Source organism: Acomys minous (assembly GCF_964271855.1).
Source record: "Acomys minous genome assembly, chromosome: 9".
NCBI lineage: Eukaryota > Metazoa > Chordata > Mammalia > Rodentia > Muridae > Acomys > Acomys minous.
The window spans coordinates 57,354,392-57,424,099 of record NC_140490.1 but is presented as its reverse complement, the minus strand read 5'-3'; the positions used below and the strand labels follow the sequence as shown (position 1 = coordinate 57,424,099).

Sequence of the window (69,708 nt, the reverse complement as noted above, 5' to 3'; positions counted from 1 at the left end):
GGACAGAGGGCAGTCTAGTGCTCCAAAGTGAATTGGACCATTGGCAGAAGCACAAAAGCCTTCAAGAATATGAAGCCACATTTCATCAAAGAGCCTGATACATGAGCCAGTGGCATACCAGAATGACAAGAGAAGCTATTCCACCAGCAAGTCAATCATCCCTTTGGCATGGAGTTATTAGTATTTGGTGCTAATTTGATCAGTTTTCCAAGGGGAGTTAAAGGGACCTTAGTCCTTGAATGAGCTCCCGCTTGTAGCTTGAATGATGGCTGGTAGCTAGGAAGAGTATTGAAGAGACACAGGTTTATTAATACGGCCTAGTGGTGTCAATGTATTCCTTGGAACAGGCCGCTATAGCTACAGAAGTCTTTGGCAATGTCATGTTGAAGCATAAAATAACATAAATCTCATTTGCAAACATAAGGAAAAATATTCTCCTCCTTGCCTTGTTCTAGAAGGGACTTTAATATAAACAGAATCTAAATATTTACAATAATCTCACTTGCTTTTTCTCACGAGAACATGGTTTAAGTTGTTCTTGATTTTAAAAAGGACTGCTGCTACAATTATAGTGTTATTTGACCTGCTAACCTTTTCCTTAAAAAAAAAAAAAGCAGTTTTTTCTTCTAGGACTCTGTGATCTTTGTTTAAATTAGTTTGGCCACGAAAATCTTTCAACTGAGCTCCTTCGTGTCCTTCAAGGACCCCAAAGATCCATTAAGTAATCTTGTACAGAGTGTTTGGGGGTGCAGAAGGTCTGTTAGCACTACAAATGTGCCAGGAAATAAGTCCTTGGATGCTCACTGCTAGTGAAACCCAAAGTGGCCCCCACTTTTCTGCTTTATAGCTTATTAAAAAGTTGGGAATCTTCTATTGGGGTGAGAAAGGCAACTTTTACTTGTTTCGTGGGTGGTTTTGAAAAGCCTTGGAGATTCATTCCTAACACAGGTCTATTCAAACGTGTCAAAGGCATTTACCATTCACCCACACATGCAGGGAAGGCAAGAGACAGAATACAGAAGAAATTAGAGCCTCCGGGTGAAAGGAAGGCTTTTTCTCACCTGGCAGTAAGGAGGTCTGTAAGGAGCAACTGGGGTGACTGAAGCTAAGGGCCACTGCAGACTTTTGCACATTACACCCACTCATTGAGGGGAGTAAGGAACATCCAGGATGCTCAGATGTTCCAGTTTTTAGCAAAAAGTCATCCTTAATTCAAAGCACTCAGCAATTCAGCATAGTTTATATGGAGCAGCCTGCACTAATTGTCTGAATCCTGTCTTGTAGAGAAGTTTGAAGTCATTGTCCTAAAGCGGGGGTGGGGGGATGGGAGGAAGTGCAGTTGAATAATTAGGCAATAACATAGGAGGTCACTTGTGTCTATACACTCACTGGGAGTTTGGACTCAGGACAGATGAGAGGTCTAGGTTCTGTCAACAACACTGATACCCAAGTCCATGCATTTTTAGCTGACATGTCTGGGGTCAGCTCTTTAGGGTCTTCAATTCCCATTGCTGGTGACTTTTTGGGAAGTGTCCTCAAGCTTTACAGATAATGGAGGTTCAGTGGCTGCTGGATTTGCTTATAGTTTGCTCACAAGTAGAAGCCCAAGACACACGTGCATTCTTTCATGGACTAAGAATGATTTTGCCACCACATCCAACAGGCAGGGTACTACCCTTTACCTGCTTGATTTTATTCTTCATTAAAGTTCTGAGTCGGTTCTTCACTTTGCGACTGAGAGAGATTCAGTCAGCAGCCAAGGCACATGGCTCTATATTTATCATTGTTCCTGAACCCACCTTGAAATCTACAGGTACTGAGTTGGAACATTTTGAAGACTAATTAAAAGAAGGCTTAATTTTTTTTTCTGAAACTTGAAGAAATCAGAAAGGATTACCAGAGGAGGATCATGGCCCACCTCCACCCCTCAGGAGAGAGCTCCTGCAGATAGCTCCAGAATGGAGAAAACAACTTACAACGTGAAAAGGAAGAAAATGGCTGTATAATTTTGCTTTGAAGAAACACAACCCATTTACAAACTATTTAATGTAAACTGGAGATGGGGAGAAGGTCTTCTACAGACCCGTTAGCCTCTCCTCTGAAATACACTGAGTTTCAGAAGCCACAGAAAAGGGTGGACAGTAAGATGGACAGAGGCCAGGATGCTGCTCATGTTACCTTCACCTTCTGTGCTGACACCAAGGACAGCTTTCTCATCTGAGGGTAGGTGTGTGTTGAGTCTTGGAAGAGAGGATGGCTAGTGATAGACAACTTTCACTTTTCTTGGCAGAGAGGAAGCTGTGCACAGAGAAGAACTGCAGGACGTAGGGAGAGGATGTCATTATTCACACACCTATGGTCAAAGATGAAAAAACCAAAGTGCCCCACAGGGCCAGGTCAGCCATGGAGGTAGAGACCCAGAGGCTGAACTACGGAATGTTCCCAGATTTCTCCAAGGTGGCACTGCCGGGTCTCAACCAGATATCATAAATCTACAAATGTAGACCAGAACGAGCAGATACTGTCTCATTTCACGAAAAGCCAGAAAACTAAAATATGATTTGGAATCTCATTTATTAAAAAAAAAACTTTAGGGCTGGAGAGATGGCTCAGAGGTTAAGTGCACTGACTGCTCTTCTGGAGGTCTTGAGTTCAGTTCCCAGCAACCACATACAGGCTCATAACCATCTGTAATGTGATCTAATGCCCTCTTCTAGCCTGTAGATGTACATGCAGGCAGAGCACTGTATACATAATAATAAATAAATAAATCTTTTAAAATCTTTAAAAGCACATTTAAAGTCTCTTATAAATATTTTGAGGGTATGATTATAGTTTGTATATCAGTAGTGCTTACCCTGTGGGTCATGGCCCCTTTGCAATTACATATCAGATATCCTACATATCATATATTTACATTAAGATTCATAGTAGCAGCAAAATTACAGTTATGAAGTAATGATGAAATAATTTTATGATTGGAGATCACCACAAGGTGAGGAACGGTACTAAAGGGTCAAAGCGTTAGGAAGGTTGAAGTGTCCCCTTGTGTCATGAATACTTAGTCTCCAGATTGTAACACTGATTTGGAAGGTTCTGGAAACTTTAGGAATGAAGCTTATGGAGGAAAGAGATCACTGGAATGTATTTAAAAACAAAACAAAACAATGTCCTTTGTCCTGGCCCCTACATCCCTCTCTGGTTCCTGTCCTCTGTGACTTAAAGACCCTCTGTTGCCACACATGCTTTCTCTGGCATGATGTTCAGCCCACAACCATTATCTTCTGAAGCTGGGACCCAAAGTAATTCTTTCCTCCTTATACTATTCTCTGGGCAGTTTGTTCACAGTGCTGGTAAAACAAACTAAACCATCTCCAAGGCTGACAGATTGGAATTACACAGAAGATATCCTGAGGTAATGGGGGAAGTTGGTGTTGGCTTGTTCTTTCAAACAAGATCTCATACTGTAACACTGGCTAGCAAGGAACTCTGTATCCCAGGCTTGCTCAAACATGTGCCACGCATCCTGCCTCAGCCTCCTGAGTGCTAGGATTGCAGGTATGAACTGCCATGCTCAGCTAGAAAAGGTGCCATTATCACAGAGAAAAGGAGGAAACTGTAAATGCAAGGAACTGGCAAGAGCTGAGGGAGAAAATTTTCTAGTGACCTGAAGGGTCTTAGTTACTTTTATACTGCTGTGATAAAAACATCATGGCTAAGGAAACTTATATAAGAAAGCATTTAATTGGGCTATGGTTGCATAGGATTAGCGTCCAGGATGGTGGAGTAAAGGCATGGTTAGAAGGAGCACCTGAGAGCTCACATCTTGATCTAGAAGTAGTAGACAGGAGAATGAGAATGACACAAGAAAACCTGAAGGCACGTCACCATTGATACACCTCCTTAAATAAAGCCATACCTCTTAGCCTTTCCCCAAAAGTCCCACCAACTGGGGACCAAGTATTCAAACATCTGAGGCTGTGGGGGCCGTTCTCACCCAAACTACCATAGCCCTAATACTAGGGCCTACTCTGAGCGTCAGAAATACATCTCAGAAGGTTCTAACCTCCAATCTGGACGTTAAAAATCGAGTTATATTAAATAGTTATTAATAACAGATGGAACCAAATGCAGAATTACCTCTGTATAGCAAGAAGTTAAATATTGATTTTGCTAACTGAATCAGGAGTTACGCTTTGGTAGAAAATTCATGAAGGACTGAATTATGTGTTTTATGGCTGACCTTTCTATAATTTGCACAATTAACCATTTGGTCTACATGTTCATAAATCAAGGCTCACTGCTTTTCTGGCAACAGGTATGGAGACTTGCATATAGCAGATAGAAATAATAAGCCCTCTTAGGAACTTCTTTGCAACCTTTAACTTACTGATGAGGGTTTTCAGTGGGATTAAGTTTATTTCATACTCTACTGAGTCTGAGTCATGCTTGATTTCAGAACAATTAGATAATATTTGGTTCCCTCACTGACTTCACAGCTCATAATAATGTGTCCTGTAGGAAAATATAGGAAAGAAGTATCCACAAATATTATTTCCGTTTGATCTTCTCCATCATGGTAAGAATATGATACCCTGCTCTTGGCTTTGGGCTTGGCCATGGAATTTGCTGAAGGCAATATAATGACATCAATGAGAAATTATCCTGGCTAGAAATCACATGTGTCAGAAGCCATAGGTGGCTCAATTGGCAAAGCACCAGACGTTAAGTCTGGAGGCCTGGGGTTCAAACTCAAGTAGGACTACTTTTGAGTCCCTCATTGTGACCCCTAAATAGATTGAGATTAGGTATAGAAAAAGAGACATCAGTCACTACCGACTGACTCCAAGTGACTGACCCCAAATGAGAGGAAGGCGTCAGGTGACCCCAATCGCTCTGACTCTACCTCCACTTGCCTCAGTTTTCTCCCTTGGACCTGTCAAAGCTGGACTGACAAAACATGCTGAAAGAGAAATCTGGAGCATATCACTAATAATCTATAAAACAAATATCTTGGATTAAAACTACCCAAGGCAAAACAACAACAACAACAACACAACACAAAACAAAAAACTAAACACTTGTACAATAAAAATTACATGTGTGGTTGGAACATTTCTGGTCCTGCCACTACCACGTGATAACATTTTCTAAGTGGCTCCTACTTCTTGGTTCTGGTTGAGCACACTTGGAGCAGAGCTTCTCCATTAAATCCAGCTACACTCACAGCTGGATTCTGGTGAGGATGATCTGCCCAGTGAAGTTGTGGACCAAAGAGAAGAAATGATTGTTCTTGAAAGAAACTGGATTTTGGCTGCAGTGGTTTGACTCGGTGACCCCAAAAGGTTCAAGTGTAAGGGTTGGGAGGTGCCATGAGCCTTCCAAAGATTGGTTCTAGTGCGTCTTCAATGGACCACTGGGAGCATGCCCTGGAAATGGATTATGGAGCCCTAGTTTCTCTCTGTTGTCTCTGTTTCTGGGCCAGTGTGTGTGTGTGTGTGTGTGTGTGTGTGTGTGTGTGTGTGTGTGTGTTTCTATGTCTCTCACTGTCTGTGTCTCTCAGCACTAGTTCATCGATACAACCCTTCTTGTAATGAATTATAGTTGGTTTTGTTTGGTTTGGTTTGGTTTTTGTTTTTTTGGGGGGGGTGTTTGTTTTTTGTTTGTTTTGTTTTGTTTTGTTTTTGCCCTTGAGTTATACTTTGCAACTGTATTGCTTAGCTGAGCTTTGAACAGTCCACCCAAAACTGTGAAGAGGTAGATATTTTAATGCGGGGACGTAGAATTACCTGATGTCAGCAATTCTTCTAACTTCCAGATAGGCTGCTTGTGATGGTGTGGATGGATGAGAAATGTCCTCTGCAGGACCGTGTCTTTGAATTCTTGTTCCTTAGTTGGCAGTGAGGTTTGAGGAGGTGATGGATACTTTGGGAGGTTAAGCCTTGCTGGAGGAAGTGTATTGCTAGAGGCAGGCTTGGGGAGTTTTCAGCCTCCTTCTGTTTCATGTGCCCTTTCTTTGCTTCCTTTGTGTGGATGTAACGGTGACTAGCCAGCTCCCTGCTTCTGCCACCATGCTTCTCTTGACTGTTACTTGTCCTCCCCTCCACGGTGGACTTTATCTCTCTGGAGTGGTGAACTAAAATAAACTCTTTCTTCCTTAAGTTGCTTCTGGCAGGGTATTTTTATAACAGGAAAAGAAAATAACTAATGCCGAAGTTGACACAGAGGATTGGTGGCATTGCTGTGATGAACCTGACCATGCTGTTCTGGAGGAAGAGTGTACAAGCGTTTGGAACTCTGAGCTGGAAGAGCTGTTGGGTACTCATAGCTTCATAAGCTATTGGGGTAGCTTGGAAGATAAGGATGCTGAGAGAAAAGCAGACAATAGAGAAATAGAGCCCTGGTCTGTGACATTGATATATATATCAATAATAGTGGGTTATATTCATATATTATTGGTTTATACATATATTTGTAACAACAATGGGTAGAGAAGAGGAGGCTGTGGATTTGAGAGATAGCAGGTGGTATGCACTAAAAAGGTAGGAGGATGGAAAGATATAATTATATTTTAATTAAATAAAAACATTATTAGCTTTTCTATATATACACACACAAAATATAGTTTTAAAATATCATGGGAAAATTAAACTCACAGCCACAGAAATAAAATAAAATACCTGTGAATAAACCTAACAAAAGAAACAAGAGACCTCTAATAATGAAAACTATAAGGCACTGAATAAATATATTGAAGAAGACACCAGAAGACAAAAACAATTGCTATGCTTATGGGTTAGAAGCCATTTCTCCAAGAGCAATCTAAAAATTCAATAGAATATCAATAAAAATTCCAAGGCCATTCTTCCTAGACACAGAAGAAAAGCAATTTGGAAATGTATGTGGAAGCACAGAAGCCCAAGGGTAGACAAAACAATCACGGACAAAAAGAACCCTAAAAGACATCACCATACCTGACTTCTGGTTATTCTACAAAACCCCAGGAATAAGCACAGCACATAACTGGCATAAAAATAGACCATCAAAATGGGATAGAGGTCCCATGTATATGTCCGTACAACTATTTAAGTACCTGATTTCTTTTTACAAGGATGAAGAAAACTACACATCAGAAAAAAAAAAAAAAAAAAAAAAGAAGCATCTTCAACAAATAGTGCTCAGAGAGCTGGATATGAACATGTAGAAGGATGAAACTAGAACGTCATCTCTCGCCCTCATAAAACATAACTCCAAACGGAACAAGGGCCTCAGGCCTGTTACTTAGAGAAACAGTAGGGGTTACTCTTCAACTCAGAGGCACAACTAAGGACTTTCTGAATAGGACTTCAGGAGCATAGAAAATAAGACCAGCAATTACAAACCAGATTTCATGAAGCTAAATGTTTTTTTTTTTACTACCCCCTGGCAATGAGCAAAGAGATACCTTGTTGGGGATGCTGTTCTTACATTGGTCAGGAGCAGAGCAGATGGCTGTCCTTTGCTCATCCTGGCTGGCTTGATAGCTATATCTGTTTTATGCGAAGGACACATAAAAACCAGATCAAACCAAATCGAATCCAGGCAGCATAGTATTGGAGGAGGAAGACACAGACCTACCAACTGCCATGCCACCCACAGGCCTGTCCTTTGGTGCACAACACAACGGGTTGTCAACACCTACTTGCTGCCACACCACTTTTTTTGTTGTTGTTGTTTAAAAAAAAGATGGTAGTGGTGCATGAATAGGTAGGTTGTTTTCAGTGTCCAAGGCTCTGTGGAAGGAATACAGGATGTTTAAGTAACAGTGGGTGGTCACAGGTAATACAATGTCTGGCTGGGAGACCAGTGGCCAGCTTGTTGCCTGTCAGGTGACACAGATAAAACTAGAAAAAGGTGACTTCTCCCACACATATTTGCAATTATACCAACACAACTTGTCGCAGCCCAAAGTGAGGTCCCTCACCTGCAGTTTGGGGATGAATTCCATGCAAAGCAAAGACAGAATGTATGCAAGTCAGCCTGCAGGCTGAGTCAGTTTCCCTTCACCACTCCATGGTCACCTACCGCCTAGATGGCCCAAAGTGAGATGATTGTCTGCCCAAGCAGGGAACACTTCAGAGCCTTCACAGACATGTGACATTTTGCCTTGATTCTTTCATTCTTTTAGTCCTTTCTGAACGGCAGGCTTTGGAATCAAATCCCAGTTCTGCCACTCAACAATTAAGTGTTCTCCTTGAGCGCCAGTTTCCCCAGCTATAAAAGCAGCAAGGCAACAGGCTCCAGATCTTTCAGTGGTGGTAAGGGTCAAGTGATCAACGCAATGAAAGTGTTTGAGCGTTGCCTGGCTCCTAGAATTCATCACACATGTTAGCTGGGCTTATTTATTCCAGGTATTCTTGGACTTGGTCACCTTGGCACGGTCCTGTGTTCTCCTGGATCTTGGAGGGACAGGGGATGCTAGGCAGAGAGGATGGGCAGGGAAATGATTGAGAGCTGGACATGAAAGGGATGGACCAAAACTCAAAACATATGTAAAAGTCAGAAGGAGATTTGAGGATGGGTAAGCTAATTAACAAGGGAAAAAGGAAAAAGTGGCATTGGAACAGAATCACACTACATGAATAATGCCACGCACAAATGTCTCTCTCAGAAATAATAGGCTGTTGAAGGAAAATCCAAGTAACAGGCACGGGTACCTTTCTAGGAGTGGTTAATCGAGAGGCCTAATCAAATTGAATTGCAGACATTGAGGAGAATGAACCATCTCTTTTTGTAGATATAGATTAATCATCAAAATTTATTAATTGCAATAAGCAAAAGCATCACTTTTTTTTTGCTTAAGTGTGTATAATAAATCTCTTTATGGACACATGGCTGTCACAGCTGGTGGTGAAAGGAGTGCTAGGGTGATAGGGTCAGAAGAGGAACTTCTACAATGTGTTTATGCTTTTCAGTGCTTGGATATGTGAAATACATCCCTTACATGAATAAGTAAATAAGTTATTAAGATCACAGGAAGAGGCTGAGACCATAGAAAGGGTCAGTGGTTAAGAGCTATTGCTGCTTTTGAAGAGGACCCTGGTTTGGTTCCCAACACCCACTTCCGGCAGCTAACGAGCGCCTATCACTCCAGCTCCAGGGGATCCAATGCCCTCTTCTGGCCTTAACAGGCATTTACATGCACATATTGCACATAGCACATAAAACTTAGCACAAGCACACATACGTGCCCACACATTAAACCAATAACAATAATAAAAACAAGCCTCTATAACTATAGAAGAAAATGAACACATCTGAATGGAATACATGTGCTTGTTCAAGTTCAGAGAAACCTTCCTGTGAACCCTCCCTGGTTTCTGCAGGCTTAAACTGCCTAGAGACTTGCGATTGCTGTGGGGTTTCACCGGTTCACAGTCTGAGTCACATATTGTTCAGTGACTCTCACAACAGGCAGTGGTTAGTCAGAAGCATAGAAAGTAATGAGGAACCGACTAACGAGGAACATAAACACTTATTCTGCGCAGACGCAAGAGGTGTTCCACGAGATCTGACATTGTGTCCTCCTGATTGAAACTCTTTACAGCGTATGAAAATACATAGCATTAAACAGAAGCCATGTAGTGATGTTCCTTACCGGTTTGCCTTTTACTCTGGCTGGATTCCTCGTGCTGACAGCAGAACCTGATTAATCATGAAATCAATAAATCGCTCTGCTGTCACCCAGGACAACACTGCTTCCCCCAGGAGAGAAGCAGTCTCCACTGGAAATTAATCTCAGCATTGGGGTGCATCTGAGTTTCTATTTGGGACTTCTCTGTAAAAATCACTTCACTCTAATCTTTCCAGTATGGTTTACCCTAATAACATGTAATATGTCACTTCTGGTGGCTGGTCACAGCTCCTCTAATTTGGCCTGGTTTTTGCTGGCTAGGAGAATGCCTTCTTGTCTCCACCAGTGCTTCCTAAGGGTGCAAATAGAATTGAGCCCATGTCACGCAGCCATTACTTTGTCACGTTGTTCCAAACATGTCTGGTGGATTTGGTGACAATCTAGCCGGCTGTTTTTATGTGAAAGACTGGCAGACAAACCTGTAAACACCATCTTTATTTAAATGTCTTCTGTCTACCTCACGGTGCATTATTTATGATGAAGATGTATAACCATTTCTCTTTCCTGGCCATTTGGAACCAAAAAAACAAAATCATATAAATAACCCCATCTTGCCTACTTTAATACCATAATAAGTAGTTAAACTCCAAATGTCTGTGATTACACAGTCCATCCAAAACCACACAGCAGGAGGGCTTCTTTGTAGTTTTTTTTAAACCAAGAATTATGTAATTCATGTGAAGAAGGAATCACAGGTTAGTTATTAAATGAGAAAGACAATCTTTTTAAGATTATAGCTAAAATCACATGACACAACATAATTATTTACAAAGATATTTCTTTGCTCTCGGTCACATGCTCTTTGCATGTGATTTTATTTTATTTTTTAAAATGTTCACAATTGTGTTAAAATTCCTAAAGGATGTTTTCTTGGGACTTTACTTTCCTCTGAGAAAGATTTGTGAATGAAAAGCAGACATGTGTTGAGCCAGGCCCTCCCACAGCATACGGGAACATGCCTGGACTGGAGATACGTGGAGAATTCTGCATGGTGGACCACATCCACCTTACCTTCCTCACCCACTGCCTCATCATCAACAGAAAACAGGGTGCTCCCTAGTGAAACTATATAGTGTTCAGTGGCCCCTCCCAATTTGAATTTTCATAATTGGTGCCACTTAATAGTAACAAGTATCGTTAAACACAAGCTAGATTCCAAGATACTTGATGTGTGAGCAAATGACAATTGTCATTGATACAACTTTGAAAAAACAAAAATGAAACACCAAACCTTTCTACTAAATAGGCAAATAAGCCAGGACTCAGTCAGTCTATAAGGGTCACCAGAATCTAAGGCTAAAATGAGTCAGTAGAATGTTGCAGTAGAGAGAGGAGCTGATGCCATAGAAGTAGGCCAAAGTCGTGTGTCATCAACCCTGCACATCCTAAAGAAACTACCTAGCCTGTGCTCCCAAACCTGAGGACCCTCAGGCATGCCCATCTCTGAACTTGCTATGAACTCCCCTTCCAGGCTTCTTTCTTTCCAGAACCTTGGAAAGGGTATGTATGCTGTGGCTGCGAAGTGGCTTTTTCCTACTAAAATTTCCACTGTGATTTAATTCTCAGCCTTGAAGTGTTGGCAGGTGGTGGGGCCTTTAGAGACCATTGGTCACGAGGGCTGCATCTATCAGTGTATCGGTGCATCGGTGCTTTTCTCTGGAGACTGGATTAGAAAGCTGCACCTTGAGGGGTTGGGTTATTCACCACAGAAGCAGGTTGTTGTAAAGCACGGTGCTGACACAGCAGGCTATCTGTGCTATTGAGAATAGGGACAGTGGGGCACGTGAAATAAATAGTCTTCTCTAGAGTGTTAGGCTGGTTTACTCTTTTGTTCTGTCTTCTCCACAGTTCCTTGACCTTCATCTTTCTCAACCTTCCTTTCTTCTCCAATGTTTTTCTTTTTCAAAGTTTGGTCTAGACAGGTTCCTATAAGGTGCCATGAAGTCCTCTTGGGTGACAGCAGGCAGTGTTCTGCCTGCATGTACACCTGCACACCAGAAGAGAGAACCAGATCTCATGCTAGATGATTATGAGCCACCATGTGGTTGCTGGGAATTGAACTCAGAGCAGATAGTGCTCTTAACCGCTGAGCCATCTGTCCAGCCCATCCTTACCCTTTCTTTAAAGCTCCCCCTGAATCCATATGGTGGCTTCAGACACTGCCTTGTTTTCATTCTTTTTTCCTTTCCTATTCCATCACCATGTCGCCGTAGTTCCTATCTGACATTAACCCTCCATCCTGTGGGTCTTGCACACTTCCTCAGTGTCTCCAGGGCAGGGCTGTGTGCCCTAGCATTTGTCACAATATTATTACCTTTTGTATCTGTGGCTGTGCATTACTGAATTCAGCCAGCCAATGACTGAAAACATTTGTTTAAAAAAAATCTGAACATATATAAGTGGTTGCCATTGTAATTCTCTAAAATACTGTGTAACAGCTATTGCATAGAATGCACATTGTAGTAACTGTAAGTCATCTAGAGATAAGGAAAGATGTACACAGATTCTCTGCAAATATGACACCATTTTGTCAAAGGATTTTGAGTATCTGGAGTTTGGTATCTGCCGGAGTCCTAGAATAAGTCCTTTGGCAGTAGGAAGGGACGCCTCTACCCACCGTCCACTTTGGATGAAGGAATTAGTGAATACACTTACAGGCCAGTTTAAGAAAGTGAGTGCTGGAAGTGAGGCAGCCAAGCCTGGCTCCCCCAAGGCAAGTGAGGCAACTGGCACAGTCCCTCACTCAGCTGCTGGAGCTCTGTGCACACACCATGTGACCTGAAGACTTTTTAAGAGGACTTTCCAAGAAACCAGCAACCCCTAAAGCACTGTAGAGTGGTCAAATCGACGTGTCTCTTCCAACCCCAAAGCCATGTGTTAAAATGTGAGGGCAGGAGCTAGACACATAGCAGAAATGAGAGACATGTCACACAAGTTTCTGTATGCGGTGTCTGCTAAAGGCAGTGTCTTTGTGTGGCCCTGCCTGTCACTGAAGCCCCAAATGGCATGTACATGACAACAAGCATGCATGTCAAACTACTGAAGATGGCAGCCTGTGAGAGCATGGGGCAGCTACAGGAGATTTGAAATAAGATGTCAAATCAGGAATCAGCCCCTGTGGGCTGAGTCTGCCTCATTTTCTCATCCCTGCAGAGTGGGGATACAGGACCCCATCCTACAACATGACCATATTATCTGCGTATTCTAAAGGCTGATATGAGGTGGTGGAGGAGGAGCTCTGCTTTGCTGTCATTAGGCTTCCCGGGTACCTGATGGCAATGATCATTCATTCTAAAATAGGAGTGTGCTGGCTGGTCTTATGTGAACTTGACACACAAGCTAGAGGTAACTGAAAGGAAGGAACCTCGACTGAGAAAATGCCTCCATAAGATCCTGGCTGTAAGGCACTTTCTGGAAGGCATTTTCTTAATTAGTGGTTGATTGGGGAGGTCTCAAACCATTGTGAGTGGGGCCACCCTGGGCTGGTGGTCCTGGGTTCTGTAAGAAAGCAGGCTGGGTAAGCCATGCGGAGCAGGCCAGTAAACAGAACCCTCCATGGCCTCCTTCCACGAGATTCCTGCCCTGGCTTCCTTCAGTGATGAACAGCGCTGTAGAAGTGTAATCAGAATACTCCCTTTCCTCCTCAAATTGCACGTTGGCCATCGTGTTTTTATCACAGCGATAGAAACCCTAAGACAAGCCAGGATCCCGAATGATAACATATTCTCAGACTTAACTCTCACAAATTTCCTATAAAGTAGGCACTACCATTATACCCTTCCCACAAATAAAATGATAAACCTGAACCCAGGGACTATTGTGGGCTTAGATTTTTTTCAAAACCTACTTTATTTAGGGTTCTTAAACACTCCAATCTCATTTCTAGCCCACTGACCAGAGGAAGGGAAGAGAGAATATAAGTAGGGAAAAGACCTGTGTAGACGTAGTTCCTTGGGCCAGTTCCTCTCTGAGCTGTCAGGATACCAGTAGACTGGTCCAATAGCCAACACCAAACAGCAACATGAACCCATAGTGGTGGCATGATCCAGCAGAAACTGAAAGGTTCCGCCAAATTCACATGAGTCAGTGTCAGCCACCAGAATTAGCCAGAGTACCACGAGAAGTTCTCTGGGATGTTTCTTTCTGCGAAGTGAAGACCAGTAAAGTGGCCCACAGCACAGAAATGCAGAAAGACCTGTCCCACTGTCTGTGGTTCTATTCATGCTCCTTCCAACCATCACACACCCTCTCATGTGTCTCCTCCCAGCAAAACATCACATGCCACCTCACAAGACATCTCCCAGAAAAGCATCACATGCCCTCTCACAAGACAGCTTTCAGTAAAATACCACACAACAAAACTGAGTCTTCAAAAAAACCCAGAATCTTCCACTTCATATCCCCATTTCTGTTTTTTTAAATTGTCTTTTCTCTAGTATTAACAATCTACACATAAATAAATGATTATGAGAACCAGAACACTAGAACTTTACAGCACATTTTAAATAAGCTGCTTATGTTCAATATAACAAATAATCAAACAAAATGATCTTAAGTTTCTATCAAGATATAAAAATTAAACAAAAAACCTTAAATTTCTATCAAGATACAAAAATTAAACAAAATGACCTTTAATTTCTATCAAGATACAAAAATTAAACAAAACAACCTTTAATTTCTGTCAATATATAATAATTAAACAAAACAACTTTAAATTTCCATCAGATACAATAATTAAACAAAATAAACTTAAATTTCTATCAATAGGAATTAATCTATTTTGTTACATCAAAAATATTCATCTAATTATTATTATTATTATTATTATTATTATTATTATTATTATTATTATTATTATTATTCCCTTTCCCCCTCTTTGACTATCCTGCCCATATCTTCTATGATGTTGTTTGTCTCTCCAAGGTTCATATAGTAGGACATTTAGTTGCTGGTGCAGAGGTAATGGGAGACTGGTCTTCAAAGGGATTAATGCTTTTCTTCTCAGAGGGCGTTCTCTCTCTTCATAGACTGAGGTTGATTTCCAGGAAAGGTGATCATAAGTTCAGCTGGTATGTCTTTGTTCCATCCTCTGCTTCATCTCTCACCACGTGTCCTCTCTGCCATGGAATCTTTTCTAGAAATTGGTCTTGCTGATGTGTTCTTGTACCTCCAGAATATCTATGTATGTATACATAAGAATATCTATAAGACTATATATACACAACATATGTATATATACACATTAGGCCTTGGGTATTTTGCTATAGTAACTCGAGATGGACTGGTACAGTCAACTAATAAGAGCTGAGGCATAAACTAAGACCCAGACTGTCCTATGCTGCCTTTTGACACATTAAACAGTGTCCATGAAACACCTGAGAAACGCAATGAGATGCAGCGACAAGAAGACCAGTTAGAGCTGGGTGACATGGGGCATGTGTGGCGGCCACATCGAGGATGCTTTGAGTTCCTCCCTTGACCTAGATAGTGAAAAACTGACTAGGATAACTTCTTTGCTTTCTCTGACAGAAAGTTTTCAGGACCAGTAGGTACCATCTGTGCCCAAGGTAGGAGTATGTAACCATGACAACCATGATGTTCCCTAATCTCTACCTTCATAAAAAGAGTGCTTTATCTTGAAAACTGCTCCCAAAATGATAACTGACCATTGACATTCAATTTTTCTAGCAAAAAGCAAGTGAGGAAACTCCACAACAGAAATACTATTGCACCCTGACCACTCAGAATCTGAGCATTTGTGGGCAAAGAGGATCATGGGCCACGTAGGGCAGGTGTCCTGAGTAAGAGTCTTGGTGCTGGGGTCGAGTTCCTCCACTCACAACGCCCCTGGGAAGATTGCCTTGTCATATTCCCTTGGAAGCTGATTCTCTTCTGCCTCACTCACATTGCCAGCAAGCAATTTAGGAAGCAAATTACACTAATTTTGCTTATTCCTGATGTGTGAAATCCAAGAATATGGTGCCAAATGAATGATCATGTATATTTCTCAGTTTGTTCATGCCTTTTCTAAAAAGTTGGTTCATCCCTAAGAACACGTGTCTGCTGTGTAAATTTCACTGAGATGCAAAATGGAAAATGAAAACAATCTTATCTAAACCTATCTGAAAGTGTGGGTATCAGATGCTGAAAAGAAGAGAGACTTTCTACAGACATGCAGCTGTAGAGGTTTAGGTCCATGTCGATTCAAAACCTAACCACTCATCACATAGATACAGAAACCACCTAGGACCACAGCTACAACCAGCAGAACTTTAATTTGTGAGACAAGAATAAAATCAGGTCACGACTGAAAACAGGATAAAATCTCATTCTACACACGAGTACAAGGCTGATGTCAGTAGGTTGATTAAAAAAGTAACAGTCAAAGCTACCCTCAAATTGTCTTTTGATTATATCACAAAGAAAGGTATCTGTGATATATTCAGAAACTCTATCAGGCAGCTATTATCATGAATTAACTGCACAACAAACACCTGGAAATAGTAGTAGAAAATAATAGAGTTTTTTTTTGTTCACATTACATCCTGATCATAACCCCCTCCGTCCTTTCCTCCCAGTCCCACCCTCCCTCCCTTTTCCCACTATCTCCCTCCCATACTCCTTAGAAAAGAGGAGTCCCCACACACACCAACTAACACAAGCACAACAAGTCCCATCAGGACTGAGCACATCCTTTTCCCCTGTGGCTTGGTGAGGCAGCCCTTAGAGGGAAGTGATTAAAAAAAAATCAGGCAATAGAGTCTATGTCAGAGATAACCCCTGCTTCCCTTACTAAGAGACCCACATGAAGATCAAGCTGCCCATGGGCTACATCTGTTTTGGAGGCCTAGGTCCAGTCCATGCATGGTCCTTGGTGGATGCTGCCTTTTCCGCAAGCCCCTCTAGGCCTAGGTTAGTTTGCTCCATTGGTCTCCTTTTGGAGCTCCTGTCCCTTCTGGGTCCTTCCATCCTTCCCTTCTACTCTTCCATAAGACACCCTGTGCTCTGCCCAATGTTTTGCTGTGTGTCTCAGCATCTGTTTGACCCACTGCTGGGTGGAGCCTCTTAGAAGACAGCTATACTAGGCTCCCATTGGCAAGCATAGCAGAACATTGTTAATAGTGTCAGGGGTTAACTCTCTTCCATGGGGTTGGTCTCAGGTTGGACCAGGCTTTAGCTGGATGTTCCCTCAATCTCTGCTCTATCTTTATCCCAGGACATCTTGCATGCAGGGTAAATTTTGGGGCGAAGTTTTTGTGGGTAGATGGGTGTTCTCCTCCCTCCATTAAGAGTCCTGACTAGCTCCACTTACCAGGAAAGTGGGACAGAAGGGAGAACATCCTATTGGGACTTTAGGTGAGAGAAGCATGGGAGAATGGGGAAGTAGAAGGATCCAGAGGGTCCTAGAAACCTACAAGAAGAGCATTATGATGGGCAGATCTGGGCCCAGGGATCCTGCTCAAACTATGGTACCAGCCAAGGACAATACATGCAGTAAACTTCGAACCCCTACCCAGATCTAGCCAATGGACAGAATATTTTCCACAGTTGAGTTAAGAGTCAGGATTGACATTCACGTAGACTCTGGTGCCCCATATTTGACCACGTCCCCTGGATGGGGAGGCCTGGTGACACTCAGAGGAAGGATAACAGGCTACCAAGAAGAGACTTGATAGCCTAGGATCATATACAGGGGGAGGAGGTCCCCCTCAGTCACAGTCATAGAGGAGGGGAGTAGGGGGAAAGCGGGAGGGAGGGAGGAATGGAAGGATACAGGGATAGGATAACAATTGGGATGTAATATGAATAAATTAATAAAATATTTTTTAAAGAGTCCTGTCTAGTTAGAAGGTGTCCTCTTCACTCTCCATGGCCCCTGATACTAGGAGTCTCAGTTGGAGTCACCCTGTATCTTTCCAGGAACCTATTCTGTTCTTTTCTCTACATTTTCCATCTCCAGGAACCTACTCTGTTCTTTTCTCTACGTTTTCCATCTCCAGGATTTTCCTCAGTTTGTGTTTTCTTTATTGATTTTATTTTTCAGATCTTGAACAGTTTTATTTATTTCCTTCATCTGTTTTATTATATTTTCCTGTATTTCTTCAAGTGATTTATTAATTTCCCCTTTAAAGGACTCTATTTGATTTTATTTTCCTGTATTTTGTTGAGGTATTTATTCATTCCCTCTTTAAAGGTCTCTATCATCTTCATAAGCACAGATTTAAGGTGTTTTCGCTGTGTTAGGATATCCAGGAGTTGTTGCATTAGGATAGCTGGGATCTGATGGTGCCATATTGCCCTGGATTTTGTTGATTGTGTTCTTAGGCTGGCCTTTAGCCATTTTGCTGTCCCTGGCATTGGCTGGTTGTTCCTGGAGCCCACTGGGCTTCTCCAGCATGAGGGAGGAACCCTGAGTGATAGGGTAGAGGCTGGATCTCAGCTACTAGCTTGCAGCTCTCCTCTGCTGATTGTGTCCCAGTTGGACCTACAGGGGGTTGGGGTGAGAGTGCCTAACCTGAGTGATCCTGAGGTTTGGCAGGTCTCCTCAAGATGGCTGTAGAGTCATGGACTGTAGGCTGGATCTGTTCATCTCTGGAATCCAGCACCATCCTTGGGATGGTGGAAATAACCAGGAAGTCTGAGGCTGGAACGGTGAGTGTCTGACAGGCAGGATACTTCCCCTTTCTTGGGAAATATGGATGGGCAACGGCATTTTGGAGTCAGCAGCACAGCCAATTGCTTGCCCTGCAGTCATTGAACTCCTGGTATCCAGACACTGTGTACACTGGGAACCGCAATCTCAGAGCAAGACCCCATCTGGTCCTATTGTCCAGCAGGTCTCCACAATTAGACAGGTAGAACCATGGATTAGAGGCTGAGCCCCTGTGCCTGGTATCCAGGAGGGGAGGCAGGAAGAGTCTGGTGACTGTGCATTCCCGGAACTCAGAAGCCACACTCACATAGCCAGAAAGCACAGAGTGACCGGAGCCTGGGACCATGTGTCCCTTGGACCCAGGAGCTGTCCTGGGGGTGGAGGGGAGGAAGGGGCTGCAACTGTGGATCCCTAATTCCTGGGCTCTTGTATGGGAAACACAAACTTTGACATTTTAGAGTCCACAGCCTGGTCACTGGCTTGATCTGCAGTCTGTGAGCTCCTGCTAACTCACACACTGTGTATGCTGGGTGCCACCCTCTTGTAGTTGTTTTTTTTAAAAAAACGATCGACTTTAAATGACCTATTTCTCATGCCATGATGCTTCTAGCTGTGTGCGACTGTCAAGCACTGCCACAAAGGAAGAATTATGACAATTTAACATGCCTTGCCCTTACACTATAGTATTTTAGTTATATAAAAAGGCATAGTCCTGACTCCAAAAGAACATTGTATTTACTTGGGTTTTGGTCTACTTCTTCATATGAATGTCCTCTAATGGCCAGAGAACTGTCCTTGAGAAGTGATCCACAGACCCTGTAGCTGACCTTCCCACTCAGAGGCTCCATGAAGAATATCTCCTTTTCTTGCCACTATGCCAACAACTCTCGGGCCCTGTTTCTCCTTGCTGATCCAGATTCTTGCTGCCAACCCCACAGTAGCTTTATTCTCACTCTCCAATCCCTGAGGCCAGTGTTCTGACGCTGTCCATGGTAGGACCTATGTTCCTGCTCAGTGACTGGAGCGTTCCCCTCTCCACCCTCTATTCCAAGCCGGCTGGAATTCTGGACTCCTGGTCATTAGCAACTGAAGTTGCTAAAAATGATAGACAGTGAGGGTTCATTCTGGAGGGGAGGGGGAGAAGATGCTAAGCATTTCAAGAAGGAAGAATTTAATCCAACAAGGGTGTGATGGCTGAGTAGGGTGGGAAAGGTCAAGGACAGAGAATCTGCTTTCATGAAATCTGCAAAAGCTGGAAATTTGGGGGAAACTGCCACCTTCACTCCAGATGTCTTGGATTCCCAAAGCAGAGGGGCCTCATAAGAGCTTTTTAAAGCCAGGGCCAGCTGTCTCCAGCCAACAGTGCATGCATTTGGGGAGCACTCTCTTTAATGCAACAGCAAATTTTCTCAACTGCACAATGTCTTTAGATTTTTCTGCTCTTGGTTGAAAAGCCCTCACATTATCAGGAAGAAAGTTAAAGAGTTTTCTTCAGCAACACACAACACCATGGAGAAAGGGTTGGGGCATGATGGAACGTCAGTGCAAACAGTGCATCATCTTCTCTTGTCCTTAAGCTGTCATACTACCACACTATGCTCTTTCTGACAGATTGGTCCTGAAAATGTTCTTTTCCTCTTCGCAGAAAACCCCGCAGACTCAAGTCTATCTTGCACAAAACATGAGTTACCCCTGAAAGATCATCTGGGCAATTGTGTTAACTCAAGAACTTGCTGTCCCTCAGAGGGCCATTTCCATAAAAATCTTGCACCAGAGAATGACACCTCAGCCAATGATAAGCCATGCACAGGACAGTTGTGTGACATTATAATGGACCTAAAACGTTCTTGTTTCCTAGTGACACTAACGCTTTCACACGGTTACATTGTCACACATTAGTCATGGATTTGTGGTGATGGTGGTGTAAATAAGTGAGCTGTGTCACCCATCATAGAAGGATATCCATAATCATGTGAATTATGTGGTACTTGGGAATGGCAGTGACTATTTTCATGTCTTACTGATTTGCTGTTCTTTTTCTTACCATTGACTATTAGATGCTGCGCCATATGATGCTAGCAGCAGCCACATGCATTTTACATCAAGCACATCTCTAGACCGTATCACAAAGCCACACTGAGTGACTGACTTAGAAGATCTAGGTCTGTGTGGTGCATTGTAATGTTCATATGTGAATAAAATGGCTTAACAAAGCATTTCTTAGAAGGTATGCATGTTGGTAAGGGTGGCATAGATATATATTCTCATCCATAGTGAAGAGATACTTTTACTTGAATGTTATAAAATGTGTTTGACTGTATTACTCCAATGAACTCAGCAGAATATTACTCTGAAACTTTTACAAGTCTCTTCAGTATGATAAAACCAGAAAAGAGTCTTCTTTCAGTTTTATGTAAATGAAGTAGGAAACCTCTCATGATCTACTTTACTCCTTTATGATTCCTGCCTTTGTTCACATACCATTTTACATCAAATTCAAGTTATCTATTCATAAATCCTACTGGAAATCATCAATGGCCAAGTATTTCTACCATGCCCTCCTCTGTATTAGAAGAATGTGTGAAGTACAGAGTACATTTGAAAGGTAAGTGACACACACACACACACACACACACACACACACACACACACACTCATATATGTATACACATGCACAAGGTGAGAAAAAAGAGACAGAGACCCAGGCAAATCAATCAATTCTTTAAGGTGAAAGCTGTACACCTCTCTCTGGGTCCTGGAATGTAAGCACTGGTTTATTTACTCATCTGCTCCAGCTAAGCATGGTGAGCCGTGCCAACAGGTGCTCCCTCTAGGAGAGAATCTGCATCATTCTGCTGCCAAAAGCATAGTTCTGCTATACTCAAATACCACACTACATAAAAATTCCCTGAGAGGAACTCAGAAGTGTATTCACGTCATCAAATAGTTCTGAGATTTCCTACAATAATTACCAAAAAGTCTTTTCAAATTGGAAATAAGATCGGAAGGTGCAGGATTAAAGACACATTCAACCACTTCAAAAAATAACTTTGCCAACACGTGGCCCTGGCAAAGCCATCTGATAATGGGGTCCCTGAGAGAGCAAACTTGGTGCCTGGAGGGGGTCCCTGAGAGAGCACACTTGGTGCCTGGAGGAGGTCTGGATTCTCAGGGCGGCAGGAGAAGCCTGGCATTCAGGCTCTTGGTACCTTCTGTTGCTTACACCAATTGCTACCTCTCTTCGGCAATCTCTGACAGAGCTGATGGTTTCTTCCATTTTATTAGTGAGACCTTGGTCCTCATTGACACCAAAGACTGGGAAAGGGGGGCTTGTAAAAAAGAGATGGAGTCCTGCTCCCAAAGGGGGTAGTAGATCCTAAAAAAAAAAAAAAAGCTACAAAACCACGGGACCAAATGATTCTTCAGGGTCATTAAATAAAGCACCAATCATTGATTAGAGAAGCACGGTAAGGTTGGAACTTCAGACATCTTATATTTGAGAGCCGGAAACTGAGGCTGGAGAAAGGAATGCCTACCCTGTGACCCTCACTAAACCCAAGCGGAGTGGATGATTGACCAGGTAAGGCTCAGGCTTCCCACGTGGTTGTGTCAAGGGTAGAAATGAAAGATGGAGTCATTTAAAAGTTCTTTTAGTGCTGCTTCTTACTGGGTGTGTGGTTTTAGACACGTCACTTAAGCTTTCTGAGCTTCGGTTTTCTTATAGTAAGGTGAAGACTTCTTAAATATGTGCCTGGGCTATATATAGCAAACACAGAACAGCTGTCAGTCATTGCTAGAATTAAGAAAATGGAAGCCTGTATCTAAAATCTACAACAAGCCAAGAGCCGATGCCAAGGGGCTCAGTATAGAGGCTGAGTCTCAACCAGGCACCATGAGAGGCAGCAAAGCCCCTCTCCTTAACTTCCATGCCCTGACCATCTGTGTCACTCTTAATGGCTGCCCACCTCCCAGCATTTTGCCTTGTGATGTGTTGGCTTTACCTGTTTATCCAGACTCCAGTTCCTTCTCCTAAGTGCTGCTGGGTGATACTTTTTGTGATAATAATTCGGTCAAGATGCCAATCTGCTGGAAAACAGGGTAGCCCAGCCCCCTTTATGTATGTGTATATAGGTCTCTGTGACTGACACCCAGAATGCATTACACTGAAGTCTTAATGCTTGAGGAAGGCAGCTTGAGCACTCTCTCTGCCAACAAGACACCTGCCTGGGGACAGATCCCCACACTTGCCTTGGCATTCGCCGAGTACTGGTCACCTGTCACTGGGTATTCAATGCTATTAGCATTTACAAACTCTTCCATTTCCAGGTTGCATCGCAAGCCTTCAGCATGTTTGCATTCTTCTTATCATTCTGAGGTGTGGCTGGGGCTACAAATCACAGCTGTAGCTGGTTCTTGTCTTTAAATAAAGTGCTGTGTTCAAGGCTCTGGGTTCTACCCACAGTACTCCCAATACTGCAAAATAGAAATTCAGCAAACTTTTAAAAGAGAATCGTGCCACTTGTTTGGAGCCTAAAGTTGTCAGCCTTAAGTCTGAATATCAGCCACCTGCTAATGTTTGCGGCTGCGGGGCGGAACACTCATCCATTTCAGGAAAAGGATGTCTGGAAAGTGAAAATCGTGATCAATTCAGGAAGTGGGAGGTCAGCCTAGTCCCCCACAACGCTGGTAGGGTTTTTTTTTATTCTTTGTGAATGTCACTGAGCACAAGCCCCAGCGGCTTGGGCAGCTCTCGGGGAGTAGCCTGGCCCCTGGCCAGCTCGGCACAGAAGGACCAGCCCAGGAAGGGAGGAAGTGACTCAGGGCAGCCCTCTCTCCGACAACAGGACAGGGCTGTAACCTTTTTTGTGAAAGGACAGGTAAAAATAGCCTCGGTACTTCAGGAAGAGCTCAGAATGTTTAGATCTGGTTATGTAACAGAGGGTGAGTGATCCAGGGAAGGGCAAGGAACCACGGTTTGTCATCTTTCAGTGTCCTAGGCTGGGTGCTGTGGGTCTTCCTCTCTAACTCCACTAGGACCCCACAACGCTGTTGTCATCATCCTCGTTAGTGCTCGGGGAGCCTGTGGCCGTTAGTGGAAGTGACGTATTGGATCTCAGTGATGGTAAAGGGCAGATAAGGACCAACCCTGGTGCCCTCGTGTCTGACCACTCAGTCTCTAGCAGAGCTTCTGGGTCAGCTCCAGCGATGACTAAGGCTAGTGCCCATGAACTCCTCCAAGAGCTGGGACTACCTCTTGTTGTCATAGAGCTCCTGTAGAGCTGCAGTGGGGGTGGGGCAGAGCCTGGTGCCAGAACCCTTAGGCTGTGCGGTAGGCTGTATCCTCACTGTAGTGAAGCTTGTTGGAAAATGTTAACAGTGAGACTATATACACCACCCACATTTCAGGAGAAATCTGGCATCAGCGAGGGAGCAAGCTGACTCTAAGGGAAAAGATGAAAGGCTGAAGTCTGTAGATTGTGTTCTTTAGACTCTCTTTATCATTAGAAGAAAGCAGGTTTTCTTAGGAAAGTGGCCATTTTCAGACCTGGCGGGGGCGGGGGGGGGGGGCGGTGGGAGGTACAAATTGTGACAAGAAGAAAAGAAACAAAAACTAGACTGCTGAGGTTAAAATAACAAAGACTAAGTGTTAACCTGAACAGGTACTAATGGAACGTGGACGATTAGAAGAAGAATAATGACTAAAACATATAAAAATATATCAAGTATATTTTCACTGTAAAACAGAACAACACAATACAGCCCTTCACAGTTCATTGGTTAACTACCTTTGGAAGTTCCCAGGGCATTGTCTCATTATTTTGTGCTCACTTTATTAAATATAGACAGCCAAGTTGTCAATGAGAAGAAGTATTTTATAAAATAAAAATCTCAATAAATAATCAAGGGAGGAGGAATGTTACAAAGTCACCTATTTGCAACGCTCATTAAAGTAACAGACCCAGGTGATTACCATCAGTAGCTGTTAAAGTCACAGAATGAAAGTCTGTGGGGACCCAGCTTAGAAAGAGGCACCTCTGAAACCACCCTTAACATTCTGCAAGTGGACCGTTCCACATACTATGCTTGAAATAGGACACAACACACAAGGCATAGAACCAACCAGATGGATCCTGAATCTAAGCACGCTCCAGATCCAGGAAGTGAAGGGTGTGGGAGCATGGTAAATGGCAGTGATCTCTCTTCTCTCATTGCTGTAAGAGAAAAGAGTGTCTGTTCTGGGGACCCGGGCTCTAGCCTGTCCTCTGACGATTCTGTACAGCTCTAGGACTTTATAGTAAGTCAGCGAGGAACTGATTCAGTTTCAGTGGATTCAGTATAATTCACTGTGGTAAAGACAATCAAGGAAGCATCCCATGTGAGTGGGCTATAGAGGGTGAGAGGCTAAGGAAGTTCCACTGCTTGGGACCCCTTAAGTAAAAAGAAGAAAAGGTTCCTAAGTTGTAAACATCCACTGTGGTCACATCGATGTTCAGGTTTTTGGTGTATTTAATAAACATCCACACACGATAATATCACAGTGGCAGAAAATGGCCCCATATGTGCACTCTCCTGCCACTTTAACCCAGAGCACTTTGTGGATTGCTGGATATTCTGGGAGTTTTCCCAGGCACAGAAACAATAAAAACCAGTCTCAGCATTAAAATTTTATTTCTTTTCTACCTTACCCCAAGATATAGCCATGGAGAGAACTAGACAGCAAAGGAAAGATGGGTTTCCTTACAACACTGACTTCCACAATGAGTGGCCCACTTTCAATCAACCACTGTCAGTCTTCTTACCCATGACCTTGAATGCTCTTATAAATGGCTTTAATAAATTCATACAACACACACAGCATGCTGTCTATCAAACCAAAATGATTCTTCCAAAAATTCTCCTGCTATATTGGCTTTTCTTTCTGTATAGGTCACTGGCATCAGAAGAAAACACTTTATTTTTGTTCCTTTGTTTGTTTTTTTACTCACATTTAAAACATGTTTTCTCTACCCAGACATGATGGTAGTGCATACCTGTAAACCCAGTATTCAAGAGGTGATGGTAAAACTATAGTGAATTTGAGGCCAGCCTGGGCTATATAGTGAGTTCAGGCCAACCTGGGCTACATGGTGAGACCGAATCTCAACCTATACCCTCAAGTAAATATTTCCCTACTGTAGACTAGAATAGGGTCAACAAGAATGTTCTTCATCAGCAATGGTACTTGACACTAAGCCTGACGGCCTGAGTCAAATCCCTGGGAGCCCATGTGGTAGAGGGAGAGACTCGATGCCTGTATGTAATCTCTGGCTTCCATATGCACATTTTATTAGCACACATGCGCTCACACACATACATGTAGATAAATATATTTTTTAAACACTAGAACAGAAATCAATACAATATATAATAAGTAGAAGAAAATCAATAAAAGCAAAAGTTGGTTCTTTAAAGTATCAACAAAATTGGCAGAATTTTGCCTTGCTGGACCACAAATAAGGAGAATGGAGATACAGATGAGGAAAGTCAGGATGAAAGTGAAAACCTCATTAATAATTCACAGAAAGGGAAAGCATTGGGAGAGTGTAGTATGATCAATCATATGCCCACGCACTGGACAACCTCCACAAAACACGGATTCCTAGAAAGACTGAACAGCCCTGTAAGTGGCATGGAAATGAGACCAATGATCAAAATTCTCTCAACTAGGAAAAGCTCTGCATATGATGGCTTTGCCAATGAATCCCAACAAGCAGTGAGAAAATGTCCACCATTCTTCAATCTTCTCCAAAAATCCCTTTTCTAATCCTTGAAGGCCAGTATCATCGGGAGGTCAAAACCAAAGATATTAAAGAGAGATGAAAATAACAGATGAATATCTTTGTTACAAACATAATTGCAAAAAAAACCAAACATAATTGCAAATTGTCAAAAATAATAGCATCCATATTCACTCACATGGGACAGGGTTGTATACCAAAGCCAGGTGAAACATTTGTAGACTGAAAAGATGATATAATATTGGGAAGTTGATGAAAATATTGTTACATTAATAAAATAAAATTTTAAAAACTCCCACAGCCATCTGAGTTGAGGAAGAAAAAAGGCATTTACTAAAGTTCAATACCCTGCATGACATTAGAGGAAGAGCAGGAAAGTGGCCAGTTTTGTTATTTGTGTCTGACATAGTACTGGAAGTCCCAACCAGAATAGCTGGTCCAGAAAATGAAATAAGCAGGGCCCAAGTGAAAAAGGGGAAAGTAAATGTATCACGATTGGGCTGCAGAAATGGTTTAGTGGTTAATAGCACGCACCAATTCTCCTGGCAGCCCGAGTTTGGTTCCCAACACCCATGTCAGATGGCTCATAACTACTTGTAACTCCCGATACAGGGGACCCAGCAGGCGTCTTCATTCATAGGCACATTACTGCCCTCCTGCCATAATTTTAAAATTAAATCTTTAAAAACCAATTTGTGCCTGTAGTGAAATGATTGTATGTGTTTAATACCCTAGATATTCCACAAAAGCATCTGCTAAAAGTGATAGGAAGTTCATCTGGGCATGGTGGAACCTGTGTGGTAATCTCAGCATTCAAGAGGTTGAGGCAGAAAGATTAGTCAGATGCCCTCTAACCCCAGTGCCTGTGGGGGCAGGGAAGGAGTGAAGGCAGGAGGACTGCTGGGGCTTGCTGGTCAGGAGCCTCGCTCTATGTGCGACGAGAAGCCTTGTGTCCAGGGTGGACTATGATCAAGCATGACACTGGATGGCCCCTTCTGAGTTTGGCATTGGCCCACCCTTCCATAAGTGTTCATAGACCACACACACACACACACACACACACACACACACACACACACACACATACACACACACACATATACACACACACATACACACACACATACACACCCACACACATACACACACACACAATTCAAAAAGTAGCAGAAGAGAAAGTTCACACACACAAATACCAGTTGTAGCTCCACAAGGTAACAATGAACACCCAGAAAAGGAAATTAAGAAAACAACTGTGTTTATTATAGCATAAAAATCTTAGACATCCACTTATCCCAGGAAACGCAAACTTGCACAAGGAGAAATACTGCTTCCAAAGTAAGTGGAAAGATACATAAGGCTGTAGACCAGAAGGCAATATTGCAATAATACACAATTCACCAGTACCTGAAAGCGAGAATGCGATTGGCACACAAAGCATCTTTATAATTCATGAGTTGTATTAAGTTCTATAAAAGTGAAACAGTTTAGAAATTATGTCTAAACTGATGATGCGTGGTTAATATGGTAATCAAAATATTTCATCCAGGTGTAGTAGAACACACCTGTGCTCCCAGCACTTGGGAGGCTAAAGCAGGAGGATGACAGATTTGAGGACAGCTTGAGCTACATAAAAAACAAAACCCAAGCACACCTTGCTGTCTACTATGTCTATAATGTCCATAGTACGTCATGTGTGTGCATATGGGTGTGCATCTGTATATACATCATCTGTGTGCATCTGAATGTGTATGTGTGTGTGCGTGTGTGCATGTGTATGTGTGTCTATTGTGGTTTTGATCAAGTAAAATACTCAACAATACAAGAAAAGATCAACAGTCAATATAAACAGAGTCAAGCTTTGTGAATGTGATTTCTCATTTCCTCCAGCACTGTAACATGGCTGCTCTTACATTCTGAGGCCTTGGGCCATGTTGCTTATGGGACACCACTCTTATTGATGGCTTCAGTCTCTCTGCAAGAAAGAAGTGGAATATAAGCTCTGTGTGGGCAGAAGACAAGCAGAACCATCCGGTGGAGGGACATGCTGGTGGGAGACTGCTGGGAGGACCAACAGAGATGGCCTTGTTTGTGCTGCTGTTGGAGCAGAGGTGGGGCCTGTTGTTTGCATTGTTGCACTGGGTGCAATGACCTGCCTTCTGGTTCACTGGTGAAAGGGTGTTCACAATTCTGAGAGCTGGGAAGGTATTCCAGCCCTGAGGTGGGACAGTGTCCCAAGGATATTCTGAGGCATGGCAACCCAGGAACCTCACAGTTCTAAGGTGGGACAGAGTCCCTAGGATATCCCGAGGCACAGCAGCCCGGGTACCTCACAGCTCTGAGATGAGGCCTTCTCAACAGAACCTATGCAGCTCCCAGGGAACAGTTGCCCACAAACCCTGAGGAACTGAGGAGCTTTGGAGCCTGAGCCCTGCTCCTTCTCCATTTATCCCCTTCCTCCTCCTCCTCCTCCTCCTCCTCCTCCTCCTCCTCCTCCAATATTCACAGCAAACAGCATCTTTCTTAAAAGAGGTTTATTGGAGGGATGAATCCAGGAGAGGAAGAACAAATTTGGCAGCCACTGTCTCTGCTCCGGAGAGGAGACAGCAGAGAACTGGGCAGACACAGCCTTTATATAGGGTTTTTTTTTATGGGGAGGATCTTTTTAGGGCAGGGATTTACAGAGTGTGGATTGGTGGGATTTCAAGCCTGAGCTGGGGGATTGGTGAGTTTTTGTCCAGGCTTCTCATCCCAAATTAGCATGATCTGGGATGAGTCCTACTGAGGGGCTGGAGATGGCAGCTACAGAGGTCTTGAGGGGGGCAGTTAGGCTGTTAGAGCTTTCTCAGGCAAAGGTCTGGCCACTTTTCTGCCTTGAGGGGTAATAAAGTTCACAATGTGTCCAAAATTTACAAAGAATCCACTGTGAAGGCAGTCCGCTGAAGCAGGAAAAGTTGTTGTCATCATGGATACTTCCATGGTGGTAGTAGTTGGCTTTCTGAGGCAGGAAAGGTGTCTGGTTTTCATAGAGTAGTTGGCTGAGGCAGGAATAGTCACCATGGACAGTTCCTGCTGAACTGCTGACAGGAGCCATCATGTTGTCTCCTGTCTTCAGAGCCCCAGAGTGGGAAGGAGGAGATTACTGCTCTCAAGTAGGAAGGAGGACTGGCAGCAAGCCGCTTTAAATTTTAGTGGCCCGATGCTCAAGGGCTAAACAGCTCTTTGGGGTAGTGATAGTGTTAGGCACTCTGGGTTGTCTCTGCCGAGGCGGCAGCAGCCTGGCAGTGGAGAAACCCCAAAATGAGTGTGTGTGTGTGTGTGTGTATGTGTGTGTGTGTGTGTGTGTGTGTGTGTGTGTGTGTGCCTGTATCTCCATGGTGGCCTTGACCTGGCCGTAGCAGCAGCAGTGGTGGTGGCAGCGGCCACAGCAGCCTGGGCATTGGCATCAGTGGTGGTGATGGCAGCAGCAGGCTTTATCTCCAGCAGCAGAATGCCCACAAGGCCAACATCATTCTCATTTCCACCTTTCAATCTTCACTTTGCCAAAGGGGCAAAAGCACCAGCTGGCCCACAATTGAATTTCTCCACTTTGAAATGATGCTGTTGCTGGGTGTGGTGGCGTATGCCTTAAATCCCAACACTCATGGAGGCAAAGGCCGGCAGATTGCAGTAGGTTTGAGGGCAGCCTGGCCTACAAAGCAAGTCCAGGACAGCCAAGGCTACACAGAGAAATCCTGTCTTGAAAAAACAAATAAATAAATAAAATTAAACAAGGAGGAAAAGGAGGAAGAGGAGGAGGAGGAAGAGAAGAAGTAGAAGGGAGGAGGAGGAGGAGGAGGAGGAGGAGGAGGAGAAGAAGAAGAAGAAGAAGAAGAAGAAGAAGAAAGAATGAAAGAAAGAAAGAAAGAAAGAAAGAAAGAAAGAAAGAAAGAAAGAAAAATGATGCTGTTGGCCTTCCTGCTCGGATGGGAAAGAGTCCACAAAAGCTGTAACTCTGAATCCTGGGAAGGTATCCCAATGGAAGGGCATCTTGAGATACAGGGGCCCAGGAGCCACAGAGCTCTGAGGTGGGACAGTGTTCTAATGGAAGGGCATCCTGAGACATGGGAGCCCAGGAACCCAGAGCTCCAAGAAGAGGCATCTGCAGAGGAGCTGCAGAGGCCTGGAAGCTCCCAAGGGAGGGTTTTTCCAACTCCAGGTGAGCTGAGGAGCTCCAGAGCCTAAGCCCTGCTCCTGCTTTGTTTCTTCTGGGCTTCTTGGCTTCTTTTGATGAGTGAACCACACCAGGCAGCAAATCTCTTCAAAGAGATTTATTGGAGAGACAAAGCCAGCAGCGACTGCCTCTTCTTCCAGGATGAGACATCAGGGAACTGAGGAGACACGGCGTTTATATAGAATTTCTTAGGCAGGGGAGCTTTCTATGGTCACGATTTCCATGGCAAGGATTGGTGGGATTTCAAGTTCTGAGCTTGAGGGAGGTTAGGGATTGGTGGGTTTTCCTGTTCAGGGATTGGTTGGTTCTTCTGATCAAGGATTGGTTGGGTTTTGTGGGAAGCTCAGGGATTGGTGGGTTTCCTGCTCAATCTTTGTTCAGACTTTTCACCTAAAATTATCATAACCTAGGAAAGGTCCCACTGCAGGGCTGGAGATGGCCCTTGTGACAGTTACAGAGACTGGAAATACCATTACGACAGGTAGAGAGGTGTCGGGGAGAGGCCTAGTAACTCATGCCTCAAAGGGCTCACATAGACTTGAACTCTGAGCTAAACAAAATAACTTTCCTTAACTAAACTATGAACCTATGCTAAGGGACCAGATTTCTGGTCCTGGTCCCTGGCTGACAGTGCCACACATGTAAAACTCCCGGTTTGGGGAACAGCTAGTCTATCGTTGCTGCCACAGAGATGGCGATGGAGCTCACAGACTAGCTCCAGTTGGACACACCTCCCTCCCCCTGTGTTCCCTGTCAGCAGCAGCCATAACTGAGGCCTCTGGTGCCGCTGCTTTCTCTGCTCTCAGATCCCCAGGCTATGGAGATTTAGCCCCAGGCGCTCTGGAGACCTGAGGTGTTGCTGTCCCGATGTGTAGAGAGGCCAGCAGCACAACATGAAGAGCTGAGCACCCCTTTCAGGGACCACAGGAGGTGGCACCCAGGGAAGCTGAAGTCCTGAAGAGGGGGGACCTATGGAAAGATGTGGGGGGGGGGGAGGTGGTGGCGGGCAAAGGCAAAAACTTGATGCAGCCCTGTCTGGTTGCTCAGTTCCTCAGGCAGGGTCCTGGGCACTTTCCTGAAAAGAATACAAAGTTAACAAAGGGAATGCAGCTTGAGTCGGCATGAATAGCCAACAGATGCTTTTTGCTGCAAACATCTGTAGTTGCATATGGAGATGCCAAGTGTCATACATTTGGTTTTTATCTGGGCTTGCTCAGAAGAGAACAGCTACCAAAAGCCAAACCTTCTAGGTCTGTAGTCGCCAGCTGTTACAAGGCTGGGGGCTTTCTGGAGACCAGCACAGCATGTCAGAAGACAAGTGTGAGTCCCCTTGGGCTAAAACCAGTATGTTGACGCTTGAGTTCTTTTTAGAGGCTTTGGAAAGCAGAATGCGGACCTAGTTACTGATTTCAGGGAATGCTGGTAGGATTTGTTTCTTTGCAGTGTGAACCGAGGGCGATTCCCAGTGCTAGGTGGCCACAACATTCCTTGGCTCATGGTCCCCTCTCTCCGTCTTTAAAGACTACAATATTGTATGAAGTCCCTCTTGTGTAGAATCGTTTCTTTGGCCATGACTGGAAAGAGATCACCCATAAAGACTCTTGTGAGTAGACTTGGCACATCTGAACTCTCCAGAGCAATTTCTCTTTCTCTCAAATCCTTTTATCTCGTCATATCTGCAAAGTCCTATTTACTGTATAAACTATCACATTTCAGGGTTCAGTGGTAGACTTCTTTGGGGTCCCTGTGAGATTTTCTTTGGAATGATGAGGGAGCACCTCTGTGAACCAAACATACATTATCACAAATTCTCTGCTGTACATTTCTGGTACTAAACACTTCATCTAGTGGCATTTCTTAGTGAACTCTTTAGTAAACTCTCAAAGAACAGCATTACCAGTCCTCAGTGAACGTTACACAGAACCTCAATACTGTTTTAATCCCTTACACTCTCAGTTTTCCTTTATATCACCAAGAATATTTCAAGTCTTGCTTTCTTCTTGTGTACGTGTGTTTTCTTTCTGGCAGGCAAATCCTTTGTTGAGTGTAGAAGGGCTCTTGTGTATTGTATGGATGCAACACCTATCAATTAAAAACCTATGGCCTATGGGTGAGACAGGAAATAAGTGGCAGAAGGGATTGTGGGAGAGAAGGTGGGAGCTTCCGCTGGCAGGATGTGAAGAAGATGGACACATGGTGCCTAAGCGCGGGTAAACCAGCCACATGGCAAAGTGGCAGGGTGGAACAAATGGGTAATTTTAACTTATGAACCAGTCAGAGAAGAGCTTGCCTGTATGGCCTTGGCCTTGGTATTTGTATAATACTTAATGAGCCTCATGAGTCATTAATTCTGGGAGTTAAGGGATGGAAGGAAAAACCACCTGCAACATAATGGCATCCTACTACAACACGGTCATGTAATCAACGTAATCAACGTTCTCTTCTCAGAGGGTGATGCGTTTCAAGGACAGAAAATCTTTTCACCCACCTTCAATTTCATTTCTCTAAACTTTTGGATTTGACTATGACCCTTGTGTCCTGATCTTCCCATAAGGAAATTTTAAAATAATGATGCTTGTACAGTTGCCTTGTTTCTTAACTGTGTACTATAAGTATAGCTACAGATTAAAGAAATACCTTATCAGAAAAAAAAACCCGATTAAGACAGTAGATACACATTAGGCTGAAATAATGGGTTTCCAAACAGCTGTCTGAACAAATATGTTAATAATCTGTTCTGGGTTTGGTAAGATCCAGATATTTTAATGTCAAACATTGATAAAGAAAAATAATGTACTTTATTAATTAGGAAATGTTGAACTTTGGTGTCCTATGTATTTCTAGTTCACAAACTAAATGCTGCTGTCACTTACATTTGAGAAAGATTCAATTAATGCTTCCATAAAGAAGTATTCTAAATATAATTGTGACTGAAACTGAAAAAGAGACTACAAGGAATATGTACAACATGACTGTATATTCCACAGTACAATTTTCTATATTGTAAAGCAAATTGAAAGTATAAGGCAGATATATGTATGCCTGTGTAATATGCATATATGAATGATACTAGAGCAAGATGGCAAACTGCACACAATCTGTCACCTTCCCTCTAATTGTAAATCTATTAACATAAAACCACTATATTTTAAAAGGAATAAATTTACAATCAAAGAAAATGTGAAATGAAGCCATCGTCAGAAAACCAGAAATAGTGAGAAATTCTTAGAAAGAAGACAGAAAATGAGTGGGAAGAGAGAGAGAATACACGCTCACAGAAAACTAGAGTCCCCAAGCATGCGGCAGAAGAGCCAATCAGAAGAGCCAATGCAGAGGTCCCAAGTTCAGAGAAAGGTGGAGCAGGAGAAGCCAAGGCCTGTGGACAGTGCTCGGGGATCAACACAGAGTCGCCTAGAGGGTCTGAGGCTTTGAGGTCCATCCACAGCTCCGAATCAGCAAAAGAAAACGAGCAAAAGTAGCTGTGCTGTCTAAAGGAATCACTTGGCAGTTTCTTTCACTACAACAGTGACACTTTTCTGAAGATAGGAATTTTCTTTAATTTCCTCAACTATCTGCCCTGCCTTCTCTCTAGACTGTCCACAGTCTTCTCTCTAGACTGTGCGTGCTGGGTAAGGGACTCGAGACTTCTGTTTGTTTGTTTGTTTGTCCTCACATTCTTCAGGAAAGCTATGGCGGCACTTTAATTCCAGTACTAAACTCTAGGCCAATCTGATCTACATAGCCAATTCCAGGATAGCCAGGGCTACACAAGGAAACCCTGTCTCAAAAGCAACAACAATATCAGCAACAAGACAATAATAAATAAAAATCACTTTTTTCTTTTAATTATTACTTTTGTTCTTTCTTCTTGGGTTGTTATTGTTGTTGTTGTTGTTGATGATGATGATGATGATGATGCTCTTCTTTTATTTTTAAAACATATTATTTTATTCTATGGATATAAGTGCTATTTCTGCATGTATATATGTGCACCACATGTGTGCCTTATGCTTGCTGCATCAGAAGAGGGTATTAGATCTCCCAGATCTGTAGCCACAAATGGTTGTGAGCCACCATGTTGATTCTGAGAAACAAACCTGGGTCCTCTATAAAGGCAACAAGAGTTCTTAACTGCTGAGCCACCTTCCATCCTCCCCCCGCCCCCTTCCTGGCTTCTTGCTATAGTGAACTCTTTGGGTCTTTGTTGTGGACCACATGTCCATATGTCCATGCTTCTCCAAAACTCTGATGTCTGACATGCCTTACAGGTGACTTAAATAAAACATGGGGCTTTGGGGAACTTGTTAGACCAAAAGAATAGACACTTTATAAAAGAAGCCACAGGGAGATTTCCTGGCTCTCTCCTTCTGCTCTGTAAGGGCACAGAATAGGGCTGATGTTGTGGGCTTGGATTCCCAGTCTCCAAAAGTATACAAAGTAAATTATTCTGTTACAAGCCACCAGTCTATGATATGTGTGTGTTAACACCCTGAACATAGGATAGTAACGCTGTGAGTGAGTACTTCTCTATGATGCTAGAAGCTGCAAGGACAAGATGCAGATTGTTGCTCAGTATCACCCACCTAAGGGAGATGTGCTGAGCACTGATGCACCCATGTTTAGCTTCCTCTGGTCAATGTTTGCTTGCAGATGCTCACATTTCTCATGCTTCCCCATCAAGCGTGTGAATGTTGTCTACTTGCATAAAGGTGGCCATTTGGTATGGCTGGAACAAAAGATGGGCTGAAGGGTGGGGCTGGCATGGGAGATGCACGTGAACACACTGCTGGGGTCCTTCAAGCCAGGACACTTCAGCCTCAACCAGAATTGGTTGTTTAGCCTTTGCCTTAGTTTTTATTAACAAAATAACTGATGTCAATCTCAGTATCATTTCTGGCAAGGCTGCTCTTGTGTCTGATCAATAAGCATGAGAGTGTTTGGCTGTCACATGAAATTAGCACATAACAGGTATATGACATCAGCTGGCTAAAGTGCCAAGTGTGAAGTCTTCAAATATAGGAAAGCACTCTGGACATAGTAACAACATGAAAGAGCGTTTTGTGTATTGAGTATGCTTAGCTTCTGTTGACATTCGAATACAAAATGTTTATTATTTTAAAAGCAAAATACCACACTATGAACTCTCCTCCCCTAAATTTAATATTATGTTCAAAAATAATGATTAAAAGTTTGCCTATTGATCAAACCGATGTGCCAGTAGAGTGAAAACATCATCTATTTATGATGCCTTCTGGAAAGATCTTGTTTTAGATGAGTGGGGTTTAAGGGAGAGCTCTGGAGTGTAGCTGAGGAGTTAGAGTGCATGCCTAGCACTCATGGTCCTGCGTTCAATCACCATGACTACCAAAACAGTGTGTGTGCAAGTGTGTGCAGCTCATGAATCTTCACTGGATTCTGACTGGGGGAAGGGCGGAAGACATCATAGGGGCAATTTGAAAAACTACCTTCTCTTGTGTTTGGTTTCCTACTCAGAATTTGTTGGTGTTTCTTTACTGAGACCTCCAAGGTAACCATAATCCTTAATTAGAAACTTGATAATCATATAAAAGTTTATCACAGAGAAAAAAAATTAAGCTAAATTATTGCTCACAAGAGAGGAATTTCGGGACTGTAGGATAGTAATAACTGTTGACACTGACAAATCGCTCCAGAAAGGAAGTTTATAAAATATAATAGCTCATAAAAAGCAACATGTTATTCATGGAAATGGTGAGGGAGGAGAAAAGCATCTAAGTGCTTTGTTTTGGCCTCCTCTAAGCTATGGAGTCACCAGATTGAAGGATTCACCCTCTGATGGCAGACAGCAAAACATTCTTGGGGAGTGATTTAGAAGGTGGTGGTGACAAGATGTTTTTAGTTTGGTCCTGAATCCTACTGGGAACCACTGTCCCTAGAACCCAAGCTATAGTTGTCTCTCAGTGTCTATGGGAGACTGGTTCCAGAAATCCCTGTGTACGTCACATTGCCGGGTGCAAGTGTCCATATGTAAAATGTTGACTTAGAACCCACTTGTATCTTTGCACATATTTCAAGTCATTTCCACTGATAAGAAAGCAGAAGATGGTGACCAGTAGGAGAAGGAAGGGAGCCAGCTGGGGGGAGGATGGGGGAGGACAGCAGAGAAAGGGGATGAGGCAGAATAAAGTATGACATATGAGGCTGCTGTGATGAAACCAGTTGCTTCATATGATAACCTAAAGTGTTCTTTATACAACATCATCTCAGATGTCTTTAAGGCTTGATAGAATCTATTGGGTGTATTGTTTACTTTTTCCCCTTTGAGATAAGGTCTCTTTATGTAGCCCTTGCTGTTATGGAACTCACAATGTTGACCAGACTGACCTCGAACTCACAGAGACCCAGCTATCTCTGCTTCTGTCTCCCAAGTGCTGGCTTTAAAGGCACATACCATCACTCCCAGCTTTAAAGGGAGAAAAAAAATCACAATTCTGTATGTGTTCAAAACAAACAGAAACGTTTTAAAATGCATTGCACATTATGAGTCTAAGATGTATGTGTAGAGCCCACACATACTGAGGGCCAACTGCATCTCCTCCCTACAAATGCAGAGAGAATGTGGAATGTAGATTGAGAAAGGCCCCGATCTCAGCACACTTTCTAACCCATCCCCAGAGCACCCATCAGTGCGCATACTGAACTACTTCTCAGTAGGACACAGAGAAACTAATTCCAGTTACTTACCTGTTGCTTCATTCATCTATTTGCATCCACTGATTCACTGGTTCATGTGTTCAGGGACCAGGGACTAGAGAATCTTCTATTAGCATATAGCCCAGTTCAGTTTAAATGGGGATGTTAAAAAGCTTGTTAATCTTAACAATTAGCACTGGAAATTATCGCGGCGGTTGTGCTGCTACTGTGGGTGAGCCATGAAACAGCTGCTCTCTACAGTGTAAAGCTGATAACACAGTGTCTCATGAAAAGAGCATGCTATTCGATCAGCTTCTAAAACCTTTCATCCTTAACTTAGTGCGTGACGTCTGAGCTTCTGGAGACCATCGCCCATGCCAGCTGGACAAGTACTTTGCCCCTGAGCCATCTCCTTAATCCCATCAGAGACTTACTTTATTATCCTTTGTCCTCTGATCTCAATCCTACACTAAGGACTCCCTTTCTTTTCCTTCATATTGCTCTGCGGAAGAAGAAAGAGAACTCAAGGAGCTACATTCCAGCAGAGGCATGTCAAGCCTCCAGGGGGACCACTGGGGTGCCTCTGGGCATTGTTTCCACTGAACAAATTGCCTTCTATTCCATATTGCCCAAGTCTGCATGAGCATCCTCAGTCATGTCCAAACAGGGCTGTGCATTCATATTTACTAGGGCGACCCTGAGTCTGAACACACTGTACCCTCAGTCATGTCCAAACAGGGGTGTTTACTAGAGTGACCCTGAGTCTCAACACACTGTACCCTCAGTCATGTCCAAACAGGGCTGTGCATTCATGTTTACTAGGGCGACCCTGAGTCTGAACACACTGTACCCTCAGTCATGTCTAAACAGGGATGTTTACTAGAGTGACCCTGAGTCTCAACACACTGTACCCTCAGTCATGTCCAAACAGGGCTGTGCATTCATGTTTACTAGGGCGACCCTGAGTCTGAACACACTGTACCCTCAGTCATGTCTAAACAGGGATGTTTACTAGAGTGACCCTGAGTCTCAACACACTGTACCCTCAGTCATGTCCAAACAGGGCTGTGCATTCATATTTACTAGGGCGACCCTGAGTCTGAACACACTGTACCCTCAGTCATGTCTAAACAGGGATGTTTACTAGAGTGACCCTGAGTCTCAACACACTGTACCCTCAGTCATGTCCAAACAGGGCTGTGCATTCATGTTTACTAGGGCGACCCTGAGTCTGAACACACTGTACCCTCAGTCATGTCTAAACAGGGGTGTTTACTAGAGTGACCCTGAGTCTCAACACACTGTACCCTCAGTCATGTCCAAACAGGGCTGTGCATTCATATTTACTAGGGCGACCCTGAGTCTGAACACACTGTACCCTCAGTCATGTCTAAACAGGGATGTTTACTAGAGTGACCCTGAGTCTCAACACACTGTACCCTCAGTCATGTCCAAACAGGGCTGTGCATTCATGTTTACTAGGGCGACCCTGAGTCTGAAGCACACTGCAGGCTAGAAAGAATGGGGTTTACATTTGGATCAATGTATTTTCCATCTTCTTGTTGAACAATTACCTGCAGTGATTTTGAACTTAAGACAAAGTCCTCTTTGTTACCTTGCTGTGTGTCTTTCTTGAACACAAGTGCTGGTGAGTAGGGGTCCCTTGGTATCCACAGCTGTAGAGATAAAAATCCTCAGATGTTCACATCCCTTCTTTCTGTGGCAGTATTTGTATAGGACTCACCACACCCTCCCCATGAGCTATAAGTCACTTCCGGAGGACTTGAAATAACCGATGCAGGGAAGATAGTTGCCATGCTTATTGTGTGGAGGAAAATGCCAAGAAATAAAAACGTGTGCATAATCTGGGAATGTAGCTCAGTTGCTCAAGTGCTTGCCTAGCATGCATGAAGCCTTGAGTGCAATCTCCAGCATCACATAAACCCGGCATGGCAGTACATGCCTGAGGTGTTAGCGCTTAGGAGATGAGAGTAAGACAACTAGAAGGTTCAAGAATATTCCTTGATTGCAAGGTAAGTTGAGGCTAGCCTCGGCTGGATGAGACGCTGTCACCAAAAAGAAGAAAATGCTATGTGGATATTGAGTTTAAAGGCATTTTTCTCCTGACAAAATTTCAATCTGTGTTGGTTTAATCCGGTAACAGAACCTATAGACACAGTGGGCCCAACACCAGATGCTGGCCTGTGCCTGGGACCAGCCCTGTGTTTAGGGGTATGTATTCTTCAGTGAGGAGGATGGAACTCGGAGCCTCATGCATGCTAGGTAGTTATAGCATGCTGTGCTGCACACCCCTAGCCTACGTGTAAACTTTTGTCAGAGATTGGTTGGCCAGAAGATGGGGAGGATCCTTGAGTAAGAACTACTCCAGAGGAGCCTCATAGGCAACTTTAATTGCAGACTTGAAAACACTTAAAAATGCCTTACACGGCTCTGATTAGCAGGATTTCTGTGGTGCTGTATGTGCAGGTCATTGCAGATTAACGGAGGAGGTTTTTCTGTAGGAGACTTCAAAATGCAGCATGCACCATGAATGTCAAGACCAGGATCAAATGTAGAGTATCTCCCAAACTTCCTTGGATGCAGAACGTCTCTTGTATATGAACGTTGACAGAGTTTCTCTGGGCTACTTGCCACTGTTTCTGCTCTGCGGATGCAGTCAGAGACCTCAGAGCAGCAAGTTGTAACCCCCCCTCGTCTACTTGCCTGTTACTTCTGCACGCATTTTCTCTCTTTAGTTCTTCAGTAACTATTTCTTCACTATTTCAGTAACATCTTTTCAGTAATATTCTGGTCTATGCTGCTTAATAGTGCCTTAGGGGATGGGTTAACAGCTTTACATCTCCACCTTAACATCAGCCCTGACTCTGGGGAAAATCATCTGTGCAGTAGTCTCCCAAACTAGATTTTAAGTCCTCTCTTTGGCTTTTGGGTGCAACAGGATTGGTAAGCACCCAGGGCACACTTCTGGTGTTTGGAAATATCAAAACATTTCCCCCAATAGATTGAAGGAGGAAAAAAGCGCCGTTTACTTTTGCCTGGCTGTGACTATGTTTTCAACAGAAATGGGGAGGAAAGGCACGTTTTGCCTCATGGTTTCAGAGAGATGTCGGTCTATCGTGATGAGATGAAGCAGGAGCCTGCGAAGGAGTCGCTAGAAGCCAGCGTAACCCTCTAAAGTCTAAACCTAGCGCCTTCCGCCAGCCAGGCTCGGCAGCCCTCAGCATAGCACCACAAGCAGCAGACCCACTGTTTAAATGTAGGACTCTGATGAGGACATTTTAAAATCAAACTCTAGCAGGTGCATCCAGGGTTGAGAAAAGACTGGCAGGATGCATCTGTGCCCTGGCCAGCCTGGTAGTGGTACACATAATCCCTAGAGATCCTCAGTAGAGCAACCATCTTTTAAAACAAAAAGTGGGGGAATACGGGAGGAGCTGGGTCATCTCCCAGGAATCTGTGCCCCACCCCCAATCCTTTGCTGCCAACTCTGAAGGGCCAGGGTTTTTACTCAGACAAGTGGCAGTTTGCTACATAGAGTGCACTAAGTCACAAGGTCCAGAGGCCTGTGGCTAGAATAAAATGTATTTTAAGATGACCATATGAGCTCTTTCTAAACTGGCAGACGTTCTCATGAAGTGAGTATTAATGTGTGAGTGTTACTGTCTCCTTGACTACCCTCTGTGCTTTGCAGGTGACAGCTGAACAGGGGCTGCTTTAGACAGAGTACCGTCTCATCTTAGCACCAGTTTGGCAATTAAGGCACGCCATCAAGAACAGTGTCTCCTTTAAGTAGAAAACGTGCAAGGCTTCACCTGATCACAGGTGTCTGAGTTACCTTTCCAGTTGCTGGGATAAGATACTCTAACTAAAGCAATGTAGGGGATGATGAGGCATTTTAGTTTATAAGGCCACGCTGTTGCAGCGAGCTGTCGGTGTCTGGGCATGTTGACTGTGGTTAGGATATACTCGTCAGAGCTTTGTGATTACAACACACTCAGCTCCTCTGTCCTCAGCACTGAGCTCACTCAGCCTCACCATCTTCTCTCAATAGCAGATTGTGTCAGACAAGAGGAACCTCACTGGAGCCTCTGGATGGCATGCAACACTTGCTGCTTGTTCTGACTCAGACCTTCCCTTATGTTTGGTTTGGTTTTGTTTTCCATGATTTCAATTGCTTGAGGCCAAAGCCAGTTTAAAAACACTAAATGGGCAATTCCAGAAATAACTCACGAATTTTAAATCACCTTCTATTTGGCGAAACATGGTACATGCTTTCTCCACCGCACCTGGGACATGATCCATTCCCTTCTTCAGTGTAACCTCACGGTGTATGCTAGTAGTCCATTTGCTCCTTATTAGCTATTCAACTAATCAGTGCATCTACTCTGGGATCAACCGTTTGTGCTTACACAACGCTATTTTATTTAATAATGGCTCCAAAGTACAGAAGCTGCGATGGGGAAAAAAATAATCAGGATGTTGAGATTCAGAGGCACAAACTCAGAGGAAGGATTAGAGAAGAGGCCGGGGAGAACTCAGGAGCCTTAGGAGGCAGAGAACTACACAGAATGAGTCTGTTCACTCAAGAGCTGGGCACAGCCTCACCTAAGTGCATGGAACACTTAGAGGATGCAACAATGTTAAGTGGTGATTTTTATGAAACTTCAAGTAGCCAGGGATGCGGACAGAACAAAACCAGGCAGTGCCTGTCTGCTGGGGAGCACTTACCAGACAGGATGACGTGGTTTTCAATAGATGGACAAGAAAGAGAAGCTATCTCTGACAGGAGATGCTGATGTTGACACTAAATAAGGAAGGCCCTTCCACGCAAAGATTTTTGACGCAAGGCAGAGAAAAATCCTAGGTGCAGTGGTGTAACATGGCTTTTTCTGAGGCAGCGAGTGTTGAAAAGAAGCAAGGAAAGAAATAAGCAAGAAGATGACAATGCTTCAGGTTTGGGCGTTAGCAAGAAACAGTAGCCCAGATGTACTGCTCTGTATAGGCTCTTGTCATTGTCCTGGCACATAGCTACACCCCAGGTTCTCCCCATTACTTGGCTATTAACCTGCCTTTATGCTTTGACTGGAGGGGTTATTTTTAGACTTAAAGGTTCACTCAAGAGCCTCTGAAAAAAAAATGTCCTAGATTATCCAAAAACTGTGGCCTTTCTAAACTGAATGAGTTGAGCTACAGAAGACTCGCCATTGGAAAGCCCTGTACCTCAGGGGCTGAGTTTCTACAGGCTTTGTTTTTCATGATTTAAAAAAAAATATTGTTAGTATCTTTTAATCATTACTGTACAGGTGTTACAAGTGGTCAGTGGCTCCCACGTTTCAGGTGAGGGGACGTAAGAGTAAGAAGTAGAACAGCGTAGTGGTTAGATACACCATCTTTAGATCCCATCTACTGTGCTGGGACCCGGGTCCCGCCATTCACCATTGGTGGGACTTGGCTTCTTTAGGACAAAGGTGGCTCACCTGGAAAATGCACCACAGGGGGACTGATTCCACGGAAAGGCTGTGGGAGGCACATGAGTTAACAGTTGAAATGGAGATCGCTCTGTTCCATTCTCTCACTGTGTTAGTTCTTGTTGGGAATTCTCTTCAGGTTTTTACTGAGAAGGGCTACGCTGTGACTCTTTTTAGTTATTTGGGCCCCCGTGGTGGAGCTCAGTCATTTGGCAAGCTTTGGGATAGATGTTAGAGACGTACTCAGTACTCACAATAGGGTCACACGCGTTGGCTGTGCCATTTCTCAGCAAAGATCTGTGGGATATGTGCCTATTTATTTCCATTATCTCTGTTATTGTTCTAGAGGATGAATAGACTCTATTAGCTCTCAGTGCCTCACTTTCCCTATGCATAGTTTTTCTTTTTTCATAGGAAACAAAGTATGCAAACTACATTTCCCAGACTCCTTTGTCTACATCTTCCTGACAGTTTTGACCAATGGGAGGCTTTGAGGGGATGAGCAGCTGAGAACAGCTTTCTCCCTCTGACTCCTGGGGTTTCTCCAGCTCTGCCAGAGAAGCAGCGCAGTGTGGCAATTGCTCAAGGGTGAGAGCAGTGTCGTTTTTCTTCATTTGCACCTACACTCATGTCCTGATATGGTTTCTTGTTAAGGTAACATCGCTTCCTTTAGATCTTCTTTAACTGTTCATTTGTGTATATTTACCTGCGTTAGACATATTTACAGTGTTTTCTCCTGTATGAATGTTTAGCAATACAGCCCCAAATGACTGGCAAAAATCATTGTTGAATAAATTTAGGTGCCCAAGGTATTTTGGACTTACAGACTCATGGGAACGTATACAGACAAATCAACAAACAATGAAGAATAAAATGAAAGACTATTTCCCGTCAGTTTATTAATCTATTCCTGAATAGATTAATCCACACATCATTCTCAAACTCATTCTCAAAGAAAAAAATCATTTATTACTTATCAATGTTTCTCTGGGTAAAGAATTTGAAAGCAGAGACGATTCCAAGATGGCGGCACCAATCACACACTGCATCTGATTAGCAGGAAATCCAGGCTTGCACAGCAACCTATAGACCAAACTGAGAACTATAAAACACCAGTGCTGCTGATTCTCAGATGAGAGGGGTCCAAATTGTGGTGGGGCATGGGTGGGTCCAACCTCTGGCCACCCAGCTAACCCATGGAAAAATCCTTGGGGACAGCCCACGTTAGCTGCCATCTTGGGAAGGACTGTGGGAAATTCCTGCAGTTTCAGGCCCTCACTGCTGGATACTGCTTGTGGGATCCCAGACTTAACTGTGGGATATTCTTACCAGCTGGAAACATAACTTGTGGCTGGCAGACCTGAATCCAGACTGTGGCCAACTTCTGCATTAGCCGCCATCCTATGAGCAACTTCAGGCCTTGGTCTGTATATGCACACCCGCCTGAAGCATACCACTCAAATATATCTAAGAGACAAGGCAAGCCCACTGAGCAAAGACCATCTTGGGCCACATTATTCATTAGTGGCAATCCTGCTAGCAGTTTATGGTCCTGATCTCACCCCGCCCACCTACAGCCTATTGGCCAGATCAACCTAGGTCACAGAACAGAGACTTGCTCAGGCCACACCCCACACTCCCTGCTATTTCTCTTGAGAAGCTTGGAGCTCTAATTTCTTTCAGTTGGCCTTACCCAAAAGGGGCATAGAGAGCCATCTGGAACACAGCAGATAGACAGAGCCCTGCCATCTTGAAAAGGACTGTAAGGTACCTGAACACTTTGGGCTTAGAAATAATCAGCTCGTTACTTTCTTGCCAGGCCCAAATGGAATACAGTCAGGGAACCCAGCTAACCTGAGCTGGGTGCAGACTCTAACACCCACTGTCCAACATCCTAAGGAGGCCTCTGGGGAGCTATAACAAACAACTTTTGGCTTGGAGTTCTCTTTGCTTGCTCCCAATCTGCCTGGCCAACCTGGAACACAGATAGCAACCTCATTGAAGGAACCCCTAGGCTCATTAACAATAGAGACAATCAGATGACTAGAGGACAGTGCAAGAAGACCAGCAACAAAACTGAGAGCCGTATAACACAGGAAACCAGAGATCCTAACACAGCAAGCCCTGGAGATATGAACACCCATGAAATGCAAGGAGAAGACTTTAAACCTGAGGTGATGAAAATGATAGAAACTTTGGAAGAGAAAAATAAATCATTCAAAGAAACACAGGAAAATACACTCAATCAATGAAAGAATTGGAATAAATCCTATAAAGAACTACAGGAAAATTCATCCAAAGAAATCAAAGAGACGAAGGAATAGAATAAATCCTATAATTATAGGAAAATACATCCAAACAGATAAAGGGATTGAGTAAATCCTATTTAAAAAAAAAAACTACGGAAAAATACATCCAAAGAGATAAAGAAATTGAATAAGTCCTATAAAGAATTACAGGAAAATTCAATCAAATGGGAGAAATAAATAAATAAGACAATTTAAGACCTAAAGAGGAAATTAAAAACAACAAAGAAGACACAAGCTGAGGCAATCTTGGAAAACATAGCAAAGAGAACAGGAACTGTGGACACAAGCCACACCAACCGAATACAAGAAATGGAAGATAGAATGTTAAGTGTGGAAGATACAATCAAGGTTATCAACACACCAGTCTACGAAAATGTTAAAACTAAAAAGTTCCTGACACAAAACTCCCAAGAAATCTGAGACACCATAAAAAGGCCAAATCTAAGAATAAGAATAGAAGAAGGAGAAGACTCTAAGCCCCAAGGCCCAGAAAACATTTTTGACAAAATCATAGAAAACTTCCCCAGTCTAAAGAAAGAAATGCCCAGTAACATACAAAAATCCTACAGAACTCCAAATAGATTTGACCAGAAAAGAAAATCTTCCCACCACATAATAATCGAAACATTAAATGTACAGAACAAAGAAAGAATAGTAAAAGCTGCAAGAGAAAAAGGTCAAGTCACATATAAAGGCAAACCCATCAGAATTACGCCTGACTTCTCAACAGAGACTATGAAAGCTAGAAGGGCCTGGACGGAAGTCATGCAAGCAGTAAGAGACCACAGGTTCCAACTCAGACTACTATACCCAGCAAAACTTTCAATTACTATAGATGGTGAAAACAAGATATCCCGTGACAAAACCAAGTTTAGTCAGTACCTAACCACAAATCCAGCCCTACAGAAGGCACTAGAAGGAAAACTCCAACCCAAGAAGGATAACTACACCCAGGAAATAAATAACTCCACATTCACAAATCCAAAACACAGAAACACACACACTCTACCACCACCAACATCGAAACAAAAGGAATTAACAACCACTGGTCATTAATAGCTCTTAGTATCAATGGCCTCAACTCCCTAGTAAAAAGACACATGCTAACAGAGTGGATGCAAAAACTGGATCCATCATTCTGCTGCATACAAGAAACACATCTCAGCAATAAAGATAAACATTACCTCAGAGTAAAGGGCTGGAAAAATGTATTCCAAGCAAACGGACCAAGAAACAAGCTGGAGTAGCCATTCTAGTTTCTGACAAAATAGTCTTTCAACCAAAACTAATCAAAAGAGATGGGAAAAGTCATGACATCCTCATCAAAGGAAAAATATGCCAAGACGATTTCTCAATTCTGAACATATATGCCCCAAAATGCAGGAGCACCTACATTTGTAAAAGATATGTTACTAAAACTTAAGCCACACATTGAACCCCACACTTTAATAGTGGGAGACTTCAATATCCCTCTCTCCACAATAGATAGATCATCTAGACAGAAATAAATGGAGAAACAAGGAAACTAATAGACATCATGAAACAGATGGACCTGATATCTACAGAATATTTCACTCAAACATAAAAGATTACACCTTCTTTTCAGCAACTCATGGAACCTTCTCCAAAATTGATCACATACGCGGCCACAAAGCAAACCTCAAAAGACACAAGAAAATTGAAATAATCCCTTGCAGCTTATCAGAGCATCATGGATTAAAGTTGGAACTCAACAACCAGAGAAACAACCGAAAGACTACAAACTCCTGGAAACTGAACAACTCCCTACTCAATGACGTCTGGGTAAGGGATGAAATAAAAAGAAAAATAAAAACTTCCTAGAATTCAATGAAATAGAAGCTACAACATACCCAAACCTATGGGACACAATGAAAGCAGTGCTAAGAGGAAGCTCATAGCACTAAGTGCCTTTATAAAGAAACTGAAGAGATCTCATACTAGCAACTTACCAGCACATCTGAAAGTTCTAGAACAAAAGGAAGCTGACACAACCAAGAGTAGTAGATGGCTGGAAATCACCAAACTCAGACCTGAAATCAATAAATTGGAAACAAAGCAATTCAAATAATCAATGAAACCAAGAGCTGGTTCTCTGAGAAAATCAAGATTGACAACCCCTTAGCCAAACTAACTAAAAGGCAGAGGGAGAGTATTCAAATCAACAAAATCAGAAATGAAAAGGGTGACATATGGAAAGACACTGAAGAAATCCAAGGAGTCATCAGGTCTTACTTCAAAAGCTTACATGCTACAAAATTCAAAAACCTAAATGAAATGGACAATCTTCTTGATAGCTACTTGAAGTCCTAGCTAGAGCAATAAGACAACTAAAGGAGATCAAGGGGATATAAATCAGAAAAGAAGTCAAACTATCACTATTTGCAGATGATATGATAGTTTACATAAGTGACTCCAAAAATGCTATTAAGGAACTCTTACAGCTGATAACACCTTCAACAATGTGGCTGGATACAAAATCAACTCACACACACACACACACACACACACACACACACACACACACACATCAGTAGCCCTCCTGTATACAAGTGACAGACATGCCAAGAAAGAAGTTAGGGAAACAACACCCTTCACAATAGCCACAAATAATATAAAATATCTTGGTGTAACTCTAAGCAAGAAAGTGAAAGATTTGTATGAGAAAACCTTCAAATCTCTGAAGAAAGAATTTGAAGAAGACTTCAGAAGATGGAGAGATCTCCTATGCTAATGGATCAGGAGAATCAACATAGTAAAAGTGGCCATCTTATCAAAAGCAATCTACAGATTCAATGCAATTCCCATTAAAATACCCACACAATTCTTTACCAACCTTGACAGATTAATTCTCAACCTCATATGGAAAAACTAAAAATCTAGAATAGCAAAAACAATCCTGTATCATAAAATATCTTCCGGAAGAATCTCCATCCCAGATCTCAAGCTGTACTATAGAGCAACAATAATAAAAACACCATGGTATTGACGTAGAAATAGGCTGCTTGATCAATGGAACTGGATTGAAGACCCAGAAATAAACACACATACCTATGGATGCTTGATTTTTGACAAAGAAGCCAAACACATACAATGGAAAAAAGATAGCATCTTCAACAAACAGTGCTTGTCTCACTGGATGGCTACATGTAGAAAAATGAAAATAGACCCATATCTATCACCTTGCACAAAACTGAAGTCCAAATGGACTAAAGACCTCAACATAAAACAAGACACACTAAATCTGTTAGAAGAAAAAGTGGGGAAGAGCCTTGAGCTCATTGTCACAGGAGACAACTTCCTAAACAGAACACCAACAGTGCAGACCCTAATCAACCATCAATAAATGGACCTTATAAAACCTAAAAGCTTCTGTAAGATGAAGGACACCGTCTACGAACAAAACAACAGCTGACAGACAGAGAAAAGATCTTCACCAACCCTACATTGGGCAAAGGGCTGATATCTAAAATATATAAAGAACTCAAGAAATTAAACACCACCAAACCAAATAATCGAATTTAAAAATGGGGTACAAAACTAAACAGAGAATTCTCTATAGGGTAAGCAAGTTCTCAATAGTTCCTGTCTCACAAATATGTCCGTCAGATATGTAGAAGATGCTCCAGTTTTTGAGAGGTTTGGGTGACTATTTAGGTAGAAAACTGTCTCTGTCATCTTTTCATCTAGAAAGCTACTAACCTGCACTCCCAGCATACTCAGGCAATCAAGTTTATTCCTTCTCAAGACTCTGATGGAGCTGAAGATCAGGTAGCTTAGTTTTACAATGAGGCTTAGTTGTTTAGGGGTTAACATGTTTTTTAGGGCTAGATAGGTATTTTAAGTTGATAATGACAATATGTGGTGGAGGCTGGTTTACATTCAGAAATTTAGATGCATTAAGATAGGAAAGATGTCTTCTTTAAGGCTGTCAAATACAAATAGCCAAAACACTAAGAATGTAACAGTTATATAATTCCTGATTGTGTCATGGTTCTTCTTGCTATAGGTAATCTATTGTATATATGTGTAATAATACAAATGTACATGTAAAAAACTTTTTTTAAAAAAATTGAAAGCAACTTGACTGGGTAGCTTGGCACAGCAGTCCATAAAGTGGTAGTCAGAGGTGAGCTGAGACTGTAGGCATCTGAAATTCTGATTGGGACTGAAGGATCTTGCTTTTCAAGCCATTCATGTGTCAGAAAAGCCAGTGCTGGCTGTTGGCAGAAGGCCTTCTTTCCTCTCTCTGTGGATTTCTTCTCAGAGTTTCTTAAATGTTCTTATGGCAAGGCAAATGGCTTACCTCTAGAGAAAACAATGGAATGGAAGCCATTCATTGTAACCCCAGGTGTATTCTACTGTATTGGTCACATATACATAATGAATACAGCCATGATACATAATAAAAAGTAGCTATTGGGTGAAAAAATGTCAGCTCAAAGAGGGCCAAGGAATCCACTATAGCTGCAGTGTATACAGAGGGCTGTGTGTGGAAAAGAAGCTGGTGAGATGACGTGGGACCAGATCCTGGGAAGTTCTGAGCTCTATAGAGGGAGTTGGAGGCACTCAGTAATGCTTTAGTCATGAGAAGAAAGAGAAGATATTTGAGGAGGCAGAAAGCATCATCATAACCATGCAAAAGGGGAGATGAATGCAAGAGACACCAACTCTAAAATAAATACCTCCAGTTGAAGAAATTGTGACTAAAATTTCCCCTTTTAGGTCATCTGCAGCTTCTCTGTTTCTATTCCTCATGGTGTGTATGTGTGTGTGTGTGTGTGTGTGTGTGTGTGTGAGAGAGAGAGAGAGAGAGAGAGAGAGAGAGAGAGAGAGAGAGAGAGAGAGAGAATTCTTGACAAAAACTTTAAAATGGAATACATAAAGTTGTTTTTAAAGGGTAAGACACAAATACAGTAGAGGAGAAGAGACTAATAAAAACGGTGCCTATAGAACTTGGCTCTGGAAGCCAACAGGGGAGTCAGCAGAGAAGTGCTATTATTTGACTGTGCCTTGTGGCATCCAAAACTCAACTTGCATTGTTTCCTGTTATGAAAAAATAGGATGTAGGACCCTTATGAGACATTTAGGGATACATGTTCTTAATGGACTCATGGATTGATATATTTCTGGAGTGAGTCTGCTTTCATCTCTCTACTGTGATTCCTCTCTCATCTTATGTGATGTGTTGTACCACCTTGGGATTCTGCCAGCAAGAAGGCTATTGCCAGATGTAGAGTCTTGACCCTGGACCAGAACAATGGGAAAACAAACCTTTCTCTATAATTTGTTAGCAACAGAAATGGACTCAGACTGTATGGGAGAAGATATGCTATTAATATCTAAATCCTAAATTCCTTAAAGCCACAAAATGTCTCTCACTTTCAGTTACTCCATAATATGTAGCACTATAACTGGCACAGTTGTTTATTGAGTAAATCATCTTCCCTAATATCTCATGCAAATGTAGTCAGACATGCTAATATTTTTATTCATTTATATGTGAACACACACACACGATGTACACTTCTTCCAAGAATTGTATTTGTGCTAAATTTGTGCTCTACTGCTCATCTTTGTCTCTGGACCTAATTCTCCTATACCTTCCATGGCTACTGTTCTTGGGACGTGTTAAGGAAGTGGGTGAACACACAGGCTGAACAATATCATGCTTTGAATCTTAAATTATCCTGAAGGATCATATGCTAACACTTTGCCCTGCAGCATGTGGCACTATTGGTGCCAATAAAACCATGCAGAGGTGAAGCACAGCTGAAGAAAGTGAGGGCATCACATCCATGACATAGAAATGAGACCTCATCCTCTTTCTTTCTCTTCTTTGTTTTCCTGTGTGTGGCATAGGCAGACTTCCATGCCATGTTCTTCTACCATGAGACACTGGGTCATCACCGGCCCAAAATGATGGGGCAAGCGGCCATGGGCTGGGTCTTCTGCAATAGGAGGCCAATGTAAACTTTTTTTTTCTTTTCGGTTGATTTTCTCAGGTGTTTTGTCATAGTGACAGAAAGAAGACTAGTGTAGGCAGGGAAGAAAGAACACACGGAAAATGAAGGATCATAGCCTAGCAGATGGGAGACAAGATCCAAAAAGTCAAATAGAGGTTTCCAGGTCAGGGAGACCACTGCACATCTGCGTGAGTGTGCACATATGAGTCTGTGTGCTTCTGCGTGTCCTAGAAAATGTTTGTGTTAAAGAACACACGATTGCATTATCTATGCGAGTCTCTCCACATACCCTTTAGACTTGAATTTACAATATGACCTGAGGATAAGTATTTGGGCCAAGAACAAGTCATTTGTTTTCTGTAAAAGTGCCCGAGGTTGTTCAGAAGTAGAACAAGAACGTATCTCACAAACAGAGGAGCTGAGACAGTGCAGTGGGCCCCAGTTCTGTTGAGAAGAGCGGAAAATAGAAGCTTCTCCAAGATTGTGGTGTGGAAGGTGGAAGGGAGGGTCATGTGACACAGATGTACCTACCAGCTCACTGGGTGGATATAAATTTTGGGGAGACCCAGCTGGCACCCAGTTCTGAGTCCTCCCCCTTCACACTGCTTGATGAAGGAAACTCTAGTATCCTTCGAAGTGGCCTACTTTGAAGAATTTGCATTTAGAGACAGCTAAATGAGCCACGTGGCTTGAGAGGTCTCTCTGCGTCTGAGATCACAACTCAGTGCCCATCAGGTGACATCCAGGTGAGCTAACCAGAAGACCATGAGGGTCCTTGAGCCATTTTTCACAGTCACTTACCTAAGCTTGCTGACCCCTCAAGGACATGGCGAGACAGAGCAGGCTGGGACTGAGGAGTACATGCAAGTCTTCAGTGAATCTGGGCTTAGTGGCTCGTGAGTGCCACCCTTTTTTTTTTTTTTAAGAGCCACCAGGGATCAGAAACTGTATGTTTCTCTTTGTCCTACTTAGGGTTAGGTTTGTTTTAACAGCTTTCTCCTAGTGTAGAGAACACTAACAACTAGGGGCCTGTCTAAACGTGCTCTCTTCTGTAGTTCTTCCTTCTTAGGATGTCCGTAGCAAGTGAGTCTCTCCAGATACTCTACTGGAGGTGGAACCTTCTTCCTTATGACTTCTGGGTAAAGCACAGAGTGGGAAATGCTACCACCACGCAAATCCCTCTAACATAGGAGTTTTATCCGGATGATGAAGTATGTGACTAACGTTAGTTCCTGTGATTTATCAAGAGAAAAAGAACCTGGTGGTGTATTTCATGAATATAGGGACCAAAAGGGTGAGCTCCTCTCGTCTGAACAGGCCCATGTGGATGATGGAGCCAAAGAGCCTTCTAGCATGTTCATTGAGTTCCTGGCAGGAAAAGAGAGGAACGGGAGGGTCTTGCAACTCGTGGGGGTAGAAAAGGGGATGGACATGGGGAAGTCTCTGTGCTGAGACACCTGTAGGCAGTAGTGTGACCATTTGTTTACCATCCTATAGGAACATATTCTCTGATGCCCTCTCTGATGCATATGCTGCCACTTGGAATGCCACAGAAATGAATCATCCACCTTCTCCAAACACACATGTGGATGAAGGAAAGCCCCAAGGGAAACAACATCTCTAGCATGCTTATATCTTGAGGGTCATGGTTTTTCTAGATTAAATCAGTACGAAGCAGTTTATGACTGGAGTGGCAGTCTCTTCACAGCCATAACCAAATAAACAAACATGGTGAACTAACACCTTATTATCTGAAAGGTTCTATAGGTTGGAAGTCTGACATGGGCTGAAGTTTACTGGGTGGAAATCATTGGACCACATTTCCTTTCTGAAAGCTCTGGGGAACTTTTTTTTTTCCCCCTGGAAGCCTCCTCAACTTCCTTGGCCTTGTAGATTCTTTCCTCCAATTCCAAAGCCAAAGATGGGCTGAGTTCTCCCATCCATGACTGTGTCCTAATCTGTCTCCTTCTTTCTTAGGAATTAAAACTTGTAATTACACTAATCCCCAGGACAATCCAGGAAAATGTCACCATCTTAACAACCTATTCCATCTGCAACCCTTAATTCCCTTTTGCCAACAACTATGAAACTCACCAGTTCCGGCGATTAAATAGGAAATGGATGAGCATCTTCGCCAGGCCATTTATTCTCCCATGGGGGACCTAAATTTCTTGTTGCTGTTGTCTTCTTACTTAGGTGTCCCAGTCATATCAAACCAGGGTTCACCTGAAAGAGGGGGTGCAAATTGGAAGAGACAGCGACACATGGGGTATGGGGCCAAGATGGACTCTGATCAAGGCCAACCTTATTAAAAAGCTAGCACAGTTTATATAGCAAGGACGCCACAAACTATTACAATCTCACTTCACCTAGCCTCCAGGCAAGAATACAATTCTCTGAGTAGTTCCCTGTAAGAACTTCCTTAATCCTCTGGGTAGTTTCCTGTACAAACTTCCTTATTTCTTTTCAAAGGTAAACAATCCAAAGATAGCCTGAACACAAGACCTCCTTCAGCAAAGGTCAACAACTCAAAGGTCACAGCATGCAGCCTGAGCACAGGATTTCTAACATGGCTGAATTTATCATGGCTTTCCACAGCTCATGGTGGTTTAAATCCTGTCTGTTGGGAGCCTCTACAGGAAAGGAAAAACTCAGCCATCATTTTTCTTGTCTGTGCCTCCTGCTACTGGGCTTTTCCTGTGGGTCTTCCACTGCTTGCCACCCACTGCAGCCAGGCCAGGGAATTACACCCCCAGAGGGCATGCTGGTGGTGTGAATGTGCCAGTACCACAGAAGGTGAAGTGGGGGGAACCTCAGTTGAGCCGTCTAATCATTTACAGTTCCCTCAGGGACCCTAAGCTCTCCATGCTTGTTGGTTAAATTAGGGGTGGTGAGCCAGGATTTCCTAGGACTAATGACTCCTGGCTTTGAATAAAATCACTGACTATTTGGCTCTTGCCACAGTCCAGGGCAGAGACTCAAAGTCCAGCTGAAGATTCCCTGACCCAGGAGAAATGTGCTCTGGTCCTCAGGGTCCAAGAGAACCTGGAAAGTGGATGAGAAGGTGGCCTCCCAGAAAGGTGCAAAGCACTGTTGACACCCACTGCTGAGGATGTGGTGCAAGCAAACTGGTATTCTGGATTCTCTGGGAGACTAATGAGCATTCTTCCATAGTAAAAGCTCACAGATCTTTCTGCTCAGCAATCCAATCTGGGGAGGGAGAAACTCCAGTCTATTGAAGAAATAAAAATCTGCTATAGAATGTTGTTTGAGTAGGAGTATCTGTGACAGCAACATATGAAGAGCATAAAAAATAACTTATATGGGTGTCAATATAGGTTAAACAAACAAACAAACAAACAAATAGCAAGCATAGTACACCATCCTGTGGGACAGTATGTGCCTGAATAAAAGAAGGAGCTGTGTGTTTAGATGTCCATCTAAAGATTTGTTTGAAATGAAATAGACACCGCATGGAGAGAGCCTAAACCCACCGTTAGGTGGATGTCTGTCAGCACAGACTTACAGACATACCATGAAAGATATACAACCATCACTTTGTCAATACTGTGAGTAGATGGAGGGTTAAATTTCTCCATTTATGTGCCCTTGGATCACTTTGTTGGCTAAAGGATAATTTTGTTTTACATTTTTACTGCTGGAAGAATTTTCTCTAAGTGGCAGGAGTCAATCAACTAGCCACTTGGTTTCGGACAATAAAGGTCTGCATAGAGCCAGGCTGTGGGATGTGGTCTAGGGGAGTCACCCATAGCTGATGGCTTTACTCCAAGGAGTTTGTCCAGGGTATCTATAAAGAAGGTCACAGTGGGGTACAGAGCTTGGGCAAAGCTAAGCTAGAGTGCTTAAAACTATAGGACTATGGAGAGAACAACTGCCACCTACGTATTAAAAGGCAGAATGAGGTTGTCTTTGGAGGTTACTTCAGAAGAATTTGGAGAATCATCTAATTAAATAAAGCCTAAATCAAACAGAAAGAAGTTAAATTAAGGGTTAGCCCTATGGGCAGGTTGCAACAGGTATAATCCGCCCCCCTCTCTTTCATACACACACACACACACACACACACACACACACACACACACACACACCACACAGATGCAGACAGACAGACACACTCTCACACACAAAGACACAGACAGACACACAGACACACACACTCTCACACACAAAGATACAGACAGACAGACACACACACACACACTCACACATACACAAAGATGCAGACACCCACACACAAAGGCACAGACAGACAGACAGAAAGACACACACACACACACACACACACACACACACATACACACACATACACACTACTATTTTCCTTAGGTTGTTGGCTTTAGGAAGTGGGAATGGATCCAGATCTGAGGACTTGAAGAAACTTGGCATGCAGGAAAGGACTGCAGCTGGTGAACTCATGGTCCCCCCCTTCTACTCTGTGGTTACCATTTGTTTTTTTAAAATATATTTTATTAATTTATTCATATTACATCTCAATTGTTAGCCCATCCCTTGTATCCTCCCATTCCCCCCTCCCTCCCATTTTCCCCTTACTCCCCTCCCCTATGACTGTGACTGAGGGGGACCTCCTCCCCCTGTATATGCTCATAGGGTATCAAGTCTCTTCTTGGTAGCCTGTTATCCTTCCTCTGAGTGCCTCCAGGTCTCCCCATCCAGAGGACGTGGTCAAATATGGGGCACCAGAGTTCATGTGAAAGTCAGTCCCCACTCTCCACTCAATTGTGGAGAAAGTTCTGTTCATTGGCTAGATCTGTGTAGGGGTTCGAAGTTTACTGCATGTATAGTCCTTGGCTGGTGCCATAGTTTGAGCAGGACCCCTGGGCCCAGATCTGCCCATCATAATGTTCTTGTAGCTTTCTAGGACCCTCTGGATCCTTCTATTTCCCCATGTTCCCATGCTTCTCTCACCTAGAGTCCCAATAGGATGTCCTCCCCTCTGTCTCACTTTCCTGGTGAGTGAAGAGTTTCGTGGGACATGCCCCTTGGGCTAGTGTCCAGATATAAGTGAGTATATACCATTTGACTCTTTCTGCTTCTGGGTTAACTCACTCATTATGATCATTTCTAGTTCAATCTATTTGTCCACAAATTTTGGGAATTCCTTGTTTTTAATAGCTGAGTAGTATTCCATAGTGTAAATGTACCACAGTTTCTTTATCCATTCTTCTACTGAGGGATATTTAGGCTGTTTCCATATTCTGGCTATTATGAATAAGGCTGCTATGAACATGGTTGAGCAAATGTTCTTGTGGTGTGCTGGAGCATCTTCTGGGTATATTCCAAGGAGTGGAATAGCTGGGTCTTGAGGAAGCCCTATTCCCAGTTTTCTGAGATAGCACCAGATAGATTTCCAAAGTGGTTACCATTTGTTTCCATGCTAGAGGCAAAGGAGGAGGGAGATGAGCTCATGAAGAGTGGATTCCCTTTGGTTGGTGTTAGGGAGGAAGGAAGAAGAAGTAGGGACCCTGATCTTTCCCTGCATGAGCTAGAGTGCCAACTGTTTTAGAAACAGCCCTGCACTCTTGCCCTAGACCAGACCAGGTGGCACCACCTGAGTGGGGAGCCTGGTGAAGTGGGTGTGAAAGGATGCCTGCTTGCCGGGATCTTGAAGGGCCTCCCCAGGAGACTCTGTGGAGATTTGAGGGGCCTTTGGGAAAGGGGAAACAGAGTCCAGAACTGCGGGGACACTGGGGATGGCTTTGCTTCCTAGATCTGCAGGAAGAAAAACATCTGTGGGGGCACTTGTAGCTTTTGCTTCTAGAAGAGAGTTGAGAGAAATTGAAAGGTTTGGCCTCGGACCTCCTTTTCTCTGAGTAGGCCTTTATACCTCCTGCTTTATCTAATTTCCCTGTTCTCCCATTTCCTTATTTCACAAACGACCCTCCTCTCTCCTCTCTGTTGCCCTCCTCCCCCCCTTTGGATCTGCTTTCCTCATCTTTCCCTGGTCCCATTTCCTATGGGCTTCTTTCTCTGGCCTGCCTCCTTCCCTTCTGTTCTCCCTCCCACCACCGCTCAAGTTTCTGACTGACCGCTGGGGCTTCCAAAATGTCCTTTCTCACATTTTCACATGGAGTTGATGCTAGTGTCTCTGGAATATTTTGCCTAAGATGGCCTGAAGGAAGTCCTCTTCAAAGGCTGAAGCCAGAGCCAGTCACTGGAGGATGCTCGAAGGCCAGGCCAGGAGTAGGTAGCTGTACTGGACGAACTCAGAGGCCACTTTTGCCCACTTTACCATCATGTTAGGACATACACACCTCCCAGAACTGGTAACTGGGACTTCTGCTCTGCTGCTTAAAAACAGTGGCACCACAACCAGCATATGGAGATGTCATCATGATTAAATAGCACATGATAGCTGGAGACAGCGCGATAATACTCTAAACAATCACAAATAAAAGAAACGTTCTGTGAGGAGCCAGATCCAAAAGCCTGAGTTTCTAAGATGCCTTAAATTCCTGGAGATCTCTCCTAGCCCTCATGAGCAACCATGGCCCGTTGGCCCAGAAAGGTAGCTTTAATGGTAAACCCGTGTTTCCTGTCTCCCGAGGGGGCCTGCTTGGAGTAAGTGTGTGTGAGGGATTAGTTTTGGGGGAGCCCTCCTTCTAGAGCGGTTCCACCTGGAGAGCAGTTGGAACCTCACTCTAAGCAAGAGGTTCCTGAAAAGGAACCCTGTTGTGTGAACAGATCATCCCGCCTCATCCCGCCCCCTGGTCCCTTCTGTCTCCTCCCACAGACTCGCCTACTTCTAGAAGGTGGATTTAGTGGGCAGCTGGCAAGGGCAGGGGATGCGGGAGGGGGGGGGGGGAAGGGGAGGAGCAACTCTAACCCGCTGGTCTGCCTATCCTGCAGAGCTTGGAGCTTGTGGACACAGGATCGTCCCCAATTCTCAAAGGAAAAAGATTGTGGGCAGCAAAATATTATGACAGAAAACAGGACCAGAGGAGACCCTCTTTTTTTCTCCTTGTACCTTCACCTCATTAAATAGATTGATATATTTGAGACAGGCTGAGATGACTTGATTTAAATTCTAGCGGTTGTGCTTAGGTTGATCATCTGTATATTTGCACGTTTTGAAAATACCATCGGAATGAAATGAACAAATCCCAACTGTTTTCCAAAATAATGAGCAGGCAAGCACCGCTGCCCAGGCAGCAAGATCTCCTTTGGTTTTGGGGCTGAGGTCTAGATTGAAGGAGGAGGAGGCGTTGGGGGCGGGGAGCAGGTGGAACGGTTCCCTAGAGTGGCCCAACTCGGCGCGTGCGTGAACCAGAGCCCGTAATGTATGCTGCCATTAAGAATCCATGCAGCTTCCAGCGCTCGGGGCGCAAGGACGCATGTGTTGCTGGAATTCAATCCGTGGGGGGAATGCAGATTGTGCTGCGACCCACTGGGTTTGATTTATGAACTGTTACACTAGCGATTGTTTACACATTGCATTTCAGAGCCCTGGCACACCCTCCCCGCCGCGGGCGGCAGGCTGCGTTGGGTGTGGGAGCTTGCTTCAGCCTTCATCCTTCCCTCGCCCCTCCACGTACCCTGGGGGAGCATCCCATCCTCACCTACAGTGAAATCAGATTTTGATTTCAAGGAGCCCAAGAGCTTATGTGTATGTAGTTCTCTGCCCCTCCACCTTGCACCGTGTCTGCCTACCAAAGACCTGGGTCTCCACTGCGGCTGTTTACTAATCTGTAAGGCCATGCGGAGCCTATAAATAGGAAAGGTGGAAGCAGATCGACCGGTAGATCAATGGGCCCCGTCTCCTCGCCATTTCAGCTGTGCTGTCTTATTAATTATGAAAGAATTCGCCTGGTCCCCGCCTGAACACAGCTACTCTGCCCCTCTGCGGAGCCCTTAATGGCGGTTCCTTTGCAAGCTGTCTCTAGACACCGCAGAGGAAGAGACGTGTGGCGGTTAGGGTCCAGCCCGCAGGAACCCTGCCTGGTTAGGGCTCTAGCCCACCTGGGGCCTGGACAGCCCGCTGTGTGTGTAAGCCTGGCCCTCCTGTGCATGCAGTAAGGGCCTCTGCTCTCTAATTAACTTGAAAACGACTTCCTTTTTTCTTAAATACAAGCCAAATCTGGGAGATATGGTGGCCACGTATCCTAACTAATCAGAGTCCCCAAGAAGTCAGCGGGTCATCCAGATGGTTAGTGAACAAGTGAATTTATCCCCCAGCACCCTGTGTTCCTCTAGGTATTCTGGAAATTCGGCAAGGAAACAAAATGACACCCCATTTCAAACAATAACTTTTATTTTATACTTCTCTATACTTTGTAGCAAATTTTTGCTGAATTTAATTTATAATAAACTTTTTAAATTACATCTCTCTCTTTTTTTTAAAATCAAGGCTCTTTTATGTCAAAATCTTTTTTAACTATATTTTAGATTTAACATTGATTACCCCCTTGTGATCTATATCGTTGGATATTCAGGTATGTGTAACAGCTAAAACAAGAGAGAGGAGGGAAAATAAAGGCAGTGGACCTGAAGGACGCATCGACAATAGCAGGTGAAACCGGCCCCTCGTGACCATAGCAGCATTTCTTCTGACCACCTTTCCCACTATAACCAACCTCTTTCTCTCTTTCTCTCTCAACCGTAAGATGCAAAGCCCACACTCTTGTGTTTTCGCTTTTTCTGGAGGAGAAATGTGCAGTGGAAATGATCAAAACAAGGTACTGTGGAAGAAAGACGCGAGTGTGATCATCACCAGGTGCTTTCCACGTGGACACCGCTCTTGAATTCATTCCCCTGGCCTTCTCCCCTCCTCGCTTTCCTATTAGGAGGAGCCCATCATTTTTCATGTTATCAACATGATTAATATAGTAGGTGGCCCAGGGCCATTCCTGAGATTCTTTTGCCAAAAAAATTATAAAAAATAAAAATAAAAATGGGGGTGAGTTTGCCGTTTTCTTATTTTTATGTGAAGACGGACTAAAGCTGAGGTCCGGTTTTGGCTGTGCTTGCTTGCTCACTGATCGGTAACATTTGGCAAATAAAACACAAGGAATCAAACGAAATAAAAAAAGAGAAACAGGATTTCCCACAATCCCATATGAGTGTTTTCAACATCACAGAGAATCACAATGTCCTCAGAGAACGAATGGCTCTTCCTCTCGATTTCCGGGAGCATGGAGTGAGTGTGGGTGGGTGCGCGGGGAGGGGGACCCGGTCCCGCGCTCAGAAGGAAAGCCAGGTCGCTAAAGCTGCCGAGAGAGACACCAGGAGCACGGAAAGCGCCGGGAGCAGGGACCCCGCCGCCCCGTTGCCGCTGCCGCAGAGTTCGAATAAGCTGCCTTGGATGTTGAGGTTTTTCGATTCTTTTCTCAGTTTATCCCACAGATCTTTCGCCCCTTCCTGGCAATCCGTAAGAGCTGTGACCGTGCAGCTGTGGAAATCCTCCCAGTATCTGGCGAGGAATAGAATAAAACAGAAGGAGAAAGATCATTTTGGGAGCGGGAAGACCTAGGTCTGCGCCCCGGGTGACTGCATCCTCCCCAACTTTCCCAGGCGCCTCCTCCCCACTAGCCTGTCATTTCCCAGACCTGTTCTCCACTACCCTACTAAGTCTTTGGCCCACCCCAGAAACCCAGCCCCGTGGTGTGAGCCTATCCTTTCCCCGCCCGATCTCCTTAGTCCCTTGCCAAGAGGGGACCTGACAGCCAGGAGCGGGGTCGCACCCGCTGCATGGAGCTGGCACCACGTCCTGCGCAAACAGATTGCTCACCCTCCTCCGGGAAAGCTAAGAAAACAGCACTAAGCCTTGCAAGCTGCGGCCCATTAATGCCTCTTAGCTTGCAAGATGGGTGACTTGCTCCGAGCCAGGCCCTCCCCGCCTGGCTTCTCACATTCTCTCCGCCGCCCCCCCTCCCCTCGCCCCTTCTGTTTCCCTCCTCTCCTCTCCCAGCCCCGGTCCTCACTCCTGTGCCCCGCTTCTCTCCCTCCACCCAGCCCCCACACCTTCCTTTTGTTTCCAGTTCCTCCACATTTCCCTTTTTCTTTCTTTTGCCCCACCCTCAGTATTTCCCATCTTCCTTTCCGTGCTTCCCAGCTTGCTTCGGGTCCTCTGAGGTCACCGGCCTTTCAACACTCCCAGTGCTCCAAAGGCTTCGGGAGACCCCGCCTGGTCTCCTTTCCGTTCCCTGGCTTGGTGAGTCTTAAGTGCTTGTGCACCTGAACAGGCCCTCCAGCCGACTCCAGGTCTTGCAAACCTTAGTGCTCCAGGTCTGCGAGCTGGGTGCTTCCTCTAACTTCCTCCCTAGCCTTTTTCAAAGGTTTGGAACCCAGGAGTTTTGGGTCCTACTACCTTCAGGTGGTAGCATCCACTTCTTTGAAGTGGGCAAGGTGGCCACCTATGCCGGCCGGCCGGATCCCCTACCTCTGGTCAGTTCCCGACTCAACTCAGGTAACTCGGCTACTTCCCTCCCCCAAGTGTCCCCCCTCCCGCTTCCTCCCCACCCCCGCTCGGCTTCAGCCTGGCTCCTACAACCTTCATCCAACCTCTCCCCCTTTTTTTCTTTCTTATTGTCCCCCTTTCTTCTGGAAACCCAAAATAGATCCCGAAACTAAATATAACCCCGCGCCGTGATCGATTCCTAAGGCGCTGTCTCCTTTCGGAGTTGGGTCAATCTGCGCGTCTGGTAACTCCGGCCTGGCTCCCACTTCGCCCGGGTCAGCAGTCACCCTTAGCAATGTGGGTGCATTTTTCTCAACTCTTTCCTTTTCGTTTGCGCGTCGGGACTGTAAGCTTGTTGAAGACAAGCTTAGCCTTTGCTTCCACTCCTAACCTGGCTTCTGGCGGATAGCGAGTTATAAGTGGAGTTCCTGGAACTCAGGCTGCCTTCTAGTGGCTTTTTCCATTCTCTGAGTAATCAGGGCTCAGAGACCTGGGCACAGGTTTCCTCAGTTTGTAATAAATGCCAACATTTACAGACACCGCAAGGCCCAAGGGACAACTCCCTGCAGAAGTCCAACATAATTGCACCTGGAAAGCAAAGAAAGCACTAACTGCCGCTTTCCTTAGGTATCCCAGACAGGGACAGAGCGGAAAGAGCAAACATTCACGCTGGGCTGGGAGAGGTAGACTTCACCCACTTACTGAGCAATGGCTATTATTAACTCAGTGTGTGTGTGTGTGTGTGTGTGTGTGTGTGTGTGTGTGTGTGTCTGGATGCAGCTGCCTGCAACCTCGGGGTCCCACCCTTCTCTTTTGTCTTGTCCATATTTTCCTAGGACCTCAGTCCTGCTGGGAATAGTCGATGTTTTAGCAAATGCTGGAGATTCTGGAGTGTGTAAACAGGTCCTGCCTTGCTAGTCCATTCTTATCAGTTGTTTGAAATAAATACCCCTCCCATTTCATGATAGCAAAACACCAGCCATTTGCTTTTACTGAGTTTAGGAAAGTTGATAGCAAGATAGACCCTCCCACTTGCTTATAACTTAAACACCCTCTTCCTAACTTAGGCCATACACAAAACGTGACGGGAAAATGGGCACTTTGACCTCTGGGGACAAAGACTTTGGCTTTGGCTTATCCAAAGGCCATTTTTTGGGGGGTGGGGGTGGGGGAGGATGGCTGATTACAGTTTTTTTTCCCCCTGCAAAAAGCAAAGGAAATGTATGTTGCAGAAATGAGGGCATTTCTAAGGCTTGCAGCAGTTGGCTGTGGAGGTCCACTACAGTGGGGCTTTGCAGGACACTTCACTTCCTCCCAGATGCAGGCTTTCTAGTCAACCACCAAGAAACAGCACCAAGCCTGGCAATGAAGGCCTCCTCTTTCCTGGGCCTGCAGTTGCCTCCCTTCTGGGGAGATCATAGGCAGGGTAAGGAGGAAAGGTGATGGGAGCCAGGCCAGTAGCTACCTCAAATTTGGGAATGGACTAGCAAAGCCTTGACAAATCCTGTGAAGTCCCAAAGTCACTGAAGCACAATATTGTTTTAGACTTTCTCTAAGAAATGGGGAGAGCCTCACACTTGAATGTTCTTGGTATGTTTGGAGGGGCTTTGCTTTTAAATAAATCTAGTATCCCCCCCCCCCCCCAACTCTTCTTACACTGGGAGTCAACTGTTCAGAGTACCAGGCAGGCTACCCACTGACAAAATTAAAGATTGGAGATTATCTCAAAACATAGAATTTTGTGCAACAGAAAATTGTCAAGATGGCACTCTGCAACTTGCCCTGGGTCCATGCCTATTGAGTGCAAGCCTGTAAGGCTGGAAAGGGAAGATTCCCTTCCTTAGCCCACCTCAGGCCATGGAGTCCCCTTAGACAGTGAAGATTCTAAGCCAGGGACCTGAGCCTCAGTGCAGCCTTGGCCAGCTGGCAAAAAGGCAGAGTGCCCACTAAGCAGAGCGTAGAGCAAAGGGCGGCGTGGGGGTGGGTGGGTAGTGACATTGTACTCTGATCTCAGCAGCGCCCCCAGAAGGGAAACCCAGGGTCAGAGGGGACACTTACGTGCATACGGTCTTGATGTTCGTCTTGTCGTCCAGGCCCTGCGGGTAGTTGGCCATGCTGTCGCCCAGCTTGAGCAAACAGTCTGAAAAGCCCTTAAACACTGCATCGCACTTGCCTGCTGCTCTCACGGCCTGCACCAGGTAAGCTGTTGGGATGAGGGACACCGGTAAGCATCACCACCACCGCTCGGCCCCACTACTGACCCTGAGACCCCCCCTAGGGTGGTCCCTTTTAAGATCCAGCAGCCGCGGCCTAGGAATGACCTATTTGCATTCGGCCCACCTCTGGTGCAGATGGAGGGATCCAAGCGTGGGTGGGTGCAGATGGATGGCGGGGAGGTGAGTCCATTTTTTTCCTCTCCAGCTTGCTCCCAACTGCGCTCTATTTCTTTTTCTGTTTTCGTCGCCCCCTCTTCTCACCTCCCTCACCTCCTTTATTACTCTTCCCCCCCCCCCTCCCTACTTGTCTCTCAACACTTCCTCCAGCAAAACCCTGTCGTGTCTCGCGGTGCAATCTTCCATTTTTTTGATGTGACAGAAGGGGTTCTGAGAAACAGAGCCAGAAAGGTGGGAGCCTAGCTTACGCAGCTGAACCAAGCGCCACATTGCCAGAGTAGCCATCGGGCTTATGGATCTTTGTCATACTTGCTGAATGAACGAACGAACGAATAATGAATGAATAAAATCCTAGGAAGATGGCAACAGCCAAGTGAATAGGATTCTAAAATTATTATAAAACTGACGGCTAGCGTGAAGTCCGTTGTTTGTGAGACCCTTAGGTGAGCAGTTGCTTTAAAGAAGGGCAGTTTCAATGTCCAGAAACCTAGCTAGGATGAGGATTGGTGTCAGTAGCTGTCCTTCTCTCTGTCTCTGTCTCTGTCTCTGTCTCTGTCTCTGTCTCTGTCTCTGTCTCTGTCTCTGTCTCTGTCTCTGTCTCTGTCTCTGTCTCTCTCTCTCTGTCTCTGTCTCTGTCTCTCTCTCTGTCTCTCTCTCTCTCTCTCTCTCTCTCTCTCTCTCTCTCTCTCTCTCTCTCTCTGCGGTGTTTGTGCATGCGCGCGTTCTGTTTCTTTCCCTTTCCTTCTTTTCATCTCTCACCTCTGCCCGCCCCCTTAATGTCCCCGGAAACAGCCAAATCAGACCTTTCCTCTCAAGGTTGCAGCCTGGCTGCTAGGCGCCCAGGAGGCTGCGGCCGCCTAAGGCTCTGACTCCTACAAGGGGGTGGGGTTGGAGTAGGTAGAAGCTGGTGGAGGCTTTAGGAGAGAGAACAAAAAATTCCAGGCCACGTTGAGGTCCTAGCCCCCAAACTCAAGGCAACTAAACGCAGAGGAGGTGGATTTAAGAGCTGTTAGGTTCCAAGGCGGCCGATGCTGCTCACTTGCCACTTCTTCCCACCCGGTAGGAATGAATCGCGCTGGATATTCGATAAAGAGCGGGCAAAAGCTGCCCGCTCCCGATTACCTGGGGTACCCCAAAGGGTGGAGGCGCAAATCTCCGCTGTAGGGACGGGCAAGGGGAAAAAGGTGAATCCTAGAGAGGAAATGGGCCTTTAGCTCTAGGGGGATCCAAGCACAGGCCTCTTAAGCCTCCATCCTTGCGTGAAAACCCCCGCAGGGATAGATCACCCACACCCTCAGTCTCACACAGCCACTGGTCCCTGAATGCCAGGCTACTGCAGGCCCGGGGAAAGGTGACCCAGTCCGCCGCCGCCGCAGCCATCCCTGAGCTGTGCGTTGGCAGATTGCAGCAGGAAGAGCTAGGCGGGACTAGAGCTTTCTAATCCGGAACGGGAAGCGCTGCGGAAGGGACCGAGGTCAACTTCCACCTTAGCTGGGGTAGATACATAACCTTTCATAAACCCAGACTCCTTCACGCCGATTTTTAAAAACCCTCGGCACTATTAATAAAAAACAAAATGTATACACTGACATCGCGTCTTATAAATAAATGAATCTTTGTTTTACTGTAGCTCAGTCATGATGAAAGAACCCCTACACACAGCTTCCTGCATAACGAGTGTATGTTACAAACATGCCTTTGCAATAAAGAAACAAATAAAACCTAGGTCTCTGGCTCTGGGACCTTCTTGACCCATTACTTCCAAAAGCTGTTTTTCAAAAAGATGTCTTGACGATTCTTAAAAGAGGGCTTGGGGTTTTCTAGGGGGGCGGGACACTCTCCTGTCACCTTATTTTCCCAGGCATTGCTGGAGCAGACCCTGCAGCGCGCATGTGTGTGAGCGTGTGTAAAATACGAATTCGGGAACATTTCTGTGTCTCGAAATTGTGGCTTCTAGAGATCTAGCTTGCACTGGAAAACTGGAAGCAATGCGCGGGACAGAGGTTTCAGGCACAGGTCTCTGCGGGCAGGCAGGTCGGTTGAGTTTTCAATCCTCCCTGAACATGGTTTCTATAACCCCCGGGCAAATTCTCTACCATCCCCATCCAGTGTGGGGTTTCACTTGCTCATTCATTCCTTGGACCTCTCTCATTCATTCCAAACTTCCTCATTCGTTCACCATCCCTCTACTTCTCCGCCCCGCCCCAACCCCCACTTTTCTTGCCAAATGCCAGTGATTTGGGACAGCTTCCACCATGAATTAATAAAGACTGAGTCTCTGATGAAAAAAAAAAGTTGACATTTGGGAACATACACATTTTAATCCCACTGCCAATATTTTGGCCATTTTCCAGCGGAAGGTTATCAAACACATCCCTCCTGCAATGGCTCTTTCATTAATTTCTATTCTTACCCACTAGGAAAACAGAGCCTCCAAGCATCCTTCAGATGAAACCCCTATTTTAAATCAGTCTCTGTTTCCTGATCTATAAACATTTGCAGGCTAACTGCAAAATGCCACACTCATTTATTTCCAACACTTAAAGAATTTGTTGCCCTTGGGATCTACGTCCTACGATTGTTGCAGCTTTGAACTAACGTCAAAGGCACAGAACCACCAGATTCAAAGCATTAAGTCATTTCCTAAAATTAAAGAAAAAGGCAACATCCCATTGCATGCTCCTTGCTTTGCAAAATCTCAGTTTCTGCAATATAACAAACAAACAAACACCCCCAAAATTAAAGTCTCAAGATCATGTCAAACGCATATGAACCCTGATGAAAAGAATCAGTTTTAATATCCCAGGAGCCGATTCCTCTACATTTCTTATGAAGAAAAAAATGTTAAGTATTCCTTTTCTTGTCCCACACAAATTCCCTAGTGCACCCCTGAGATGCTGCATGGATTTGTCTGTAGAGAATGCTTCACCCCGGCATGACAACAGTTCCCTCCATCCCCAGAAAATCCGCTGGATAGTTTCTATTTTTTCCTTTTGTTCTATTAATAAGCTGCTTTACTTTCACTTTTCAGCTACATTAATTAATGTTCCTAGCCTGAATCAGATAAGTGGATTCTCTAGCGCTTGGAATATTTGCATTTTGGATGGAAAAATATGAACTTTAAAAAATCTTCCGGACAATGTAGCTGAGACTTGACATTCCTTAACATAAAATGGGGACTAAATCAATCCATCTATCCACCACAGCAAACAAAAAAATAACAAACACACGAAAAGACGTACTGCAAGCATGTTAAACCCCTTTCCTGTATAAAAATAATAGAGGTGATAATATGTAAAGTCACAGACACACGTGAGCCTGAAAAAGTATATCGGTGCATATTTGGCTGATTTATCCTTCTTGGAGGAGTCTGCGGTGCCCAGAGCAAATGCTGCAGCTACGATAAGGGGGGAAGGGCGGGAAAGGACAAAGTTATAAATGCTGCAGTTTGAGAACAGCCTTGGAATATCTTTGCTTTCTGCACATAAACTTTTCAGATCTATCTGCCTAGGCATCTTATTCCTGCATTCACCTTTCGACCCCTCAAGATAAGTATCTTGCAGTATAATAGGGGACAAATGTGCTCCGATCCTGCTTTAACCCCGGAAAGGGAAGCAAAAATGGATGTGCACCTTGGAGAAAAAGAGGAAAACCCCCTTGGAAAACAGCTGGCAACACACACTTCCCTGCAGAAATCTCTTTCCTTAGGAAAACAAACGAGAATTCGAGAGTCCCCAAAAGCTACTGCCCGGACCCCGGGTGCTTGCAGGGTTTTCTGCAGCCAGCGGCCAATGCGGGCCCATAAGTCCCCTTAGGAGTCTCTGAAACTGGCGATCTTCGTCCGTCTACCAAGCCGTAGCAGGCGGCCACTTACCTATTTGCACCGCGAGGATCAGTGAAATATATCTGCCGTTCAACTTAAGTCCCATCCTACGTTTAGTCAAACCATTTGCGACCGCAGACCTTTAAATAGTTAGTTTAGAGAACGCGGGGGAAAGCTGAAAAATAGGCATTGCCAACAAGTTCCGGGAGCGACAGAGACTTTATGCACTGGGAAGGCAGAGGGAGGAGAGAAAGAGAGGGAGCGAGGAAGAGACAGAAAGAGAGCGAGAGAGTGAGAGGCTGGGGGGGGGGGGGAGCTGGGAATGGTTCACTCCATTAGGAGGGGGCGGAGGAAGTACAGCCTCACGCCCACGAGCAGGCCTGACGTGGGGGATGACACGGATTGATTTTTTTTTTTTTTTAATATAGACACCTTGGTAGAGAATCGCCATTTATAGTCATAAGACTCTGGAATTAATCAGATATCTCCAATTAATGTGCGATCTCAACGAAATCTCGCCTCTCTGGGGTGACCACTTCCCATCCCGGTGGCCACCCCCGCCTCCTCGTTCCAGGGCCCCCCCAGCCCCGCCCCCTCCCTGCGCAGAATCGGGGCTCCCTCTCCTTTCCCCGCCCGGAGCCGGGGAGTCCTGGCGCGCCCACTCGATTGTTCAACCTTCTCCCTCCTCTACTGGCGCCACATGAAACCCAGACACTTCCAACACTGCAGCGAGCTTTGAGGAGCTTAGGTCCTGGTGTGTGTGTTGGGGGCGGGATGGATCCGGGCCAAATCACCCCCCTACCTGACCCTCTAGAAGCCTGTAGACCCCACACTTGCCTACTCTCTTTTTCTCCAGCCCCTCAGCTGAGCTCTAAGCACAGCTTGAAAAGCGTGAGCACCTGCACACACTCACACACGCGCACGCCCGGGAGCGAAGCCGAGCGCCCCCGGAGCCCGCCCGCACACACTCTGCACGCGAGCGCGCGTAGACGCCCAGGGCCCCGGGGGTTCGTTCTGCACACTTGGGGCCCCAGAAATAGACTCCGCGTGTCCTCTTGTGAATCTCACCACTCGCGACTCGCAGCGACCGGAGGGGCCTCTATATTAGGCACAGAGACACCTATTTTGGGGGTTGGGAAGGCATTGAAGAAGCTTTGCCTAAGATGATTTCGGGATGCTTGTGATTTACAAACTCTTAGCCCTTTAGGAAATTTCCAAGGCAAGCTCTGGTGTGCAGGCTTTCTTTCTTTCTTTCTTTCTTTCTTTCTTTCTTTCTTTCGTTCTTTTTTGGAGCCTTCTGGGGTCATTTCTTGGGGCTCACTCACATGTACACATACACACACGTCCATCACGTACACACATGCACGCCCGGACCACCCCCCCTTCCCACACATCTGCGCTGTTTTTTGATGATCCAGCACAGATTGCAGCAAGGAGATATTTCTTTAGCTGTGTTTGTGCAAGGTTCTGTAGTATTGTCACAAAAGATGGAAAAATAACCACGGCTATGTCTTAAAAGCAATTAAGGTTTGGTTCTCTCTCTCTCTCTCTCTCTCTCTCTCTCTCTCTCTCTCTCTCTCTCTCTCTCTCTCTCTCTCTCATGCGATGCATTACACCCTCTTTCCAGTCTGAATTCTAGCTTCTTTAAGCAAATATTGAAGGCTGCACTGGCCAACTTTATTACTTAAGCCAATGAAGAGATAAGCGAAAAGGGGAAAATACATTTCAAGATTGCAGAGCGACCAGGTTTGGCTATCGAGTTAGTAGCAGAAATGTAAAGGGGTTAGGGAGATGGGTTGTCCGTTGTATTTGCCTCTGGAGACCCGTGCACTGGGAGCCCACACATCCATTTATGAACACAGACTGAGAAAGGGAGAAAAGGGGGTGCAAAACTAGAGTCAGGTGACAGGGCGTGGAGGGACTCAGGAGGACCTCCGGGGTCCTGATTGCTGCACCGAGTAGCAGAAACCGCACGCACCGAGGGGACCATGGCCAGCAACCCTACAGAACCGCAACACCCTAGGCAGGAAGCCTAGGCTCTAGGGGCGGAGCCACGTCCCTGCCCCGGTGATGTCGCCGGTGGGTGGGGCGACGGGGGCGCACTTTCTGGGTGTCCAGGGGCCCACTGGTGGCGCCAGGAGTTTCCAAACCAAGTATTTGGAGGCTCCCCTAAAAGCAGAAAAGGTGGGCGGGAAGGAGGCGGAGAGAGAACAGGTGGCGAGAGGGGGGCGTCTCTCGGACCCTCCCCCAACATCCTCCAATCACAGAGAAGGGGCTGCTAGGGGC

General features: G+C 44.5%; 1 protein-coding gene across 1 annotated transcript; it reads right to left on the bottom strand.

Moving 5' to 3' along the window:
• Positions 1–59,043: 59,043 nt before the first annotated feature.
• Positions 59,044–67,727, bottom strand: NRN1 (neuritin 1). Its single transcript, XM_084794721.1, has 3 exons — positions 67,474–67,727; positions 63,265–63,409; positions 59,044–60,219 (listed from the first exon to the last, which is right to left on the bottom strand). The coding sequence occupies exons 1-3, from the start codon at positions 67,526–67,528 to the stop codon at positions 59,991–59,993; spliced, it is 429 nt and encodes a 142-aa protein (XP_084650847.1). The 5' UTR covers positions 67,529–67,727; the 3' UTR covers positions 59,044–59,990.
• Positions 67,728–69,708: the final 1,981 nt, after the last annotated feature.

Coding starts and splice junctions, on each gene's coding strand:
- NRN1 (XM_084794721.1), bottom strand. CDS start 67,528: ATGGGACTTAAGTTGAACGGCAGATATATTTCACTGATCCTCGCGGTG. Junction 63,410..67,473: donor GATCCTCGCGGTGCAAATAG/GTAAGTGGCCGC, acceptor TCATCCCAACAG/CTTACCTGGTGCAGGCCGTG. Junction 60,220..63,264: donor AACATCAAGACCGTATGCAC/GTAAGTGTCCCC, acceptor ATTCCTCGCCAG/ATACTGGGAGGATTTCCACA.